The following is a 70571-nucleotide window of genomic DNA, read 5'->3' on the forward strand; positions in this document are numbered from 1 at the left end:
CACCCTCTCCCTGTCACCTAATGCTGTCACCCTCTCCCTGTCACCTAATGCTGTCACCTAATGCTGTCACCCTCTCCCTGTCACCTAATGCTGTCACCTAATGCTGTCACCCTCTCCCTGTCACCTAATGCTATCACCCTCTCCCTGTCACCTAATGCTATCACCCTCTCCCTGTCGTCACCCTCTCCCTGTCACCTAATGCTGTCACCCTCTCCCTGTCACCTAATGCTGTCACCCTCTCCCTGTCACCTAATGCTGTCACCTAATGCTATCACCCTCTCCCTGTCACCTAATGCTATCACCCTCTCCCTGTCACCTAATGCTGTCAGGGCCGGTTCTACCATTAATTACGCATGGTACGCAGCTGAGTGGGGCGCCACATAGTGGAGGGCACCTCAGCTGCGTACCATGTCTCTGTAACACAGCGGCACCATGTGTGTAGCGCTGACTGGACGGATTTCAGTCAGCACTACACAGTGCCAAACACACAGGCGACGGCAGCTGTGTGTGTGTTTTGATTAGCAGCCACTGAGAATCTGTCAGACTCTCATCGGCTGCTGCGCCCACTGCTGGAGCCATCTTCCGGCTCCCGCAGTGGGTAATGGCCCATAATGCAAAGCGGCCCAGCCCGGGAGGACGGAGGGAAGGAGCTGATAGCGGCGGCAGGAATGGCGTTTCCGGTAAGTGGTTTTTTTTAAATTATTATTACGTGTGTCTCTACTGGGGCGGGGGGCTACTACTGGGGACACTACAAGGGGGGCTACTACTGGGGGCACTACAAGGGGGGTTACTGCTGGGGCACTACAAGGGGGGTTACTATTTTGGGCACTACAAGGGGGGGTTACTACTGGGGGCACTACAAGGGGGGGGATTACTACTGGGGGAACTACAAGGGGGGACTACTACTGGGGGCACTACAAGGGGGGGACTACTACTGGGGGCACTACAAGGGGGGGCTACTACTGGGGGCACTGCATAGGGGGGGAACCTCCACTGGGGGGCACAACAATGGGGGCACTACTACAAGGAGGGACTACTACTACTAGGGTCACTACAAGGGGGGCCACTACTGGGGGTACTATATAAAGGGCAATACTGGGGGTACTGCATAGGGGGGGGAACTACAACTGGGGCCACTGTTTAAAGGGCACTGCATAAGGGGTACCACTATTGGGGGCACTGCATGAGGGGGCTACTACTGGGGGCACTATATAAGGGGCACTGCATAGGGGGGACCACTACCGGGGGCACTGTAAAAGGGGCACTGCATAGGGGGGCGCCAAAAAATATACTCGCTTACCAAAAAATTTGGGCTAGGGCCGGCCCTGATTCTAGGTAACCCTCTTACTCCTCCCTATATACTCTCCTTCGTGTCTGATCACCTGCATCTCTCTCTACTTTATTTACCGCCTACACCTCCCACTCCCTGCTAACGTTTCAGTCTCTGCTTCCATCTCAACCCCTGCAACCAGGGCCGGATTAAGGGGGGGTGACAGGGGCGGTCGTCCCTGGGCCCCGACACATGGAGGGGACCCCACAAAGTTTGTTGCCCCACTAGCGGAGGTGCACCTGGTGGCATGCACTGGGGTATGCTCTCTGCACACGCCGCTAGTGTAGTGTAGACCGCAGTGAGCTGGTGAGCACAGTGACAAACACACAGCCGCCGGATATATTGCTACGTCCTTATACAGTATATGCTATTGTGAAAGTTACTGTGTATATTCAGAGTATAATGTATAAATAAAGTATGTGAGGAATTGCATTTTCTACTTTATAATAGCCAAAGAGGTGCTGCAGCAGCTGAAGTTAAAAAGCTTATTTATATGCCAAGAGAAACTCAGTTTATTGGTTATACATCATAGTATTGATAAGAAGCTAGTACATATTATTATATCATCTGTGTCGCATTGTATGTCATTTGTTTGCTGCTTATTCTTTATTGTATGAAGTCCCATGTCATTTGTATGCTTATAGTTATTTTCTGCATACCTTATCCCTGGACCCACATTCTCTTATCCCCTTTACTAAATGTGACAGATTATTCTGCTTATCAAGGTTGTCACATTGTCATTTTACTGTGTATGAGCCTAGCCTCTCTGCTACAGTCTGAGAAGGACAAGCTGGTGGAGTTGTTATGATGTCCTTAGGAACTGGTTATTATCAGCCTATTTCAGAATGCAAAATAACAAATGATAATGACCCCCAACTCTTAACTAAATATATTGGAGCACCCCTTGGTCAAAAGTTTCTTATTGACAACTTCTGCAATCATTATTAAATTAAGTAAATTGTACGTATATGTCATCCTTAGGTTCAGTTATGTGGTGGTGGACAGGGTTGTACTTGTGTTTGTCCACTTATTTTATGATTTTATGATTGCCAGGACTGGTTTTGCTTATCACATTGACCATAAATAATTTGATTCTAGCCCTCCAACACGTGATGGCATCCCATAGTGCCACAGAACCCAGTTTGGGAACCACTGGATTAACACAAGAGCTGACATCACACACAACTCAGCCTCTTGGTTTAAGCCAGTTTTATAGCAGCTTTCTTTTTGTCTTTTGTTTTAACTAAGCATTCATTACCATTACCAACACTGTTTTATATGGCAGAGGTTCCCAAACTCTGCCATTACAATCCAGGTTTTAAGTATATCCATGCTTAAATCCAGTTTGATTGAGGTACTAATGATGTCACCTGTGCTGAAGCATATCCTTAAAACCTGAACTGTAATGAGTTTGGGAACATCTGATCCTCCCAGGTAAGGTTAAAGGGTTATTTTGGCTTAAATAAAAAGGTGATCCCAAGGTATGAAAAATTAAAAAATGTATGGGTCTGATTCAGAGCCGGACGCTCTGACCAGAGCGCTCGCTCTGAATCAGGGCCCTCCTCCATTAAAATGGAGCGTCCTCCTGGACACTGGTATAGCTGTGGGTGACCACCCACAGCATATACGAGCGTCCAAAAAGATGGTCGCGATGGTCTTGACCATCGCGACCATCGGACTTGCGACGGAGACCCTGCGGTAGGGTCTCCCTGCCACAAGCCCTGGAGTGATTTTGGCTCTATTAGAGCCAAAATCACTCCCACTGACATCACTAGTGATGTCAGTGGGGCCGGCTTCAGACGGTAGGCGTTCCCATGGGAACGCCTCCGTCTGGCAGGCACGCCCACGGCATGCCCACCAAAGGGGGCGTGCTGTCAGTCACCATCGACAGCACGCCCCCTTTGGTGCGAGACCCGGAGCGACAGCTTGGCTGTCGCAGTCCGGGTCTTGCGCATGCGCATGACGGAGCTCTGTCATGCGCATGCGCAGTGGGGAACATCGACCCACTTGCGAGCGTACTGCCGCTTGCGAGTGGGTCTGAATGACCCCCCATATTCATACTTATCTAACTGCTTCAAATAACAGTTCTGGAAGATTTTCTTTGGAAACGATAGCAGGGCCTGCTATACGACTTGTCGAAGCCGGATGATTGGCTGAGACCAGATCTCAAATTAATATCGGGCAACGCCATTTTATGTTGCCCCTAACGACGCCATCTTGCGTCGTCAGCATGAAACCATTGTGTGCGATGCTAATATGCTATTATTAGCATCGTGCGACTGCATTGCTACCGCATATTGTTAAAAGTCCTACCATACCCTATACACACATTAAATCATACATATAATATACAGGATGCACAGCGCACAGTTGCGCTGTTTATTAAAGCACTCTGCACATAAAACGCAGCACACATATTAGCGACTATACGCAATATCCCCACACTGACACATTGCATACTTACACAAAAAGGTTCCCTAGCATTAAGGTTAATATTAAAGATTTTGGCCCTCATTCAGAGCCGTACGCTCTGAATGAGGGCCGGGCTCCATTTTCATGGAGCGTCCTCCTGGACGCTCGTATAGCTGTGGGTCACCACCCACAGGCTATACGAGCGTGCATTGTGTTGGTCGCGATGGTCGAGACCATCGCGACCATCGAATTTGCGAGCCGGAGCCTGCGGTTGAGGTTTTCAACCGCAAGCTCCCTTAGTGATTTTGGCTCTATCAGAGCCAAAATCACTCCCACTGACATCACTAGTGATGTCAGTGGGCCGGCTTCTGACGGGAGGCGTTCCCGTGGGAACGCCCCCGTCAGGGAGGCACGCCCCCGGCACGCCCACCAAAGGGGGCGTGCTGTCAATCAACATTGACAGCACGCCCCCTTTGATCGGACACAACGAGCGAAGGACTTTCCTTCGCTCGTCGCGTCTGGCGCATGCGCACGACGGAGCTCCCTCCGTCGTGCGCATGCTCAGTCCATAACATCGACCCACTTGCGAGCGGACAGCCGCTCGCGAGTGGGTCTGAATCAGGCCCTTTATACGTTATCAAGTCTATTGTGAAATACATATATTTGGTATCTAAGGTTTAGTACATGATAAGCAGACCATGTTTGGTGCCATACTAAACCACTGTTTATTTGCAGATTTCTGGTTCCATCGGCAAGGAATCGCAAAATGCGTCTGCAAGTTATGGATCATAGAGAGATAGGCATTGAAATGTACTCTGTAATGTAATGTTTATTAGCCAGTTTAGACTTGTTCTTCGGCGGGAAATCGCACACAAAGAGCCATAGGAGGGCTGAACTATTACAAAACAAACTGTCCTATGAACTGTATCGTAACAGAAGAACCAGGAGGAAGAACCAATGGGATTATGCCAACTCGTTCTATTGTATTGCCTATCTCTGTAAGGGTATTATATGCAAGTGCTCTATATCTGGTAGTTAGTCATCTTTCTCTTTCTGTTGGCGGAGGTTTCACATTTGATGCCGGGAAATCTGGATCCAGAGCGCATGCATATGTATCGACTGTACCTTGTATTTTGTATAATCTTTGCGCTGATTGTATTATAGATCAAGGCGTGTAACTATATGCTTTTATGTGAATAATATCTTTTTGTGCTTTGGAACCACAATCAAAGTCTGGAAAGCAATTATTTCTTGTGCGTACGCAACGCTAAATAGCGACTTTAGGGTATAGAGATTAATAGGAATTCATAGACTTTATATGCCATTCTATCAGATAAGCTTTATTGTAATTTCAGATATTGCCTTATGTACTTGATGTCTGTCCATACCCTTTATCCTCCTTAATTTATACTACAAACTCTACTTGTCAATGCAGCCAGATTGCACTGATTATATACTAAAGGCGAGGAAATGATGTACGTCACTCCTCTACTTCCTGCGCTAAGTTTCCGCAGCTTGTTATGGGTAGGAGTAGGCCAGGAATCAAAGCGAGAACATCATCTCTGCTGCCACCAATAAGCATGAATTTTAAACAATGGGTTCACCTTCCACCTTCCCTAATACAATGAAAGGCTCTGCAAAAGTTTAATCTTGTATCTCACAATCAACACAAACTGTAAAGTAGGTTTCACATTGCGTATTGTGAGAGAAAAAAATGTGATCATGATTAATGTCAGGACAGTGTCTCACTTGGCCCCATAGCAAAGCATAGGTAGGGGTCGAGCAGTGCCACTGTAGTCTCACAGGTACAATGCTCAGCACTGAAAAGAGCAAACAGAGGGTGGGCGCTGGACCACACTGCCTGCACTTACAGTAGTAAAATCCAGGACCATAACTAGGGGTGTGCACCGTCGCCACCCCATGGCCTCAGCTTCTTGCTGCAGGGTGCATTGAATGTGGACTTAGGGGTAAATTTACTAAAGGTCGATTTGATGGACGATTTGAAGTGCGTTTTAGCTCACCTCAAATCGAATAGTGAAAACCCCGTTTTTTTTTTACCACATTTACTAATGGTCGATTTGTTTTGCGATTTGCAAAACAAATTCAATTTGATACGGTTTTGAACAGTGATTTGATGTTCATGTACAAATCGAACGGCAAATCCCCGACAGCATACAACTGCTTCATGCTTTCACTTTCAGCATGAGCAGTTCATTCTCATACATACAGACATCAGTGAGATGCCTGCATGTATATGACTGTAACTAGCAAACAAATAGTTAAATGTTAAAAAAAATTGACGTGAGGTCCCCCCCAAAAACACAACCAGCCCCAGACTTTTGAAATCCAGTCCTGGTTGACTAAGTACAGGGAAAAAATGACGTAGGGTTTCCCTGTACTTAGTACAACCAGCACTGGGCTATGGGAACCAGTCCTGGTTCTGGAATTACAGGGAAAAATTTTGTGTTGGCTCACCCTGTAATTCACAGAGCCAGCCCTGGACCCTTTCTAGTGGGGGACTGATGCCACAGCCAGGGGAGCCCTATCACTGAGCTCCCCAGCTGCAGCATCAGCCCTGACTGCTAGTCAGCCCAGGCCAGGGATCCCTGGGGATTACCCAAATGCAAAATCGAATACAAATCGAATGAAAATCGCATGCCAAGTCACTCAAAATGCAAAATTGACCTTTAGTAAATTTACCCCTTAAGCCACACACTAGACCAACTTTCATCCAACCATCCAACTAGTTGATTGTTTGGAATGAAAATCTGGTAAGGTATGGGAGTAAATGATGATCAGCAATTTGCTCCTAAATGCCAGAAAACAGATGAAAATGATCGGTCAGACAAGTTTGTTAAATGTTTGATCTAAACAATTTGTTCAAACAACAGTTTTTGTCCATCTTCCAGCGTTTGGGAGCAAATTGCTGATTGTCATTTGCTTTCATACCTTACCAGATTTTCATTCCAACCAATCAACTAGTTGGCTGGTTGGATGTAAGTTGGTCTAGTGTGTGGCCAGCTTAAGTGTACAGTCAGGTGCATAAATATTGGGACATTGACAGAATTTTCATATTTTGGCCTCTATTCACCACCACAATGGCTTTGAAATGAAACAAACAAGATGTGCTTTAACTGCAGACTTTCAGATTTAATTTGAGGGTAATTACATCCAAATCAGGTGAACGGTGTAGGAATTACAACGGTTTCTATATGTGCCTCCCACTTTTTAAGGGGCCAAAAGTAATGGGACTATCAACTCAAAAGCTATTTCATGGACAGGTGTGGGCTATTCCCTCGTTATTTCATTATAAATTAAGCAGGTAAAAGGTCTGGAGTTGATTCTAGGTGTGACATTTGCATTTGGAATCAGTTGCTGTCGACTCTCAATATGAGATCCAAAGAGCTGTCACTATCAGTGAAGCAAGCCATCATTTGGCTGAAAAATCAAAACAAACCCATCAGAGAGATAGCAAAAACATTAGGTGTGGCCAAATCAACTGTTTGGAACATTCTTAAAAAGAAAGAACGCATCGGAGAGCTCAGCAACACCAAAAGACCTGGAAGACCACGGAAAACAACTGTGGTGGATGACAGAAGAATTATTTCCCTGGTGAAGAAAAACCCCTTCACAACAGTTGGCTAAATCAAGAACACTCTCCAGGAGGTAGGTGTATATGTGTCAAAGTCAACAATCAAGAGAAGACTTCACAAGAGTGAAAATAGAGGGTTCACCACAAGATGTAAACCATTGGTGAGCCTCAAAAACAGGAAGACCAGATCAGAGTTTGCCAAACAACATCTAAAAAAGCCATTACAGTTCTGGAACAACATCCTATGGACAGATGAGACAAAGATCAACTTGTACCAGAGTGATGGGAAGAGAAGAGTATGGAGAAGGAAAGGAAGTGCTCATGATCCAAAACATACCACCTCATCAGTGAAGCATGGTGGTGGTAGTGTCATGGCGTGGGCATGTATGGCTGCCAATGGAACTGGTTCCCTTGTATTTATTGATGATGTGACTGCTGACAAAAGCAGCAGAATGAATTCTGAAGTGTTTCGGGCAATATTATATTCTCATATTCAGTCAAATGCTTCAGAACTCATTGGACGGCGCTTCACAGTGCAGATGGACAATGACCCGAAGCATACTGCAAAAGCAACCAAAGAGATTTTTAAGGCTAAAAAGTGGAATGTTATGCAATGGCCAAGTCAATCCCCTGACCTGAATCCGATTGAGCATGCATTTCATTTGATGAAGACAAAACTGAAGGGAAAATGCCCCAAGAACAAGCAGGAACTGAAGACATTTGCAGTAGAGGCCTGGCAGAGCATCACCAGGGATGAAACCCAGCGTCTGGTGATGTCTATGCGTTCCAGACTATAGGCTTTAATTGCCTGCAAAGGATTTGCAACAAAGTATTAAAAAGTGAAAGTTAGATTTAGGATTGTTTAGTTTGTCCCATTACTTTTGGCCCCTTAAAAAGTGGGAGGCACATATAGAAACCGTTGTAATTCCTACACCGTTCACCTGATTTGGATGTAATTACCCTCAAATTAAATCTGAAAGTCTGCAGTTAAAGCACATCTTGTTTGTTTCATTTCAAAGCCATTGTGGTGGTGAATAGAGGCCAAAATATGAAAATTCTGTCAATGTCCCAATATTTATGCACCTGACTGTATATGCCATCAGAAACACGCAAGATCCGTTTTTAGATCCAATATAAGACTTGTGGGAAAACCCTAGCCTGGACTCAGTTGTACTTGGAACCCCATAAAGTGATCAGAGTTAGAACTCATATCTAATTATATGTAACACCAGTTTTACTTGTGAGAAAACTTTATTTAACACAATTAAACATTTAACTTGGGGGGGAGTGTCTCTAAAATGTACAATATTTTTTATAGTTTATCTTCTCTCCCAGCTTTGTTCCTGCCAGGGTTTCTTCAAACTTGGCATCCACCGCTTTACTCTGTTCTTCTGTAAAAAGACTCTTCCAGTCCCCGATTTCTCCTAATAATAATTATAAATGGTAAAGGTTAGAATAAAATTGGTACACTAGCTACTCAGTATTTGTAATTACAGGCGTGATTTACTTGTAAACTAGGTAAAAACTAAAGTCATTAATCTTTTTGAGATTTAAATTTTTCTATTGCATTTTTTTTGTGTAATATTGTTATTTTCATTTAAAGACCCCTATAAAAAGATCCATCAAATGGTATGCAAAAGTATACAGTAAACTTATGTTATCCATTTAGGGGTTGAACACACGTCAATTTTGTGGGAGGATCTTGTGTGTGCTTTCGCATTGCACATGCCCTGGAGAAGAGAGCCCCCATCTATGGCCAATGTAAAGTCATACGCAGCTCAAACGTATTGCCACATGCAGCTGCATGGGCAAACTGGGTGGCATCAGGGTGCTCACGTGTAGGCTAAGTTTAGAGAGAGGTGATGAAAATGTATTGATTAACTGAGGGCTATGCAGTGTTGATCATCTATTACACCAAGGATAGGGTTGGTGTAATTGTGCGCAGCTATGAAACCAAGCATACTGATAAGGGCAGTGAGGTCACATAGATTGTACAACTCAACCTACATGTAAGTATAAGCATTTAGTTGCGAGTGCAATTGCATCTGATTTGCATTCAACTCTGCTTTGGCCCCATGATGAACATTCACTTTGGTGGGGGTATGGATACTGAGGAAAAGATATAGTAAAATTAAGGTAGAAGCACTAAGCTTTGGAGAGTGATAAAGTGGAGAGAGATAAAGTACCAACCAATCAGCTCCTGAGCTGATTGGTTGGTACTTTATCACTCTCCAAGGCTTAGTGCATCTTCCCCTGATTTAGGCTTTGGCCGCCAAATGTAAAGGTTGCGGTTTTTATTGACGTTGTCAGAAATTGCCGCGAGATTTGGCCTCAAAGTCGGCAGATGTAATAGAAGGTCATTTTGTGGTTTAGTAAAAAATATCAATGGCGAGTTGATTTGTTTCCATGTAAAAAGGACAAAGTTGCTAAAAACTATGCCCAGAGAGATTGCTTAGGCTACATGCATTGTGAGCTATCTGACCAGGCAGAACATAATAAACAGCTATATTACACCAGGGACGTGCAGTGAGGTCAATGGCTGGGGAGACACTGGCTAGTATCAGAGTGATGTTGTGCTGGGTACACATTGCCTCATCTCTCTCTGTATTTCCATGGAGTGCTGCAATTTGGATGAATTTTGCCTATAAAAATGATCAGAATAATACAAAGAAGAAATATATAAGTTATAAATATCTTCTTTGTTTTGTTCAATTTTTTTTTTATATTCAAAACTCTGTAGTCTGACAGGGAGTATGACAGGGGAGGCTCTGCCTCCCATGCCTACCCGCACGTCCCTGCGTTACACATATGTTTTACTTGTCACTAATTAATACTGAATTAAGGGGTCCGAAAATAATTAAAATATTGATGAGCCATAACTATTTAAAGATTTTATTATTGGGGGCAATAATAACATTTAAAATGATGCATCCAAAAATATTTTTAGATTAATTGAGGCCATAGTAATTAATGATAGAAGCACCAATTATATTATAAATTTGTGGTACTTCAAGAACCAGAATTAATTAATAAAGAAGACCACAATTAACATAAAAATATTATTGTTTTCAGAATGTAAAATGTTTTTATTTTTTAAACATTATTGCTCCAATAACAAATTAATGAATTAATTCTGGCACCTCTTTTATTCTGGTGATTTTCTGCACAGGCTATTACATCTGATGACTTCTATGTTTGACATTACAAAAATCGAGAAGGCGACTTGTATCCAGTGGAAAGTGATTTTGTCGATTCCTAGACAATTTACCTCTAGTCGCATTCAATTACATATACGGTGTCTTGAAACTCGACGTAAACTCGCAGAAAATCGCCTGTTATTCAAAATCTGAGGCTATTACATTCCCCCTCCTACTTTGTAATGATTTGGTATGTGTAAAAATGTTACGTTATGCACTGTTATTACAGTATGCTTCACATTCCTTCCCCAGCATATACTGTTATCTCCCCTCCCACTTGTAATATATTCAACCCTTACTAGATCACTCCCCACTGTCTGCCTCAGGTCTCCCTCATTGGTAGTCTGCTGCATACAACTTAGCTTTCACCATTCTAGTTTCAGCCCTGTCTTTTTTGGTGTGAACATTTCCAGAAGATGACCAACACAGGGCATACTTGCCTGCTCTCTCTGAAGTTGTGGGAGACTCACAAATTTGCGGACAGTCCTCCGGATCCCCAGAAGAGTAGGTGGCCCTACCACATCCTGCCCAGGTGCCCACTTCCTAGCAAAGTGAGCACTATGGGGAGAATAATGCAACCATTCGTGGGTAAATGGAGAGGGGGGCGTGGCCAATAAGTGTCGCTATGAAAATCATGTCATATTGTCCCCACCCCTCTCGAATTGACCCGCAATTTGCGGCATTCCCAACGAGGAGGTGGTGTCTAATGACACGTAGCGCTGGGCCCGCGTCCACCTCCAGTTTGTAGCGTTTTTTCTCTGGGCTTCTCCCGGAGGAGAGAATGCAAAAGTAAGCAAGTTTGGCGCAAGGCCAGATTAATATTGAAGCAGATTAAGCTACAGCTCCAGGCCCCCAAAATAAAAACAGGCCCATCATCATATGTATTAAAATTGTACTTCTAGTTTTTTCAGAAATGTATGCAATTTTTATGCATTTAGGGATACATTGGGGCTAAAAGTGTAGGGGGTGTACACACCCACACGGCTGTGGCCACACCCACACTGTACTGATCACCGCCCCTCCCCTTGTCAGTAAAAGCCCTTTAATATTTTCAACATCAGGCCACGGGCATTTTAAGAGAGGAGGTGGCCCATGAGGAGCCTCCGTGCGGGCCCCCTCCTTTCCAGTGCAGTAGACTCTGGCTTTGTGACAGTTTATTGTGTATGCGCAAGTCTCCGGGAACATGGTGCTCGTCCTATGTTTCAGGAGACATCTCTAGTACGCATTTGCAAATCTCTGGGAAAATGGCCGCCATGAGAGGTAACTCTCATGCTCCCAGTTAATTAAATACACCAAGTGCAACTATTGTAGATGACAAATACAGTAACTTTAATTGAAGGGAGATTAAACTGAAATATTGCTCTCCAAGAAGCATTGAATGCTTTGGAGGACAATTCTAAAAAACTGCTAAATGGGAATGTTTGTTATCATTTTCTGAACTCCACTAGAAAAATGACAGCTAAACTCTGATTGGTTGCAGCAGCCGTGGCTCCTGCCTTGGCTAGCTGGGGGGTATATACTGTAAAGATCGTAATCCTGTGTATATGCACAAATTAACAAGCCAGTCTGCCTCTAAGGACTGCATCACCTGCAGCCCTTGAAGTTGGGAAGGGCTGCCGTGATAGCAGGGAAGTGGCTTTCCATGGGAAGAACTCTGCTTTTGCAGTCCAGATTGGCAGTCCCAGGGGGAGGAAACACCTTCCCCTAGGACTGCCTGTCCATCATGTGATTAGCAGGGAAGTCACTGCCATTGTTAAGCAGACCCTGTGGGTAGTGGATTTTCTGGAAAATAAGCTATGCTGTAGGAAATAATATTCAACTATAGTGTAAATGTAACATTACTTTTCTGCCTTGGTTATGTAAGTTTATTAATTTAATCTCAATTCTTAATGGAAATAAATAGAGAAACAGCCTTTCATATGCATAATGACTAAATTTGTATAGCAAAATGCTGATAAAATGACTGCTAGAATAATATTTTTTTCCTTGGTTATAATTGTATCTTGTAGACCTTTTATACAGGTACTGTGAGCCTGAAATACTTTATATTCCGAATGTAAGCAATGCCACTAATAATTATACTAACCTTTCCTGAAGAAAACACTTCCTATATTTCCATGAGTATTACTGGAATTCACTTTCATAGATGTAAAAGTAGTTTTGTTGTGAACATGTTGGACTTGCTCATCTGTCATAGACAGCCCATAGAAGTCTGCTATTTTCCTTATTTCTGTAGTGAAGTTCTTAAAGAGAATAAACAAACATTTAAACAAATTAAAAAAAGAGAGACCAAGTCAAAATTATAAATTTCTGTAGTATTTTAGTGAAAGAAATATATATGTGCATTTACAGAAAATAACTGACCTAACTTATATCTAGGGGTCTATTCATATAGAACATGAAGTGGCTACCAAAAGATGTCACTATATATCGCATCACACACTTACCTGTCCGGCCCCTTCGCGATCCCAGTACACAGGGAGAAGACAGACATATCAGGAGCCCAATATGCCTATTCCTCACTGCGCATGCCCCGGTGTCTGAGAGCAGCAGGTCAGGTCGGACCTGCTGCAATGGACGCTGGGAAAAAGGGGCGGAGCTAGCGCCGGTTGCCAGAAAGAGAGCAGGGTGCAGCTTCCCTTCTCTGTTTGGCTTGTGGAACCTTCTCTGTTCGGTTTGCGGTAAAATTAACGCCATCTTCAGATGGCGAATCTGTACCACAGGAGAGGAGAGGAAAGTTGAGCTTTCTGTTCCTTCATGAATCTCACTCACCATACAATAGTATGGTGATGCGATGCAGGCATGGAGCGGGGGTACCACGGAAACTTGCTCCATGAATAGCACGAAGCAGAGAAGAGCCGTTATTTCAGCTAAACAGGGCGCATATCTGCTTCATGAATAGACCCCAATATTCTAAACCTTCTCTAATTTCCAGGGGCAGTTCTATCATTTCCCCTGGAAATGTTTGATCCTAAAAATACGTCTGTTATTCAACACTGACCAACTGCGCAAATAATCCCTGTTTTACTGTATTTTAGATGTCATTCTTGACAATAACTTTCCAGGTCTACTGAGGCCAATTTCGTACATGATGTACCTTTATCAAAACTTCAACAAAGTGACCCTAGAAATAATTTTTGAAATGTTGGTAATAATTATGCCATACTTGCCGACTTTTATTATCTGCTCCCCATGAGATGCCCGGAGAGCAGACACAGCTGGCCACTTTGAGGGGAGGGGCCGGGTTCCTATGTCATTAGGCCACGCCCCCAGCACACCAAACTGCTCGAATCGCAGAAGCACGAGGAGGGGCGGGACTAAATGATGCAATTTCGAAGCCGCAATTCATGGCAAAATGCCGGCAATTTTCTCTTCATTCTTCCCACTTCACTAGGAAGTGGGCAGGATGCGGGATATCTGGATACTCTTCCGGGGGTCTGGGGGGCTCCCTGAAAATTCCGGAGCCTCCCCTGCAACTTCTGGGAGAGTAGGTAAGTATGAATTATGCCCATATGTAAAATAGTGGTAATGAAGGGTCAAGGGCGCAGATATGTACACTGGGCCTGACTCAGAGTTGTACGCTATACCCATCGCTGCTGCAGCCTGACAAAATATTCTAATGCTTCAGGAGGCATCTGAGGACAACAGACGCCCCCTGAGCATCACAGATAAAAATGCTGCATCCGAAGATGCAGCATAGGGTCGCCACGAGTAAGCCTATGCTCAGAATTACCACCGGAACTGCTCCAGGAAATCTGGCCTCCCCACTTCCAGAAAATGGGGGAATCACACCAACGTTTTTGGGAACACTGGCCGGCCCTGCCCATTCCCCACCCCCAAACAGTGGCAGCATTTCGCTCATGCTGCAGCTTAGGGGCACTGTGGGCATACTTCCAGATAGAGAGACCAGCATATGCACAGTGCAGATCCTACACATGCGCAGATCTCTAACAATCTGATCTCTATCCATCGGGTTTGCATACAAGTCTGAATCCGGCCCACTGTTCTATTACATCAGCACCAAAACTAAACTACAGATGTGTCCTTGTACACTATTGCTGCAGCTGCGTCAAACAGCCCTTATCAGCATGGCAGGAGCATCTTTTTTGCTTAGTCACAATGCAATGACACAGTGTAACACCCCTTTACCCTCTAAAGGGACACCAGGTTACTAACTCCTATGTAATCTCTTTTTACCCACCCTTAAATGCATGTTAATTGGTGTACTTCATATTATTACTATTCCAGTGCCTCCACCCAAGCTAAATTGTAAGGCTTGCTTGGGAAAACCTATTACTTATGAGTATGATGTAGAGACGTGCGCCGATCCCCGTGTTTTGGTTTTGGATCTGGATCTCCCTTAGTTTTGGATCTGGATTGATTTTATCAAAACCTCACCTCCATGTTTTGTTTTCGTGTTTTGGTTTTGGATCTGGATTTTTTCTTGTGTAAAAACTGTTAGAACTTGGAGGATCCTCCTGTACACTAGTATTTAGGTCTGGCTCACACATGGCAACCGCGGACACACTTGCACTCTCCTTGGGGATTTGTGATTTCGATTTCTCAGGGCACACAGTTGTTTTTTCCGAAGGGCTATCAGAATCAGCAGTCTTCCTAAAGAAAGGCCAAGGCCTTATCCTTTCCTTGCCACTTTGTGTAGTGAAGGGCATATTGCCAATTTTTTGTTTATCTAAAGGCAAATTTCCTTTCAATTTTTTTTTCTTAACTTCAGTACAAGTAGCTTTACCATATCGATGGCATGACTTAAGCCCTGGGGAAGTTGACGGCCTTGCACTGCTGGCAGCAGCTACAACATGTGGTTCTTGGCTCTCCTGTCATGTGACAGCCCTCCATATTTTCTGCGGTCTTGACGCAGTGTCACAAGCACCAATAGTGTAGCCAAGGTGCGGTTACAAAATTCACACACGTGCAGTCGTGCACACACACAAAAATATTAGACAAAAAACAAGACAATTGATTTTTATTTTTTTTCAGCTCCAGAACTTGAGCCCAGAGCACCGATTGATCATGACTGGAGTCGGGCAGCACTAGTTTGCAACTTGTGTTGCTGGCTGGATCTTGTGCAGTTAAGCCTAACACGCACACACACAGACAGTAAAAGATAAAAAAAAAAGCCAGTTCATTTTTTTTTTTTTTTTTAGCTCCAGAACTTGAGCCCAGAGCACCAATTGATCACGACTGGAGTCGGGCAGCACTAGGTTGCAACTTGCGTTGCTGGCGGGATCTTGTGCGGTTAAGCATAACATGCACGCACACACACAGGCAGTAAAAGATAAAAAAAAAGACAATTGATTTTTATGTTTTTTCAGCTCCAGAACCTGAGCCCAGAGCACCGATTGATCATGACTGGAGTCGGGTAGCACTAGGTTGCAACTTGCGTTGCTGGTTGGATCTTGTGCAGTTAAGCCTAACATGCACGCACACACACAGACAGTAAAAGATCAAAAAAAGACAATTGATTTTTATTTTTTTTAAGCTCCAGAACTTGCGCCCAGAGCACCGATTGATCTCAACTGGAGTCGGGCAGCACTAGGTTGCAACTTGCGTTGCTGGCTGGATCTTGTGGGGTTAAGCCTAACACGCACGCACACACAGAAAAATATTACACAAATCGAGACTTTTATTGTTTGTTTTTTTTGGAGTCCAGAACTTGGGCACAGATGGACTTAGCAGAGCCCAGACGTATTCTGCACCAGCCCAGATGGACACAGCAGACAGCACAGCCCAGAATGGGTCAGCAGCACCAACCCAGGACACAGCAGACAGCACAACACCAAACAACACCAGCAACTCTACCCACCCTCCCTGTTCAGTCTCCACAGCCGGAGTGAAATGGCGTCCGCTGCTCAGTCCCTATATACTACATTGATCATAGAGACGTAAGCTCGCGAACCGCGAGATTTCCGAATCTATGGTTTTGCCTCGGTTTTGAGATCTGAGTCAGGCAGGAAACCCAGAGCCTGCTTGGATCCGACTCAGATCTGCTAAATTCGGGTGGGTTCGGATCTCTGAAATCCGAACCCGCTCATCTCTAATGTATAGTGCACAACAATGCAAAAATATAATCTGGGTTTAACACAATTGTGTTTATACCACCTGTCTTTTCTTTTCTTTTAGGCTACTCCATACATATGAACTCCGTGCTCCACCCTCTCCAGGTAAGTAATAAATAGACAGTATTAGATCAGGTTAACTTTTATATAAGACAGGTCAGATATACACATTCACTTTACAAAACTTCAGTATATTATACCTGTGTCTACAGACAGTAATTACAATTTTACATTATCATTTAACATTCAGCGCCATTTTTGAAATTCAAAGATGGCCACTGCGAGCCAATCACTGCTCGTGATGTCAATACCCCGCCCCCTCGGCTGGCTTATGTACAGCCAGCGCGAGGCCCCGTCGAGTCAGTCGTCGGCTGGGGAGTTGGAGAGAAGACTAGCTGAAGCAAGAAGACGCAGCGGAAGCCCTGGGTGGGCGGTGCCCACCGCCCTCCAGGTGAATAGAGCCATAGAAGTGCTGGGGGAAGCGGCAGCCATGTAAAAGAGCTAAAAGACTGCCGGCCCCCAGGTGAAGGTGTGGCAAAATAAAATTCTTTAAAAAAATTGTGTCTTTTTTTATTTTAATATTTCTTTTGCAGGGGTACTATATGTACCAGCATTCCCTTAATGCCCCGCCTGCTGGTACTTGTGGTTCTCCAAGTGCCAGTATGTGGGGATGCCTGCTGGGACCTGTAGTACTACTGCAAAAGACAATTATATTTTCATATGTACCGCACAACACAATCAACCCAGTACCCACTGCCCAGGGGTGCTGGGGATAGCCCTGGGCTATCAGCCTGGGTCTGGGGTGCCCTGGACAGGGGGACCCCTTTATTGGGGTGGTCTCCAGCTTCCCAGGGATCCCTGGCCTAAGCTGACTAGCGGTCAGGGGTGATGCTTCAGCTGGTGGCCCTGGTGAAAAGGCTCCCCTGGCTGTGGCATCACACCCCCACTAGAAAGAGTCTGGTGCTTGTTCTGTTAAATACAGGGGGACCCTATGCATTTTTTCCCCCTGTATTTCCAGAACCAGGGCCAGCTCAGAGCCCAGTGCTGGTTGCACTGAATACGGGGGACCCCTACGTCATTTGTCCCCTCTATTTTGGCACCAGGGCTGGTTCTGAAAAGCCTGGTGCTGGTAGTGCTTCATACAGGGGACCTCTACGTCATTTGTCCCCTGTATTTAGCACAACCAGTACTGGCTGGTTGTGGCTTTTTTATTTTACACATTCAATTTTTAATATAGATGGATCTCACTGCTGCATTCGTGCATCTGTTTCTTATTGATTTTATTTTCTCAGGTGCATGCGCACTGCCAGTGAGCCCTCTGTCGCCCGCTGATGCCCCCTTTGCACTGCACTGCTGACGCTGCTCTGCACCACCACTGCTGCCGCTACTCCAAACGCCTACAGCCGTCTCACACTCTGCACCTCCCAAACCACCTCCTGTGTGCTGTTCCCTCTTCCACCTGCGTTAGTGTTCCATTTTTTGCCCTTCTCCCCTGCAGGTGTCTTGGTTTGCTCATCCAAACCCTGATAGTTAATACATTTTAAAAAAACTATGAAATTCCATAGACCAAAAACCTTACGGTTTTACACGTCCCATTAAGGCTTCTTAGACATGATCTGAAATTTCACAAAACCTACTGAATTTGTGCCACTCAAAATATAAAAAAGCAATGAAATTACAATTATTAAGGCTGACGCCTTAATGGACGTGTTCCTTGCGCAATACAGATATGGTCTGCCATCACACCCCGTGGTTAACTGCAGATTCAGCACTCTCACAGAATGAGATTGCTGTCACTCACAAAATGGTGGAGCTGCTAATTCACAGAATTGTGTGCTCATTGGAATACACACATGCAGTCTATGCAACTGAGGTCTAATCAGAAAATAGAGCTGTGCATATGGGATAAAGTGGTGTGCATGGGGGGAGGAGACAGAGCAGCATGGATAGGTGAGACAAAAAAGGTGTGTAGAGGTTGGAAGATTAAGCAGTACAGGGGGGGTAGCCAAAGTGATGCAAATGGGTGAAAAACAGTGGTGTGGATAGGGTGGAGGAACAAAGTAATGCAGATGGGTGGAAAACAGTGGTGCGGATGGGGGGAAACAGAGTGGCACGGTTTGGGGGGACAGCGACGTGGATAGCGGTTGAGAGTGGCATGAACATGGAAAGACAGAGCAGTGCAGATGGGTAAAGACAGATTGGTTCGATTAAGGGAATACAGACTAGCACAAATTGGAGAACACACAACAGTAGGGATTGGGGAAGACAAATTAGTGTGGATGGGTAGGAAGACAGAGTAGTGCGGGTGGGAAAAAGAGACAGAGTTGCACAGTTGGGACAGAGTGGTGCAGATGGAGGAAGAAAGAGTGCCACAGAGGAAAGGAAGACAAAGCGGCGGGGCTTAGGGGAAGGCATTGGTGCAGAAGGAAACAGAGTGGCACGGATGGAGGGCAGTGCAGATGGAGAAAGACAGATTGGTGCGGATGAGAGAACACAGACTAGCACAGCAGTAGGGATTGGGGAAGACAGATTGGTGTGGATGGGGAGGAAGACAGAGTGGTGCGTGTGGTGGGAGGAGACAAAGTTGCACGGTTGGGGGGACCAGAGTAGTGCAGATAGAGGAAGAAAGAGTGCCACAGATGAGAGAAAGACAACAACGTGGCTGTGGAGATAGCACGGATGCAGGGTGGTGTGACTGGGGAAAAACAGATTGGAGTGGTTGAGGGAACACAGACTAGCACAGTTGGGAGACCACACAGCAGTAGGGATTGGGGAATATATAGCAGCATGGAGGCACATAGGGGAAGAAAGTGTACATGCATAGACTAAGTATGATAGTTTTAAAAATAAGGGAGCTTAAGAAGTCTTGTTTCATCTTTTGCTGCAATGCACTCTATTTTTGTTTTGTTTTTTTTATTCCAAACGTGCGCCGCCGCCTCAGTAGTAATCTAAATGAGATAAATGTATGCAGTGAGAAGGATGTTGGAAGCCAGTGACATTGTTGTGGTGATTGAATGGGAAGATTGTGGGCACTGAGTGGGATGTGGGAGCCACATAACTGCTCAAACCTCAGTTGCATAGACTGCATGTGTGTATTCCAATGAGCACACAATTCTGTGAATTAGCAGCTCCACCATTTTGTGAGTGACAGCAATATCATTCTGTGAGAGTGCTGAATCTGCAGTTAACCACAGGGTGTGATAGCATACCATATCTGTATTACGCAAGGAACATGTCCATTAAGGTGTCAGCCTTAATGATCGTAATTTCATTGCTTTTTTATTTTGAGTGGCACAAATTCAGTAGGTTTTGTGAAATTTCAGATCATGTCTAAGAAGTAAGGTTTTTTTCTATGGAATATATGTATATATGGCTGAACTTATGATGGAGTGAGATAGTATAGGTACTCACTCCGGGACACAGCGCTACTGCTTCTGCCCTGTTACTATAATTGTCCCTCCGCTCAGCTGCTCATATTGGGTGAGGATGGCTTTCTTGTATTGCTCACCGCTGAAGGAGCTGGGAGAGTCGGCTGCCTGTCACAGTGCCAGTGCTCCTGAAATGCTATTGCAGCTTCCTCTGATTCAGCCGCTTAGACTGACTGCCCAGACTCCGTCTCCGCCGCTGTTCCTTTAGTGCTGCTCTGCCCCGCTGCTGCAACACAGTTCGGACCATAATCTCTCTGCTGTCAGTGGAAAGCTTCCTCAGCTGACAGCTGACGTTAATGCCTCATCACCGGCTCCACCCCCTGCGCCCAGCAGCCCACCGAGACTCCGCTGCCTGGGACACAGGGAAAGGGGACTCAAGCAGGGGAACACCAGACTAACTGTCAGCAGCTGCTGACAGCTGTTATATCCCTGTATCTGTACCTGCCCTTCTTTTACCCAGCCATATCACTCCACCCCTTCTTTTCCTGTGCATTTGAATCCCACACACTTGGGCACATCCCCACTACAGAGAAAAGAGTACCACATAAATTGTCATATAAATACATGAAACATATATGCTTTTTTTTCTTTATATAATTTGTACATACTTTACATTTTACCTCAAAGTAACCATTTCATATATAGAAATCATGAATTGCTATACATATATATTTTTACTATAGACTATGAAATTAATTATTAATAGATTACCTCACATATGAAATTTTATTAATGTAACCTTTTTTTCTAATCCATTAACCTGGTTATAACAGAATAGCTTAACGAGATGGCATTGATCATTTGATTTGTGTCATTTGTACATCAGCGTGCGTGAGGTTAAAGTAGCTCTCTGCTACAGACTGAGTGGTATTTTGCTGCGTTTCCGGTTCGTATAAGATGCAAATTTAAAGAAAAAGTTGCTATGCTACACCACTCAGCGTGGCTCACCCGCACCAGGCATCTCATACTGCATGGCGTATTAAGGCTTGCTGTATGTGACATCTGTATATGTGTTGTGCTCTAATCATTAGAATATCTGTCATGGTTACTAGTGCTGTAGAATGACATACTATATAGCAAACACTCACCAATTTCATATCTTCAAATGTCAGTACAAGTATATTCCCATCATCAATATGTTTCTCCAAGCTGAGCGCATGATCAAAATATGACCCATAAATTACTATAATAGAGGACACATGCAAACAAGCTTTAAGAAAGGATCAAACAGATAATTAGCCATCTTTGAAAATATTCTAAAAATGCTCAATGTTTTTAACTGCCGTATGTACAGTATATTAACACAGGGTGTCAGTGATTACCCTCTGCACATACAATTTTATTGTTGTTGATGATGATGGTGATTTGTAAGTTGTCACAGAGCTCGTTAGCTCCACATAGTGGGGAAAATGGAGCATACTTCAAAAAAGCACATACAAAGTAAAAAATAAATACAAACCTGAAAACAAAGGGTGAGAGCTTACAATTTACTGGAAAAAATGGGAGAGTTGAGACAAGAGGAGCAAGTTTGGCTCACAGAGGAGATTTTATAGTGGGTGTATTAGAGTGAAAAGTATAGGTGGAAGTATTGTAGCTCAGGTTAGCTTTCAGACAGTCTGGAGGAGTGTTTGAACATGGTGGAGTATTCCTGGGTCGGGAAAATATTGTAGGGGGGAGTGAGAGGTCATTATTAAAGAGGAAGTGAGGCACATTTTGGATGCAGAACTATGAGTATGTGAAGCACAACATATCTTGTCACCTTTGATTCTGCCGTCTGTTAAAGCAAAACTGGAGTCAAGGGTAGTAACAAGAAAGCAGACGGACAGGGCAGTCTTATTCATAAGGCCAACTAGGCTGAATGGGCCCCACACATCTAAGGGCCTCAAAGGGAGAAGTTTGTTTTGAGACAATGGAGGAGGGGGAGACAGCAGACCAATAGCACACTAGCATCAGGGTTGTTACACCTCCATGAGAGGACATGTGACCGCCGCCATCACAGCTGCTGTCACCTCCACTACCTGGAGGTAGTTATCTCTGCTCCAGGCCTCAGCAGACACAAGGACAGAAGATTCTGCAGGACTTGCGGTGATTTCAGCCACCCACTAGAGAACCACCACCGAGTGCAGAGCAAGGATATCCCAGCGTAGCGGTGGAGCCTATTGGAAGGTGCATAGTGCAGGACGCAGCCATGACACACAAGGACATCCAAAACCCTGACTACCATCTTCACAGTGAGGGAGACACATGGCGTGCACAACATACAGGAAGAGGCCCCTTCCACCTGGAGTGTTTAAAATAGCGCAATGTATTTATGTTACAACTAGAGATGAGCTGTGTGGTATTGCTGAAAACCGAACACATGCAAACTTTGGGGTTCCAAGTTGAACTGCGTCCTGGCTCAGATCACTTTTGGGGTTCCCGAGTAGACCCGAGTCCCGGCTAGGGTCTACCCGTAAGTTCGGATCTCGGATCTAAAAGCTGTTTTTATCAATTTTCATTTTAAAAAATCCAAAACCGAAACTGAACCAAAACACTTGAGGATGGTTTTGCCAAAACCAGAGCCATAACATTTGAGGGTGGTTATGCCAAAATCAAAACATAGGGGTCTGCGCTCATCTCTAGTTACATACATTCATAAGCTATCCATTGAAATAGTGCCACTAATGTTTCTACACCTAATGATGCAATAAGCGTATGGATAACTTACTGTTTCCACTTATAAAGTCTTTGAAAAACAAGTCCCAAGAGCTGTATGTAGGAAGCAAAGGATTGCTGTTTGCGAAATGGTAATATGACACTGCTGTGTCTTTTGGGTTCCGAAGAATCACCAAGATCTGTAACAAAAGAGAATAGACATTTAGTACAGTAGGTTACATAGTAATTTATATAGTCAGATTAGACCACTAGATGGGTCCACATATAACATGTTATTGTTGTAATTGCAGCAAAATATTGCAGTTCATGTAAGAAAGAACTTCTGACTTCCGGTTCCGGCGCTGATATGAGCGGCTGCTAGACGGAGGAGCTCCGCTACTCACCCGGCAGCACAGCTATTTCACGGCTGATATCCAGCCTCCCGACAGCCACCTTCATCGCTCACTACCCCCGAAACTCTCAGGCAACGCAGTGAGTCCATCCTTATGCCGCCAGCACCTGGGAAACAGCAACGCCAGCGTGCAGAGCGCCACACCCTAGATCCCAATATGGCGTCGCACACTATGGGCCAAACATCACCGGACCCAAACTCCCCTCATTCCTCAAGAGGCTTACCCCAAGATGATTGTAATAAGTCTGAAGACTCACAGGACTCCTCTCCCTCACCAGCCAACACGGATGAGACACCTGTCACTTATGGCTCATTGGTGCAAGCGGTTAGGGAAGCCATGGGCCCACTGCTACAAGCTCAGACAGCAGACATCAAAGCCCAACTGTCCCAATTATCTCAAAGAGTTCTCACTACAGAACACAGACTAGGGGAAATGTTCCAAGATGTGGCCAATCTCAAAAAATCAGTGGGGGAAACGGAGAAAGCAAGACACCAAATTTGGTGCAAACTAGACGACCTAGAAAACAGGTCGCGCCGCAATAACCTGCGTATTGTGGGACTTCCCGAAGAAGTCAGAGGCCCGGGGCTTTATGACTTCATACGTTCCACTCACCCCACTATGCTACACATACAGGACGTTTGTCATGACTTAGTTGTAGAGAGAGCTCACAGAATTGGGCAGCAGAAATCTGATAAAAACGCACGCCCCCGTGTTGTTCTCTTTAAATGTTTAAACTACCTTCACAAGGAGGCTATCTGGAGTGCCTCAAGAAAGCGAAGAGATATCACCTGGGAATCAAGTAAACTACTAATATTCCAAGACTACTCAGCAGAACTCTCAAAAGCACGGAAGGACTTCTCCCCTATATGCTCCCGACTGGTTAGAGATCAGAAAAAATTTGCCTTACTTTACCCTGCACGGCTTCGTTTATATGACGGTTCCTCCTTTGTCGATTTCACATCCGTCGCAGACGCAGAAGCATTTCTCCGAGAACAAGATGAAGAAACTAGGGGACTCAACCCGGATGCAACCGAATAGCATCACAATCACTGCCTCTGCCGGGTATTTTCAAAATTCATACTGGAAACCATGAGGTCATTACCTCTTGGCTCAGGCCATGTGAGGCCATACCGAGACATTCTCAGGTTGTATGATTCCTTTGAATTGTATGTTTCCTTTGAATTGGAAGAGACCTATACTGAACTTTTATGTGTTTATGTGTTTAGCTAGTCTCGCTACGAGGAGAGAGGGAGGAGAGGGGGGGAAGGGGGGAAAAAAAAAAATAGGATACAATCAGAGGTAATCTAACATGTTACTCATGTGTTGGTGAGATTCCTTATTGTTTTAGTTGCTATTTCTATATTATGGTCTATATATTAGGCATTTATCGACTAAAGCGATATTACAGAAGTCTTAATTATAGTGGCTTTATATATATTTACTAAATGCTGCCGGTTTGGTTAGGAGCTATTTTTTCTGCACTTGTTTGGAACAAGTATATTATATTTGTCCACTGGATAGTTCAATTACTAATTGTATAATTGTTGCTGAAGTTCTGTGGAGAAGGTATGTTTTCACTGACTCTAGCAACCATATCTGAATTATTGGATGTTTGCTTAAATGATTATGTCCCTGTCTTTGTCTTTGTTTTGTATTTCCCTCTTGTGTCCTCCCTCCCTCTGACCTTTATAGATATGTTTAAACCTCATGCTTTCCCGGATACTCAGGCTAAATGGCAGAATTTACGATAGGTTCATGGAATGTGGGGGGATTTAATTCCCCTCAAAAGAGGAAAAAGATCCTTCTCTATCTAAATAAGCTTAAAATCGACATTGCTCTCTTACAAGAGACTCATTTAATTCCCTCTGAGATTGACAAATTGAATACTCTTAAATGGAAAGTCTTAGCATCTGCCCCATACACATCTAAAGCCAGAGGAGTAGTGATATTGATCAAACACCATTTACAGGTGGAGCTGATATCCACGAAAGCTGACCCCGAAGGCCGATATTTGATATGTGAGGTGTTATTGGCGGGGAAAAAATTTACATTATGTAATATTTATGCACCGAATGTCTACTCAAAACCTTTTTTCCAACAACTAATTGCCCTTCTAAATCAATACCCTGCTGAATCCTTATGTATCTGTGGAGACATGAACCTGATTTCTTTAATACACCTAGACAGACAAAAGACTCCTAGTCAGTGTCGGAAGCCTCCCAAATTGGGAGTCCCAGCCTTTGCAGCCAGCTTAAACCTTTTAGATGTTTGGAGAACACTCCACCCCTTGGAGAGGTCATATTCGTGCCTGTCTGCAGCACATGGCACGCTCTCCAGAATCGATTATATGCTTTTTTCCACTGCATTGTTTCCGCTTATCACAGAAGCTGAGATGGAACCAATTGGTCTCTCGGACCACGCTCTTTTGAGACTGGGGCTTCATGTGAATTGTGACAAAGGCAATTTTAGAATGTGGCGGTTCCCTTCATATCTAGTACAATCCTTAAAATTCAGGTGTAAGTTAGAAAAAGCTTGGGAAGACTATATGCAAAATATCCTTGACCACTTAGAAACTGACCCGATATTATTTTGGCAAACGTCCAAGGCGGTTATCAAGGGCGAGATTATTTCTTACCTGTCAGCACATAGGAAAAAGCTAGCGAAAGACTACTTGGCTGCCCAGCAATCCCTTACATTAGCCTTTCAAGCTTATTCCGTATGTAATAGTAATGGGAACAGACTCGCCTATTTAAAAGTCCTGTTTTGATGGTCTCTTCATCAAAATGGAAAGTCGATTTACCTTTAAAAAAGACCATAGATTCCATAAATTTGGAAATAAATCTGGGAAGTTACTTACTAATTTGCTTCGTGGTAGTAATCCCCCTTCGGTAATCCACCCCCTACGTATGCCCGATGGTTCCACTACTACCTCAGGAATTCAGGTTATGGAGGTAATGAGATCATTTTACGAAACATTATATTCAGAAGGAAAAAATTCTACCTCTCAATGTATATCAGAAAAGTTTTGGGAATTTTTACCACTGCCACAGGTACCCACTCCATTTAATGATACTTTGGTTTCCCCGATATCTGAGGACGAGGTGAGCAAAGCAATAAAGATTATGAAAAACTATAAAGCACCAGGCCCTGATGGCCTAACCGCAGAATATTATCACACACTTTCTAAAAAGATATGTCCCATTCTTACAAAGGTACTAAATCATATTATCCGACATAACACTATGCCAAGACATTTCAACTCTGCTACCCTCAAAATTTTACCCAAACCAGGCCGAGATCTTAGTAACCCCAGTTCATATCGCCCCATATCACTTCTCAACCTAGACTATAAAATATTAACCAAAATAATGGCGGAAAGACTGAAACATCTCCTACCTTCAATAATTTATGAGGACCAAACTGGTTTTATCACTGGTAGGCACTCTGTGGTCAACATTAGACGCGTCTTATCAGCTATTATAGCTACTAATAAACATATTGACCCCAATGATAAAATTATAATGTCACTTGATGCTGAAAAAGCATTTGACATGGTTCTCTGGCCACACCTTTATTCTGCCTTAGAGAGGTTTGGCTTCCAAAAAGAATTTATACTTCTTCTTAAAACCCTTTACACAAATCCCTCTACTCAAGTAGTCTGTGACAGATATATCTCTGCACCGTTTTTAATTCAAAGAGGCACACGCCAAGGATGCCCATTATCCCCCTTATTATTTGCCATAGCGCTTGAACCCCTGGCAATCGCATTAAGACAATCCCCATTATACCAAGGCATCAAAGTCGGCAGTGTAGATTTACGAGTCGCTCTCTTCGCTGACGATATGTTGCTATTTTTGTCGTCCCCTTCGGACTCTGTCCCACAGGTCATGGAGATTATTGAAGAATTTGGGAAAATCTCGGGCTATAAAATTAACATCGAGAAATCCGAAATCTTGGTTGTCTCTGGTGATATAACCTCAATCTCACAATCCCCCTCCATGCATAAATTTAAGATTTTAGACTCCCATATTAAATACTTAGGGGTACAAATCCCTGCTCAATTATCTAAACTATATTCTTTGAACTTCTCACCTTTGCTTCAGACGTTATATAAATTGATAGATCGTTGGATGTTACTACCCCTATCACTGCTTGGGAGACTGGCAGTAATTAAAACCATTCTTTTTCCCAAACTATCATACATGATCCAAATGCTGCCCATCTCCTTAACTCGCGCAGACATTACCCGTATTTCTAGACAGTTTGTGAAGTTCATTTGGTCTAACAAAAAACCTAGAATAGCTCAAGCCAAATTGAAACTTACGAAAGAAAATGGGGGAGTCAGCTTCCCAGACCTTTTAAGCTTTACATATACAGTACATTTCCGATACATACTAGACTGGTTTCTATCACGCAACAATTATACTTTATATCCATTGGACTGTGAACTATTAGCACCCTACTCCCCGGGGGCTCTTCTTCACACTCCGAAAGCACTAATTCCTCCAGAACATCTACATAACTTAATATTTCGCTACACATATTTGGCATGGTGGGCCATCAACAAACTCCTTAAGAGAAATCCTAAACATTCCAAATTTATCCCACTTTGGGGCAACCCTCAGTTTCTCCCTGGTATGGAAAATCCAATTTTTAAGAGGCTGCAATTCAAGGGTATCCGGTCTACAGCAGACGTATTTGACCCGGGGGGGAACCTTTTGTCCTTTTCAGAGCTCAGGGAGAGATTCGATTTTCCCCAGTCCTCTTTTTATTTATATCTACAAATAAGACATTACATACAATCAGTACCGCCTCCTATGATGATGAGTCAATCACAGGATCCCCTGATGCTATTAGTATCCCGAGTCTCAAAATCCTCCTATAAAACAAAATTCCTGTACAAGGAATTAATCTCACCAACAGATAGTTCACTTTGGTCAAAAACCCTAAGATCCTGGCAAGCGGACTTCCCCTCTATAATTACTGAGAAAGACCCACTCTATAATTTTGAACCCACTATGCGCACCTTAAGTTCCTCCCTATTACAAGAAACACATCTTAAAACCTTAAACAGAGCTTATATTGCTCCTTCCCAACGTAAACACATGGTAGTCGCTGAAACAGGGGCTTGCGGTAAATGTAAACACTCAAATGCTACCTTTGTTCACTGCATGTGGGATTGTGGTGTGATTAAGAAGTTCTGGAATAAACTAATACTGGAGCTAAATAACAAACTACATCTCAGTCTCACTCTAGATCCCTTGGCCCTACTATTTGCTAACTTTACTGGTTGGGAAACCACTCCTGACATTCAATCACTAACTCCTTTCCTCTCTGTAACCATTACTGCGGCTAAGAAGGTCATCTTAAATCACTGGACTACTCACTCTAAACCCACGATTCAAGAAGTAAGAGATCTATTGTTAAAACTAATGTATTTTGACAGGTATTCTACTCTTCCAAACATAGAATCGGGAGGGATAAAATTTCACCGTAAATGGGGGAGATTTGTGGAGTCTCTAGATGCTGATACTCAAACACAAATATTTAAAATATTTGAACAAACTGATTGGTTTCTCCTTAAGAAGATTTCATAAAGGAAACAGAGTTTAATCATGATAATTCGTGTTTTGTACGAAGTTGAATAAGTATGTACTTTTATCAGTCTCATCTTATTTTTGTACTTCCTGAAATGTTGCTAATTGGGTAGTTTATTTTGTGAGCCTTCACTTTCATAAAATCAATAAGCTAGTTGATGTCCACTAAATGCATCCTACTTTCCAGAATATCTATATACGTGTTCTATTCCCTCCTTCCCCTTCCTCCCCTAATGTGTTTCCCCTATGTCTAGTGTCAATTGTCTAATGTCTGTTGTTAAATAACCCCTATTAGTTTTTCATTTTCTTTTTCTTTTCTTGTTTTCTTGGATAATTATAGAATGATCTTTCTCCGTAAGATCTTTCTTTTACACTACATGTACCAATTCATATTGTTACTATCTCTATTTTTCATATATAAATATATGGATATTAAGTTATATATAGGTTTCCTTATTCACATGGTGCCAAAACTCTTGTAACCAACTTACTCTTATCGTTATTTCTGTCAAGAGTTATTCAATAAGAAGAGATGTTTAACGTGTTTGTAACAACTAGTGTATACTACTTTTTTGAAAAGCTCAATAAAGAGATTTTGAAAAAAAAAAAGAAAGAACTTCTTCATCTACTCATGTTTATAGAACACTAGAGGCATGTACCAGAGAACAACTCTTAAAGGAGCCACCAAGATTATTTTTTCACAGTTATTAAAAGGTAGTTAGGTGTTCAATCAGAATGGGTATGAAATCCCGACAGGAGAAGCCTGACAGAACAAGATGCCAACTAGTGCTGGTAAGCACCCTAACCCTCCCCTAACCCCAACCCTCCTGTAGTGGTGCCAAACCCTAAAACTCTCTGGGTGGTGTCTAACCCTAAGTCCCCCCTGGGAGGTGCCTAAACCTAACGCCCTCTTCTCGTACCTACCCTAACCCTCCCGGGGGGGGAGGGGGGACACCTGACCCTAACCCATCTTCCCCTAGCCTAAACCCCGCCCCCACGGCTAAGTGCTAAGACACCCACCCTGTTCGGCGTGTGTCTGTCTGCCGGCATCAGGATTAAGATAGGTGTAGTATTTCGATGCCTATCATAAGTCCCCATAGGGCTTTAGCAGTCGGGATATAGACCGGTGGCATTTAGACCGCTGGTCTATTAACTACATCCTGTTCAGCCAGTGGAATTTCATGTTAACTGTAAATATTCCTTGGGCCACTAGCCTTAGTTGATGCAATATGAAGAGAAAGTTATTTTTCCCATAGGAAATAGTTATTGATAGTTATAGATAGTACTAAAGCACAAATTCATGAGAAATGGATGCAGGCTATTTAGAACATGCTCCAACTCTCCGACACCTGCAAATAATTCTTCTGCCAATCAACTGAGAGAAGCTTGAAAATAAACCAAGAGGATTAGAAGCTTGTCTGATGATACATTTTGATGATATATGTGCAATATATATAATATTACAATGTGGGTTTTGAGGGTATCACACTATTACAGGGGCATAACTACCATAGGTGCAAGGGGTGCAGCTGCTATGGTGCCCAGAGCTTGGGGGGGGGGTCATCTTACTTGTCAGAGTAATATGTGTTATATACATTCTTCACCATTGGGTGGTACAGTACATAGGAGCCCTTACATACTTTTGCTATAGGGCCTTTAAATACCTAGTTAGAACTCTTCACTACTGTACACTAATTGCTGTGTCCATCATTGCCTAGTTTTGTGTTTGTATTTCTTTTTCTCTCTCTCGCTATTGTTACTAGGCCACTCACATTGATTTGAGTATACCATTTTTTGATCCCATACATAATTCAGCATTGGGCAACTCATGCTTTCTATTCTCATACAGGAGGAGCCCAATATGCTGTTTATTTATGAAAAAAATAGAAAAGAGCCCCCAAGGTGTAAGTAAGCTTTCAATTTACAAAAGCAAATATTATGTGAATGTAAAGCTGGCCATACACCAGACCAACTTTCCTCCAACCATCCAACTACAGTAGTGTATAACAATATAACAAGAAAAGAAAACAACCTAAATCTAGTATGTATCAGACTTCCCTTTATCCAATTCTTGCTGCAGCTTCCTGTTTGGAGGTGATTGTCACCCACAAAGTTAGAAAAACAATATTTCTTAACAGGAAACGCTTCCAATAGGGCAAACACTCATACAATTTAAATCAATTACAATATATTTTTTAATAGTACACAGAAAATATGGCCATGTATAGCATAAAACTGTTTAAATACACTCCTTAAAAAAAAAAAAAATTATATATATATATAAAATATAAATATATATATATATATACACACACACACATATATATATATATATATATATATATATATATATATATATACATACTGTGTATATATAAAATACAGAAATCTGGCTAAAATTCCAATTGCCTTAATTCCAATATAGCTATCACCATATTTTGAACTATTTGTTCTTGATACCAAAGAAGCAATCATGTAATTCAAAATATTGGTTGGTTGGAATGAAAATCTGTTAATGTATGGGAGCAAATGACAATCATCCGTTTGCTCCCAAACACCAGGAAACATGAAAAAGGTCTTTCAGGCAAGTTGGTTAAATCTGTTTGATTTAAACAAAAACTTGTCTAAACAACAGCATTCATCCGTTTTCCGGTGTTTGGGAGCAAATGGCTGATAGTCATTTGCTCATATGTATTACCGGATTTTCATTCCAACCAACCAATTAGCTGGAAGAAAGTTGGTCTGGTGTATGGCCAGCTTAAGTTAGCAAAGCCACTGTCGCACCTAGTAGTTGTCAACATATACAGAGGAGAAACTTAAAAGCCATATTTATGCTTTCACATATAGGCACATCTTTTTCCAGAGTTGTAGCTGTGATAACAAGCGCTGAAATGTGCAAGTCCAAAAACACCCCTCTTTCAGTGCCTGTGTAAGCTGCAACACAGTCAGTGGTTGTGAACAATCCACCATCATCGCACCATCATGTCATTTACTGGGGAAGCGATGTATATGGAAACACATACATCTCTTCAGTGTCTGAGGGGTCCGAGCTCAGTCAGTTTGTTATTTTGCCAAGGCTGGGACTCCACTGGAGAAGAGGACTGACCTGCGGCAGGAGATAGGTGAGTTTTTAATTTATTTTTTTTAGGGAAATCCTTGGATTACTACTGGAGAAGGAGACCGATCACCGGGAAGAAGGTAAGCATGTGTGAGTGTGTTTAGTGTGTAATAAATTTTACTATCTACATTGTGTGTGTACTGTGGTTTTTTTTTAACTATTTTTTTAGATCCCCGGCCTGGGCATGCTAGATTGGAGTGGTAATGCTTTGGCCAGTAGTTTAGATAATGTGCTGCGCTCTTCCTTTTTGGTGCTGTTTCTATACTTCATGTGAGGTAAGTATTGATGTGAGAATTTTATCTCCTAAGCTCAACCAACAGTAAGTTATGACAACCAATAAAACATAAATGGCTTTTACTAATCTGCCTGTAGTTTTCAGGAAATGTTTGTGATCCGATCAGTGTCCCTGACTCTGAGAGATGTCTTTAACAAAACGGACACAGAGATACCTGTGATCCGGAGAGGCAGCTTGAGATCAGTCGGACGCCGCTTAGATTTCAATCTCAACAGTGACTACCTCCCAGGGATTAGCACCCACTGGAAGTCCAATGACACCAGTGCCTCTCTATATATATTTTTATTAATTTCTTTAATTTTTACTACATTTATAATTTTCTTAATTTTTCTAATAATTTTTTAAATTTTATTTTATATTTACTGATCCAGAAATGTAGGTTTAACAAGAACAACATATCACCATAAAGACTCAGGTGTTGAAACATACCTTTAAACCCATTGAACTTCTTGTGCATATAGGCACCATGTTTATATTATGATGTATATTGTTTTTAATATATACCGTATGTAATATACATGCATGTTATATGAATGATTTTGGAATCTGCATTTTATCCCTATAAGATTAGTAAAAGCCATTTATGTTTTATTGGTTGTCATAATTACTGTTGGTTGAGTTTAGGAGATTCAATTCTCAGATCAATACTTACCTAACTTTAAGTATAGAAACAGCACCAAAAAGGAAGAGTGCAGCACATTATTTAAACTACTGTTATACTTAATAGGTTGATCACCTACACGTGCAGCTGCTCTCCTTAACAAAATAAAAGGAACTCAGAGCGTGGGTATCATAAACTATAACTATTAATGCTTTGGCCAGGATGACCCAGTGAAAGGGTCCCCTGGTTGCGGCATTACACCCCGGCTAGTTTGAGTCCGGTGCTGGTTTTATAAATATGGGAACCCCCACACCATTTTTCCACTTTATTTTTAAAACCAGGACTGGCTCTCAGAGCCCATTACTGGTTCATAAAATACGGAGGAGCCCTACACGTTTGGTCCCCCCATATTTTTAGAACAAGGACTGGCTCCGGAGCCCAGGGCTGGTTATGCTTTTGGGGGGGGGGAGAAACCCCACGTAGTTTATTTTTATAATTTAACCCTATTTTGGCTAATTAAAGGCAGAAACATACACATATCACACTGATCTGTGTATGCTTCTGCCAAACACGCAGCTCAGGATGTAGTCTATTTGAAACTTCTATTTAGGACCGAGTTTGCTAAAATTACACCCGTTATTATAATCACGATTCTTGGTAAATTCCAGAGTTGTATTACTGGCTATGAAAAGTACCTGTGAGTTTGGTCGATGGTATATTTATTTCTATTTGTGTCTTCTCTTCACCCATGGTTTAAAGAGAGTTTCATGATTTCTCACCCAAGTTTGCCTTTAGTAAGTTTTCGAATTCTAAAAAATGGCAAAACACACCTGTGACTGCAATCTCGACCAGACATGGAGTTTAGTAATTTACCCCTTATAATCCATTCTGTGTTGCCCTCTTAACTTCAAAAATTAGTTATGCAATTTATATGGTCTTCTAAGAGAATGTAGATTCAGGCTCACATCCTCCAACGGTCCCCTACAGCAGGTGACCTTGGCGTTACCTGGCTTCATAAAATATTATTACTCAACCTGACTGCATAATGTTGCAGTGGCAGACGATTTTCTCATATGTTCCCTCCTGTGGTTACCCTAGGCCTATAGACTCCAATCCGGCATGAGCACACCCTGTACTGCATCTCTCCTTGTTCATTTGGAGGTGTTGTAACAAAATGGCCAACTTATCTCCTTTCCCATCCCCAATTATTCACATGTGGAGTTAACCAGATTTCATTTCTAGCCTTTCACTGTATATGTCCTCTGTATGGATCGAGGCAGGTATCCTGCTTCTTAATAACCACCCTTCAGCATGGGCTTTTTAAGATTTTCCTAGTTTCTCCAGAGGGCAGTATCTGCTGGATAGACTTTTTTGTTACTGTGTTCAAACTCCGGCTTCCACTTTTGAAAATCTTTTCCTCCTGGCCACTCTTCAAAAGACATCATCTTGACACTCCATAATGCTTTCTTTCACACTTCAAATGAGGAGAAATAGCTGTTTCAAGTGAAATGGAAGACTGATCTTGACGTGTTTCTAGACTCATCAGAGTGGGCTTACATTTGCGGTGGAGTTGCCAAATTATACATTATTGTTTGGAGTAAGAAAAATGCCTACAATTTAATATATAGGTGGTATTATATCCCCACTAGGCCCAGTGGTATCTTCCCTGGTACCTCAGATGCTTGCTGGCAGGTCTGTAACCAATCAGGATCTTTCCCGCACATTTATTGGAAATTGCCATAAACTTCAACCATATTGAGGAGGTACTATATCCCTGTCCTCTGTAGCCCATGCTCAGCAAATACCATTTGATTCTAAATACCTGTTGTTTCCACTACCTGTCCATGACTTTTCCAAGAACTCCCACAAGCTGCTTTGACATATCAACATGTCTAATTGCTGCCTCCAATGGCTTGTGTATATGTCTTGAGAGCTACACAGTAATCTTATATCCTGGTTCCATGTATGATAATGCAAAGTGGATAAATTTCCACACTTACCAATGCTGTGATCTATATTAGTTTAATTGCTTTAAAACAATTCCTGAAAAGGTGTGAAATCAATTTTTATAGGATAGGTAAGTTAGAAAATAAAACTAGCTTTATTATAATACCAATCCTTTTTGCCTTTTTTTAGAAAAAAAAGCAATAGAAATGTAAAATATGTTGGTGTTAGTGACCATCTTATAGTATAAATATGATTACCCTTGTCATTAAACAAAAAGAATGTAGCATAAGAAGCTGTGGTTGACTCTATATTGCACGTATGATTAACCTGATTTGCTAATATATATATAAAAACTGTACATGTAAAATTATAACTAGTGATAGAAAAGCGATTACTATACCTTGGTCTTTTCAAGAAAGGATTTAGGAATATTGTCATAAGTCAGGTGTGACGCTAAGAGTCGCGGTGATGGACGTTGCTTCAAGTGCTTAAGAAAAATAGACAAAATATTACTGTTAATCTTTTTTGACCAACACAGTACAGACTTAGGGCCTGATTTACTACTGATCTTTCCTCATATACTTCTGCTTTCCTTACCTGCACCATCATCTCCTCCGAATTGGAATTTTTTTTCATTTTGTGGTTTGTAACCTGGCTGCTGAACCTATCATCTGGGGTGTAGGTTAAGCCAGCGCTGGTTTTCTATTTATAGTGACTACATTTGTATAGATGTGTAGTTATTGACCTTCATGTATATAATGTTTGTTCTGTTATGTTTCCACTGTACTTTAGTATGCACTTTGTATCACACTGCAAACCCTTACAGTATGCTTTATTGCACCATGGTCATCCTCTGTAACAACATTGCAAACCCTTATAGTGTCTTATAAATAAAGGATAACAATAATCTCAATACTAACAAAAGTAGAAGAAAGAGCAGGGATGCACAGGTACAAGTACAGTATGCTTTATTGCACCATGGTCATCCTCTGTAACAACATTGCACATCAATCCATAGAGATCAGTGATCTATTATGTCTATGAGGCTAATACAGAATTGCACTGAAGTCAGCCACAATTGCACTTGCATTGCATGCAAGGAACTAAGGGCCTGATTCAGAGCTGGACCCAATGCCGATATTGACGCAGTTGAGTGATTATCGGTAAACTGCACCCTGCACATGTGTCAATGTACATTACAGTAGTCATTTGCAGTGACATTTTACTGGCAGTGTGATTGACAGTCAGGGAGCATTTGAGGGAGGTAAAGTGGAGTGGCGACATAAGATGCTGGCATGTCATGTCCATTCTTGGGGCCTGCGTCTGCCAACCCATACTCAATACATATATCTCTGGCATATTGTTTTGAGTTCCCTTCAGGCCACCTCCCAGTCACCACCCAGGGACGCCCATCACTTTCCCACCCCATATCTGATTATGTTTGCCCTGATCACAACAGTTTCTCTGTGTAACGCATGAGTGGTATCGTAGGGTTTTTCAGGACTTTTCATGCATGCACAGTTGCAAATAATCACTCAGCTACGTGAACATCGGCATTGCATCCGAATTGCGTGCACCTCTGAAAACAGGCCCCCATTAAGCACTTGCATCGGCTCAATACAAGAGATTGGTCTGAAAGTAAATGGATCTCTGCATACAATCAACTCTTTAAAGCCTGCAATTGTGACTACTGTACATGTCATCGAACGCCCTAGTGTGCAACCGTGAACCATAGATGCATGCGCTTGGTTATGGAGCATGTGCAGTATGAAAACATGCAGGATATTACTGCAAAACTAACTAGCATTCAACTTTGTCAGTACCTGTGTGAGTATAAAATTAGGTGAAGAAAATAGGAAAATAGCCAATGAAAGTGAGAAAATGCAAAAATGCAGTTGTAATGTCTGTGTATGTGTACATTCATACAAACTAGGGATGTGCAGGCTCAGATAGGTTCGAGTTTGCACGTGGAGTTCGGATTTTTCCCTCCAAAAAAACGGAACTCAGAAAGAGGCAAAACGTCATCTTGCACGGACGAACATCATCATTCCTGGACTTTTGTCCAGGAATGATGATGTTCGTCCATTCAAGATGACGTTTTGCCTCTTTCTGAGTTCCGTTTTTTTGGAGGGAAAAATCCGAACTCCACGTGCAAACTCGAACCTATCCGAGCCTGCACATCCCTTATACAAACATACACGGAGATCAGGAGCTGTGGCCAGCATGCTTTCAACACCTTTACTGAACTGAGGACAAACATAAAGCAACACATTTTGCAGCAGCTGTAAACCAATACAGTGAAGAGCCACATTGCTATATATAGCTATTCTCTTCCCATGTAGATAATGTCCTCTCCCCCCTGCTTACAAGTCCAGTCTTTGTGGTGCGTGTCTTACCCGAGGAGGGTAACGGTGGTCCTCCTGTAAGACCTGTGAACTTGGAGCATGTGAATTACAGTGTCTGCGGACTCCACCGGATCGGTGTTCCTTCTGACAGTATCATGGGGTTGAAACAATTGTGCTACCCCGGACAAGTCATCCGCACAATCCCCTGTATTTACTGGTGCAGGCATTGACACCAAAGCTTCTGTAGCAGATTTTTCTCCATCAAGCGCAGGTAAACCGTTCTGGTCCTGTAGTTGATCAAGGTGTCTGTGCCACAGTACACTGGTCTCAAATTCCACTATCTATAACAATGGCTCTCTACATTGTGTAATCTTTGTGATTACTCACTTCTGCTCTCCATGGTAGTTACGTGCCCACATAGTCTGTCCCACACAGACTGTCCTGCTTCAGTTACCAGTCACGAATCAGTGTGCGAATATCTGGTTGGATCAAATCCAGTCTAGACCTGAGGTTCATACCCAGGACAACATAGTTGGCGTGTAGTTGGTTGTGGCATGAACAGCATTCCTGTATGCAAACAAGAAATTGGAAAGCTTGTGCTGTAATGTTCCCTTGTCTCTGCGCATGGCATGGCAAGCTTGCTTCAGAGTTTGTATGAAACATTCAGCTAATCTATTCATAGCTTGATGATACAAAGCAGAGGTAATATGTCAAATTCCATTTTTCTTCATGAGGGTCCGAAACTCTTCAGCGGTAAACTGAGGTCCGTTATCACTGACCAACTGCTCTGGTTCCCCTATTCTGGCAAAAAGACTCCTCAACACTTCCACCATGTATGCAGATGTAGTAGAAGTGACTGTAAAATTTTCGGGCCATTTGGAATAGGCATCCACCACCACCAGAAATATGGACCCTAGAAATGGTCCTGCAAAGTCCATGTGAATCTGCTGCCACAGTGCAACTGTGCTGGTGTGGGCATATTTTGGACAGATTGGCACTCGGAACACACTCTGGCCAGATTCTCCAATTGCTGATCCAACCCTGGCCACCATGCAAAGCTCCTTAACAGTGCCTTCATTTTGACTACATCTAAGTAGCCCACATGTAGTTCCTCCAAGACTCTTTTTCGCAGTATAACAGGCACGATGATCAGCAACCCTCAGATGAGGCAGCCGGAATCAACTGTCAACTCACGCCTCCGATGAAAGTAAGGGGCCAGCTGCCGGCACAGTGGCATAACTCACCCTTTTTGTGTCACTGTGAGTACATTAAAATCCCCGCATAGCTGTACTGTGCCATTTTTCTTTAATATTGGGACGACAGGAGTTGCCCAAGGGCTCTAGTCCACCTTTGATAAGATTTTCTCACTTTCCAGCCTGTCCAACTGTCACGGTTGTCTGGGGGTCTGGGAGAGAGACACCAGGAAATGTAGGGTGAAATCAAAGTAAGTGACTTTATTGTCACAAAAAACAGGCAAGAACGTAAAAGAATAGTCCAAAGTAGGAATGGTGCGGCTGAACGTCGATGGTGCGGCTGCACGCCGATGGTCTGCTAACCACAGATCCTAACAGCAACTTCAGCTACACCTTCCACTGAATAGCGTAATATACCGGGTGAGCCTTATGGAACTGGGGAACAGCTCCATCTGTTAGCACTAGCCTCCCTTTTATGTGTTGCAGAGTCACAGTGCCTGGCTGGAAAACTGTAGCTTGGTTAAGGACTGTCTTAAGGGACAAAGGTGGAGCATGTGTGACGTTTAGGCTTTTGATGGCCGACTAGTCTAACTGAATTTTTCGCAGCCATTCCCGGCCACACAATGCTGGGCCGCACTTTTGTATGATGTATAGTCCAGAGTCTCCTGCTGGCCATTATATTGTAGGAGTACAGGGAACACCCCGCATGGAATGACCTGCTCCCCAGTATACAGTATGTTTTAAGCAGCATTGAAGTTTTGTTTAATTTGAAATTTTTAAAATGATGTTGGTACTCTTGCTGTGACATTACAGAGACTGCGGATCTTGTGTCCAGTTCCATTTTAATAGGTTGGCCATTTATTCATGGAGTGACCTAAATTGCTTGTTTGTCACCACCTTTTACTGCAAACACTTCCAAACTGCCCAGATCATTGTCACTGTGAGTCCACCTTGTAGTCTTCCAAAGCATAGGTATGTATTCCGTACTTGGCATACCCGTTTAATATGCCCTTTTTGTTGCATGTCCTAAACAGTTCATGTTTAAATCTACAGTCTCTGGGTGAATGTGTATCTGCACCACAGCAGCATAATACATCTAATGGGGCACCATGTACGTGCCAAGGCGTTGTTGTTGTTTTCACCACCATTTTGTGAACTTGGGATGGTGACTTGCCCCCTTTCTGAAGTTCCATTACATCTTTGGCTGCAGTTTCTATAGACAGTGCCACCTGTACTGCACGTTTAAATGTGAGATCGGTCTCTGTTAGTAAATGTTTTTTTACACTATCAGTAGAAACCTCACACACCAGACGATCTCTCAGAGCAACGTTCAGGCCATCTCCAAACTGACAGTGCTCCGACAGTCTTTTTAGTTCTGCCACATACGCAGCCACTGACTCTCCCTGCTCCTGGTTCCGTTTATGGAATCTGAACCGTTCTGCTATCAGGAGAGGCTTAGGGGACAGATTCTCTTGTAAAATCTTAGCAATATCTGTAAAAGACTTTGTAGCAGGTTTCTCAGGAGTTGTTAAACTGCGGATCAGACCATAGGCTCCCCCCCCCCATAGCACTTAATAGGACTGGTACTTGTTTCTCTTCAGTAACATTATTTGCCACAAAATACTGTTCCAGTCTTTCTGTATACATGAGCCAGTCATTCTTTTCTATGTTTTTGTGCATAGCCATGACAGCATGTCCTTACCAGAGCTTGCAGCTGAACAAAGTGCAAGGTGATTCTCTCACAAATGCTGCATGTGGCCTGGGTTCATAAGCCACTCGTTGCCAATTGTAATGTCTGTGTTCATTCATACAAACATACATGGAGATCAGGAGCTGTGGCCAGCATGCTTTCAACACGTTTACTGAACTGAGGATAAACATAAAGCAACACATTTTGCAGCAGCTGTAAACTAATAAAATGAAATACCACAGTGGTAAGACATGATACTGCAGGCATTAAACAACAATGTGAATCTGTCAGAGCCAGATTCCAATATATAACAGCAGTAACCCAATCAGGTATGCATACCTCCCAACTGTCCCGCATTCAGCTGGACAGTCCCGTTTTTCTGGGACTGTCCTGCTGTCCCACGGGCTGCAGTGTCCCACGGTGGAGGGGAAGTATACACCAATGCGATGTGAGGTGCTGACTCTGCCAGGCTCTAATTAGATCCAGCAGGGACTCAGGTCAGGCTCCTCACATCACGGGTGACATCATGAGGTCACCCGCACACTGCATCACTGAAAACGCTGGCCTCTGAAGCAATCATAGGCTTCATTAGCCTCTGTCCGCTTCAGAGGCCAGCGTTCACAGTTACAGTGGGGGGAACCTAAAGAGCTGCGGGGCCACCCCTGCTCTAGAATGTCTTTGCACATAGTAGCATGAAGAATACCCTTTACTGAAATTAAGGTGCCCAGGCCAATTCGTGAAATACATTCCCAGACCATTTTTCATGCTCGACCTAAACTTGCAGTGGGCAGTACGCATTTGGTCAGGGAGTGTTCTCTTGGTATCTGGCAAACCAAGATTCGTTCATGGAGCAGTCACTCCAGTCGGCGTTTGGCTTTGCAGATGGTGATCCAAGGCTTGTTTGCTTCTGCTCAACCATAGAAACCCAACCCATGAAACTCCTTCATGCCTTCTGGATCCAGTTAAATCCAACTGTCAGCAGGAGCAGTGCCCAGCATGAAGCTCAAAGTGAAATCAGGTAAGTACTGCAAAGGGGTGTGGGGGCTGTTCTACACTGGGAGGGGGCATCAGTAATGGGGGCACTACTTTAGGGGGCCCAGCAAAAGGGGCACTACTACAGGGGGCACTACATAATGGGCATAGCATAATGGGCACATCTACAGGGGGCAGGGGAGTTTCTACAGAGGAGGGGGCCGTGTGCACTCTCTGTCCGGGCCCCCTCCTCTCTCTGTGGCGGTGGACGGGCTCAGCACCGCAGAACTTGTAAACTCTGGGCACTAGAGTGTGCCCTGGAGTCTAGAGTGTGTCCGGAGTGCAGGTTGCACCTGGATTATTTCCCTAGAGTACATGCGCAGAACACCGCGGCGGCCATTTTTCAGGTATTTTCTCTGGCGAGACAACCCGGCGCGGGACTTCGGAGGGGTGAGTTATTAAAACATATGAGTGTGGAGTGTGGGCCCCGGACACAGGGGCCAGTGTGCACTGCACACCCTGCACCCATTATAAATACGCCCCTGACAGGGGGCATTGCATAAGGGGCACAACTACAGGGGCACTGCATAAGGGGCACAACTACAAGGGACACTGCATAATGGGCACAGCTACAGGGGGAATTGCATAAGGGGCTCTAATGCAGGGGACATTGCATAAGGGGCACTACTACAAGGGGCATTGCATAAGGGGCACTACTAGTTGGGGCATTGCATAAAGGGCACCACTACAGTGGGCATTGTATAAGGGGCACTACTGTGGGCATTGTGTTTAAGGGGCACTACTGTGTGTCGTAACATAAATAATGGACAATACTATGTGGTGTAATGTGAATAAGATTGCGCCGCTGTGTGCCGTAATTTGAATTGGGGATACTATGTGTGATTTCGGCAGGACAGACCCCACGCCCCTTGCTATGAGGTCATGCCCCCTTTTTGCATGCCACATCCCCTTTTTCGGACTCGGTATATCACAAAAAGGTTTTTATTTTTAAAGTAGATCATAGAGTCCAATAGTCTGGCCACCCCTGCATTACATGCTACAGCTCTTGACAGTCCATTTCTCTGAGCTTTTATGGCCTCACTTGCATCACTAGGGGGGTGCTGGGAGTGCGGGCCGCACTGGGTGACACCATCCGAGAGGGTGACACCAAAATAACAGAGCTGCTCTGCTATTTTGGTGTCACCCCGTCGGATGGTGTCACCGTGACATGGAGACAGGCAGAGAGAGATTGTGAGCTTCCCCAGCAGCTGCAGGAGCACTGGGGAAGCCCACTGTGTGCAGAGAACGGGAGGCGGTAACGCCCCAAATATCAACACACATACGGGGGCGTGGCTTCAGGGGTCATGGCCATGCTCCTTCCCATGAAGCCACTCCCCCTTTTGAGGATGCGTGCCTATGGCGCGCACAGCAATTAAGTCCTGCCGCACTGGGTGTCACAGAGGTAAGTGTGTGGCCTACTGATTCATGCCTGGACTAAACATTTATACTTCAAAATATTGATTGGGGATGTTCTAACTACAAAAAGTGTCATCCTACGACTGTGCTATGTTAAAAGTCACAGAGTTCTTCAGAATGACTCATATTACTGCTAATGTTTGGCTATGGAGAGTGCTTGGCTGTATGCTTGTTTGTATTCACTTGCTAGCAATGGGGGTGGCTGAAATGGCCAAACACAGTAATTGGGGGTCACATACATTTGGCCAAGTATTGTATGTACTGTGTATTGTATATAACTGTAACCACAGAGTAGTCCTGCCAAGGGCAGAAATAAATGACAGTTGTGTCTAGCTTATATAAAAGCCTTGGTGTAATATCCTAGGGGGTATATGTAATAGGCTGTGGACTTCAAGCATCGGTTAGTCCCGTGTGAGACTGCCCAATGTTTTAAAGTAGCAGTCATTTACAAGACAAAACCAAGTTGATTGTGCCTTTTAAATGACTGCAACTTTAAAACATCGGGCAGTGTCACACGGGACTCGACGATGCTTGAAGTCCACAGCCCATTACATATTTCGCTCAATGCTATATTTTATACAAACCTCATATTTCTCTGCTTTCCCAAATTCAAGCACACCACGGTCAATTGTGGGCTCCTTATTATGAACTGCAATCACCATTTCACGAAGTATGTGTACTGACCAGTTAGTTCCTAAAACACAAGAAATTAAGCAATTGCATAGTTGAAGAACTTATTACACAGTATAAAATGGAAAATAATACATTTTGTTAAATATTTTTTCTTTAACGGTTTTTGTTTTTATTATATATTTAGGCCCCCATTTATCAACAAGTTTTATTCTTTAAAATTGATTTCCAGTGAAATCTAAGTGTTGTCTGTAGTTATTATTGCTGATAACGCTGTTTTTAAGCAGCGCTATCAGCACTTCGCCGCCTCAAATCAGATGGCTTGTGTCTGCATTTATCATTGAGCGCTTTGTCTACTTTATTTCAATTAGTCAGCCTGTGGCTGCTGATAAACAGCGGTCCAGCGTTGTCTGGACAGCGCTCTCCCCCCGGCACCCTGAAGTTAGCCCAGCATGCCTCGTGGCTGCTGGGTTTCTATGGAAACATCCTGAAGGATGTGTAGACTGTTGAGCCAGCTTGCCATGGTTTCTGACGGAATGCAGCCTCAAAATGTCCGTGGCGTCCAGAAGTCTGGACTGTGCATGTGCAGGCTAAGAGCTACAGACGGTGCATTGCGGTCTATAAACACATGGGGCTTACCTTCTTTCGTCAGCTCTGTTTGACTGTTTAAAGCTGCGCAGTCAAGACAACGCTACCGCTCGCATTGAAATTTCACCATGTTAAATACACGGCCTGGAGAAACAAACAGCACGGCGTGCGAAGGCGCTAATTAGCACAGCAGGATGTAAATCAGGGTTGCCTACCTTTAACATTCTCTTCCCGGGAGAAGCCCGGGTAAGAGATGCAGCAGGGGGCCGACGGGGGCGGGGCTTGACGAGTCGCGTCATTAAGCCCCGCCCCCTCACGGTAAAATTGGCGCGATTGGGCACAATTTACATAGGGGGCAGGGCCAAATGCTGTGATTCATGCAGAATCACAGCTTAAGCCCCGCCCCCTTCACGGAGACCCGCGATTGCCGCGGGTATTCTCCTAATTCTGCCCACTTCACTAGGAAGTGGGCAGAATGCGGGAGAAATGCCTACCCTTCCGGGGGTGCGGGGGGTTACCCGAAAAATCGGGAGCCTCCCGCGAAAACCGGGAGGGTAGGCATGTATGATGTAAATGGGGGCCTTAGTATTAGATAGGCAGGACTAGGAGGGCATGCTTTACCAGGATACCAGAATATAACTAGGGGTTTGCGACTGATGCCGCTGCACAGAGCATACAGCTCTGTAGGCAGCACCATCACTACCCTATGACCCTTGCTTCTGGCTAGCACTGTGCGTAGAATGGCATCCTGCAGCAAGTAACACTACAGCAATGCCGCATGTAGTGTCCTTTGGACGCTACAGGCAGGCACCTTGCCGCGGAACCGGTATGAAATACTGACAGCGAGGATACTGGCGGTCAGAATCCTGACGCCGGGATCCGGACAGGGTTAACTTACCTCCCCCCAACCCCGTTACTTACCTTTGGCATCATGGCAGTCGGGATGCTGGTGCCGGGATTCTGACTGGTATTCTGGCACCGGTAAAGAATGCATCAGCATCCGACTGCCGGGATGTAGAACGCATACCCCTTGTCGCATATACAGCTGCAAGGAGCGTCTTCCAAATGCTCTGTGTACTGTCGCACTTCCGGGTGCTGGCCGGCCCTGCCTCCTATGCACGACATCATGACATCATGCGCAAAGGGGATGGTGCAGACACTTGGCGCATAATACCTGTTACAACACTGAATGCCCGCACAGTTAAAATGCTTTAAGTATCATTACAACTGCGTCAGGATAATTGCGCTGACGTTCTCATTTCGACATAGTGACTGTCTAAATAATGTATGTATCCTGGACTAGTAGATTTTAGGCAAACATACTTATTTTATTTGTTTTTATGTTTAGTTGAACCAAACTTGGCAAATTGCATGGTCTTTATCTAGTCAGGACCTTAATTAGAGATAAAGGTGTCTATTTACTAAGCATTGTTAGGAGACAAAGTGAAAGGAGCCATTTTGCAAACACTGCCTGTGACATGGAAGTTAGGAGCTGATTTGCTGGCACCTTATCTCATTTTACTGTGGGCCTGATTCAGAGCTGAACGCTCTGACCAGAGCGCTCGCTCTGAATCAGGGCCCTCCTACCTGTTTTAGGAGCGTCCTCATGGACGCTCGCATAGCTGTGGGTTGCCACCCACAGCTTATGCGAGCATCCATGATGATGGTCGCGATGGTCTTGACTATCGCGACCATCAGGCTTGCGACAGAGACCCTGCGGTAGGGTCTCGGTGACCGCAAGCCCTGGAGTGATTTTGGCTCTATCAGAGCCAAAATCACTCCCACTGACATCACTAGTGATGTCAGTGGGGCCGGCTTCAGACGGTAGGCGTTCCCATGGGAACGCCTCCGTCTGGCAGGCACGCCCCCGGCACGCCCACCAATGGGGGCGTGCTGTCAATCAACATCGACAGCACGGGTCTCGCGCATGCGCACGACAGAGCTCCCTCCGTCGTGCGCATGCGCAGTGGGGGAACATCGACCCGCTTGCGAGCGTACTGCCGCTCACGAGCGGGTCTGAATGACCCCCTTTGTCTCCTAACACTGCTTAGTAAATAGACCCCAAACTGTGCTCTGGTTCCAAATGTTAATTTTTCCTAAAATATAATTTTAAAGCTAAACACTGTTATTTACTTAACAAAAATGGAGTCTAATTAAAGCCAGGGCTGGAATGCTGGGAATTCTATAGCCAGGGCTGCAATGCTGAGAATTCAATAGCCAGGGCTGGAATGCTGGGAATTCAATAACATGATGGAACCATGTGGACAGGTTTCTATTGCTGTACTTTAATGAATATTTGTCTCTTGTTAATTAGAGATGTACCCTGACCCCCGTGTGGTTTTGCAAAACCACCCTCATGTGTTTTGGTTTTCGTTATCGATCTGTGTTTAAAAAAAAATTATAAAAGTTTTTAAAAACAGCTAAAATCATGTAATTTTTGCAGTAAAAAACCCAGAATTCATCATCTCCCAGTTCACCAACATGCTAACATTTATCAAGTACATGACTGATGCTATGTTTAAATGGGACATATATAAAATATGCAATTAGTACTGCAAAATAATGTAAAAGCAGAAACATGAATTGGAAAGTTGACTGGATGAGATTCATGATTCATTATAACATGATAACAGAAACATTGTGTAATGTGAAGATTGCTCCACACAGTTGTGCATGAGAATTTCTATTGCATGTCTTTAACATATCATGAGTCTCAAGGAAAATAATCACCTCAAAGGGTTCATTCAGTCAAACACTTTTTTAGTAGGTTCCCATACTGGGGCTCATGTAGTGTTGGTTATGTTGAGTATAACATATCTTAAGATATTTGCAACTCAACAGAGTGTGTTAAGGTGTCCATACATGGTGCGATTTGCAAACGATCCAATGTCGTATGCAATCGCCTTTGAACTCTCTCCGGCAGCTGAAGTGAACTATGTGCAGCAAAAGCTGCACTATGTTCACCCAATCTATCGTGCACCATCTAATGACTTGCATATTCATTAGATCGAGTGCAATATGACACCGATGCATGTAGCCCGGACCATGGAGATCTGTGCTACATGCATCTGCGTCATTGACACAGAAGCACGGACGGGATCAGTGAGACCCGTCTGTGATGCTGTGTTCTAAAAAAATTAATTCCATATGCATGTATGTTTAATAAACGTATACTTTGTACGGTGGGAGTGTCCTGTGCCCTTTATTGGGGGGGTCCCCAGCTCCCCCGGGATCCCCGGCCTGGGCTGACTAGCAGTCAGGGTTAATGCTTTGGCTGGGGGGCCTGGTGAAAGGGTTCCCCTGGCTGTGGCATTAGCCCCTCGCTAGAAAAAGTCCAGAGCTGGTTATGGATAATACAGGGGGACCCTACTCATTTTTCCCTCTGTATTTCTAGAACCAGGACTGGATCAGAGCCCAGTGCTGGTAGCACAAGATACAAGAGACCCCCTACATCGTTTGTCCCCTGTATTTTGGCAAGCAGGGCTGGTTCTGATTAGCCCGGTTCTGGTTGTGCTTAAGTACAGGGGACCCTTATGTTGTTTGTCCCCTGTATTTTAAGCACAAATAGCACTGGGTCACTAAAAGCCCGGGGCTGGTTGCTCCATTAGGGGGGGGCATGCATTTTCTTTTCTTTTTTTTTTTTTTTACTCGTTTATTGGATAAAATTGAGAGTACATTGAGAAAATACAATAGACATAGACGGTAATATGAAATCGTTATAAAACATTCTAAATCAGCAAAAAAAATTTAGCCAATTGTATACAATATAATTAGAAATAGCTAACAGAATTAACCGGAGTGGGTATAATTGTAAGTAAAAATAGAATAAAAATAAAAAAAGGGTAAAAAAAGTAAAAAGGGAATACAATTAAAAATAAAGTAGAGTAGAGGAAAAAGTGAGGGGGGGGGAGTGAGTCGGAGGAGGATTTGTAATTAAAAATTATAGTGGAAGTGGTCACCACAGCATTAACCAAGACCGGGGAGGGGTACATGTTGATGGGAATACCAAGGATTCCATGTAGACTGGAATTTCTGGACAGTATTGTTCCTCAAACTAGTAATATATTCCATTTTTGCTACAAACCAAATTCTGTTCACAAGTTCTTGTCGGCTGGGAGTGTTTGGAACCTTCCAGTTACGGGCTATTTGATATCTAGCAGTTGAGGATATGTGAAGAACTAGTTTATTGGAAGTATTGGGGATATTATCGATCGGGGTGCAAAGTAGAAAATTAACAGGAGTGGGGAAAAAGCGGGTTCTGAGGAGTTGGGCGAGTAAAGTGCGAACCATGTTCCAAAATGGGACGATCAGTGGACAAGTCCACCATGTGTTGAAAAATTTACCTACATGACCGCAGCCTCTCCAACATAAGTTAGAAAAGTTAGGATACATCTGGTGAAGACGTTCTGGTACTAAGTACCACCTGGTGAACACTTTGTAAGAGTTTTCTCTTATGGCTACACTGATGGAACACTTTGAGATAGCTAAACCGATTATCCCAGGTCTCCTTTCCGAGGGACAAACCTAAATCTGATTCCCAGGCCCGTTCGTGTGTTTCAAGTGGGGGAGACTCCAACGCCAAAATAGTGTGGTATATAGATGAGATAGCTCCTTTGTTGTTAAATTTATAAATACATAGTCTTTCAAAGGGTGAAGGATTGAATGTGGGGCGGGCAGAGTAAGATGAGGTCACGAAATGGCGGATTTGTAAGTATTGGTAGTGTAGCGTATTAGGGATTCCGTGTTTTTGTTGGATATCTGCGAAGGACAGAGGGGAAAATGCCCCGACTATATGGTGGAACCTTGTAATGCCCGCCGAGATCCATGAGCGAGCCATGCCAGTGGAGAGGCTTAGGAGAAATGCGGGGTTATTCCAGATGGGTGTTAAAGGGGAAAGGTGCGAGGAAAGATTTAGTTTTTTATTTGTTGAATCCCAGTTACTAAGTGCTGAGTTGATAGTGGGAAATAGAAATGAGGACTTAGGTCTATGTTTACGAGGCAACCATGGCAAGAATGAGATTGAGTGGATATCCACAAGGTCACTCTCCAGGTCGACCCAGCGCTTGATATGTCGAGGAGAATGCCAGGAGGCCAGCTGACTCATTCGGGTAGCATTATAACAACGTTGTTTCTTTTCTTTTTTTACACGTTTTTTTTTTTTACTGCAGCAGCACAGACAGGTCTCTCTGATCCTGTCTGTGCTCTGTGTCAATGACACAGATGCATGTAGCATGGATGTCCTGGTCTGTGCGTGCATCTGTGTCATTGAAATACACAGCAGCACAGACAGGTCTCACTGATCCCGTACATGCTTCTGTGTCCATGACACAGATGCATGCAGCAAGGATCTCCCTGGTCCATGCTACATGCATCTCTACCATGCATGACATCGTTCTGTGTGCACAAACACAGAACGATGTGTGTCACATCATGCACGATAGGTCAAAATCTTACTGTAGGTTCAGTTGGTCTACGATGCCGATACACGACGCCGGAGATGCGCATCGGCATCATAATTGTCCAGGAAAACCCCACGTTTTACACGGTTGGTCAATATGATCAATCAAAAATGGCCAAATCGCACCATGTATGGGCACCTTTAGAAAATGACTGCCTCAAGATACATTTAGCTATTTGGGTATAGACCACACTTATAGTATCAAAGAACTTCACTGTATTCATGCATAATATAACCACATTTGTTGTTAGGCAGGAGCTGTAATCAGCAACACTCCTGGAAAATATGGACATCTAGAAAACATCTACCTTTACTATAGACTCTTTTTTACTCCTGCACACAATAATTTACTTGACCCAAAGTTTTATCGACAAACACTTGGAACAGTAATGGGCGCCAGGTTTATCACTAGCTTTGCTAATCTATACTTGTGAAGATTTTAAGATCAATACATTTAAAGGGGGTGCATTATGCAGTTTTTGTGGGAACATTTTATGCAGAGCTAACCCAGATGCACTATTACAAACAGCCAAAGAGCATATTCTTAGACAAATTTAAAGATATTGGGCCTTATACTAACTTTAATGTATTCAAGTGTTGTTTTCATTTGCGACTAAAAGGGCGTAGCTGAGCTGCAATGGGGCGTTCTCACATAAACAAGGTTTGGCGAGGCAGTGTCAATGGAATTGTAGGCTATGCAGAGTTGAATGTATGTATAAATACGCTTGCACCCAGATGTATCAATAGCAAAAAGTATAGGCTGTTGAAAGTTTACCATCATGATCCAGTATCAAACTAAGGACCGTATTCAATTAGACGCCAAAAGCTGAGATCCGCGGAAGTATTGTGGATCGGGGGCTTTTCGCATGGCGGAAACTTATCTCAGTATTCAATTCCAGCCAGGTTTCGCATAAACGGAAAGTCAATGCAATGTAGTAGGCGAAAAAGATTTGCCTCTGAATAGCAGGAGAAAAGAAGTGCAACATTTATATTTTGAGGTGCAAAGGTGGTGAAACCATTCAGGACCCTTGGGACAACCCCCCAAAGGACAACTGTGTCAAAAAATCCCAGGAAAAATAAGTAAACTTCTGAACATCCCAAAAAAGTACTTTAATTTTGGGGGTGAAAAAGCACAAAGTGGGGGGACAAATTCAAAAACTAGCAAAATAAGGTTCTGGGGATGCTCTAAGAGGGGGCCAAGTGTTTTTTGGATTACAGGTGCTTGTATGATGGAAGAATTTCACTTTTATTAAAACTTCACTTTATATGCTAGCACCCATTTTCATGTACCCCATATTTAACAGGACTACTTATTTTCAGCCAAAAACACTGCTCAATGCCATTCTTCACCACTTGTGCAAAGATGCTAATAAGAAGCTATTGAAACAACTTAAGTACCCCAAATAGCTTTAATAGGGCTATTCTGGCACATCTACATTGATTCCCAATGTTAGTGCATCTTTTTGGGGGGTTCAGGCTGATTTCCCCATTTCTGGCAGCACTTCCTGCCTGTTCCGACTTCGCGGCTTGCCGTTTTCGCGTGGTTTGGAATTGAATAGGGCGAATAGTGGGAGCGCGCACGACAGGTTTCTGCATCCAAAACACATTATGTAGGCGGAAAGTCGGGCAGGCGAAACTTTAAGCGGGCGCATAACTAATTGAATATGGCCCTAAGTGTACGGTTTGGAGGCAAGTGCGCTGCCAAGATGTTATACAGGGGCCGCTATTTGGGTCTGTCAATTTTCCTGTTTATTATCAATCTCATTTGTAGCTACCTCTTATTTTATCCCCAGCATCTCCTGACCTCCCCTATCTCTTCCCTGGCCCTTCCCCATGAGAAGCCTACTTTATTGTGCCTGCCAATATTGTGGACCCCCAGCACCATCTTTCTTAGGTTTTCTTCTTAAATATGACAGAAGAGAGCAAAGAGACTTTGCTATCTTCTGTGGAGGCACCATGTTTACTAAGACATTGCTTTGCAAATGGCTCCACCCGTAGGCCAGCAGTGTCTGTTTTGGGTGCAGTATGTCAATCAGCAGATGAAAGTGTTAGCTGGTGGGACACGGTGTCGTTTGATAGATCAAGTGGTTGTAAGGGAAGATTTGAGTCTATTGCTACTACAGGTTGAGTCTCCCATATCCAAAATGCTTGGGACCAGGGGTATTTTGGATATTGGAATATTCCATATTTTGAAATAACTGCATACCATAATGAGATCTTGTTAATAGGGCCCAAATCTAAACCCAGAATGCATTTATGTGTTATATACACCTTATACACACAGCCTGCAGGTAAATTTATACAATATTTTCAATAATTTTGTGGCTCAAACAAAGTTTGAGTACATACATGAAATTCATTTATGTTTCATATACACCTTATACCCACAGCCTGAAGGTCATTTTTTACAATTATTTTAATAATTTGTGCCTTAAACAAAGTTTGTGCTCATTGAACCATCAAAAAGCAAGGTTTCACTTTCTCAGTCATGCTAAAAAAATTCTGTATTTTGGAATATTCCATATTTCGCAATATTTTGATATGGGAGACACAACCTGTACTCAGTGTTTCACATGTACAGCTGACAAAGCCTGCATTAGATGGCCAGCATGGATTATAAATTTTAAAAAGTCCAGGAAAAAGGCAGCAAGTACCTTGTGTTACAGTGGCAGATGCAGGATTTCTAGAGTGGGTTTCCAAATGCTTGATTTTAAAGCGAGTGTGACCAGGGCATGAAGAGGGCATAATTAGCACTTAACAAGCTTTAATATGCATCATACAAAAAGTATTGTGTGTCATAATTCCAGCATACAGTATACAGGACCAGCGATCACAGTAAGGCATTAAATGCTGCAATAGGGCCATCCTGTTTGAGATGAATGTTTTTATTTCAGATATGGGCTCCGTTCCAGAGCATTGGAGCAAGTCCGGGAGTCTGGAGAATCAGCAGAAGAACCTAATACTACCCTGGACATATATGCACATATTGGTCTTGTTATGTACTGGATAGTGTATTATTATACGGTATATTAATTAACCCTATTGATGATCTATAGCAGTGCGCCCATAACAATGCATACTTTCCAGATCTCCTAGTTGGTGCGCAGGTGTATTTATTACTGGCTGACATGTTAAAAGATCCACAGGTGGTGCTAATTATTTTATTTGTGATACTGAGAAAAACATGCAGCACTAGTAAAATTCTATAATATTGCTATTTCTATTGTGGTCATGGTGTGGGCTGAGGAGGGGGTTTCCAGGCAACCGGAACCCCCCCCTGCATTTGCCTATGAGTTATTACATGCTTTATTGATCCGGTTCTAATTGAATAGTTCTGCTGATTATATTAATCAGAGGATCCACCTTTCACTAATCCAGTTCCATGTAACAGGTTCTTATGATACTTTAACCGTTGGATCTGCATTTAGATGTTGGGTACTGTTTGGTTCATACAGTAATATCAGATATTCTTGCTTCTTTATGCCAACATAGTGTGATCTATCCACAACCAGTTATTTATTGCTGCTAATATATTCTCCACTGATGTTTTTTTTATCACTTGCATGACAACTGCCGCTGCTTCCATAATTAATACTATTTTTAAAATATGCTTTTAACAATGTAATAGTTATTTTTACATTTTTAAAGAGTAACTATGAAAAAAAGTTCTTATCTTAGGACATTGATTTTCTAGGTTATTTCTGCCATAGTTGAAAGATTTAAGGTGTGGGTATATTTATTCTTTCTTGCTCTGTACTGTAAAGATAATTTCCTTATATGCCACTTGTTTGCTTATTTCGAAGTGGGAATCAGAAGACCACAAATTACTGTCTATTTTAGGTGTTAGAATCTGGTCAACTCATTAAATGAAATACATGATACACATCATATATCATACTTAGAAATCATTTACTGCCATGTATTATCCTTGATTATTACATTATAATTTACCTCCTGTCTTTATGGACACATACATAGAAGAGCATTATTGCATATAGAAGGAAAATAGAGGGAAATTACAATGGCCTCCTACTACTCCTAGTTATTAGTGTGTCGTCATGGCCACCAGGACTCCCTTGAACAATGCATATTATTTGCCGGTGTAAGGCAGAATAGAAAAGCATCATAGTGGTAACAGTGGTGAGCCCAGGGGAGCAGCATTCTGATAGTTGGTACAGAGAAGTTATATTTAAATTAAAAGTTCTGTTTTACTGTGGGCCCTGGCCCCATAACATCTGCACCCCTGCACTAATGGTAGTTGGTAGTTACAACCTTGTTTCCCCCACTTACCACATTTGGGATAGGTTACAATCAGCACATCATCTTCTCTGGCTTCCATAGACTCTAGTGCTTGAAATGTGGCCTCACTACAGAGACAACTCGGGTACAGAATCCCCTTATAGTTATATTTCAGTTCCTCTGGAGTCTTCTTGCTGGCCTCCTCAGCCAATTTTTTAACTTCTTCAATGAAGGCATCAACCTCTGTTTTGCTTTGACCCTGAGAGCCAGACATCTTCCTGCAGTGTATGAGAGTGAACTAATAGAACTTTCCCAAACACTTCCTTCAATATAAGGCACTGGGAGGGGAATGTTTACACACGTAGTATTGCTCTTTCCTTGCACACATCCACTGGCAGAGAACACTGCTTATTACCTGCTTATCACATCAGTATACTAGCAGAGTAATGACTGCAAGAAGTAAATCACATCTGTAAATTGTATTATGTATTATTCAATAAGTGATTGTTTTTATTATGTGTTGATGAATAAATAACTCAGGGTTGCCTACCCTCCCGATTTTAGCGGGAGTCTCCCGTTTTTTAATTAACCCTCCCGCTCCCCCGCAAACTAAACAGATTCTCCCGATTTCCTCCTTCCCCTTAGACAGCGCAAGTGCGCATGCGCAAACCAGCCTGTCAGGGGGCGGAGTTTGCGGAGGGGACGTCATGACGTCACGACCAGTGACGCAATGATATTTAAATGCCGGCCACCGCGGGGTTGTGGGTAGCGGTGGCCGGCTAGTCAGGAAGGAGTGTGCTTGTGGCTGGGCGCGGCGGCAACGAGCGGGACGGAGGCGGAGCCAGCAGCGCTGCACTGACTGTGTGTGCGCACAGAGACAGGTGTGTGGCGGCGGCCTCCGTCCAATATAATTATATTTATAAGGGGCCTCTGCATCATATGTATACCCTGATGGGGGGCCCGGCTGGGTGATAAGTGTGAGTGTGTGGGGTCTGAGCTCTGAGTGTCACATATTAACTGCACTTTGAAAGGGCACTCACTGACAGCCAATAAATGGATAGCTGTCAGTGAGTGCCCTTTCAGAGTGCAGTTAATGCCTGTTACTGGTCACTTAAATGCCGGCCACCGCGGGGTTGTGGGTAGCGGTGGCCGGCTAGTCAGGAAGGAGTGTGCTACTGTGCTTGTGGCTGGGCGCGGCGGCAACGAGCGGGGCGGAGGCGGAGCCAGCAGCGCTGCACTGACTAACTGATCATTGATCAGCAGCGCTGCACTGACTGTGTGTGCAGAGACAGGTGTGTGGCCTCCGTCCAATATAATTATATTTATAAGGGGCCTCTGCGTCATATGTATACCCTGATGGGGGCTGGGTGATAAGTGTGGGTGTGGGGTCTGAGCTCTGAGTATCACATATTAACTGCACTTTGAAAGGGCACTCACTGACAGCATATAAATGGATGGCTGTCAGTGAGTGCCCTTTCAGAGTGCAGTTAATGCCTGTGACTGGTCACTGGATATTTCACAGAGCTCAGACTAATACAGCTGCCCCTAATCATTGGCAACTATTGTCTAAGGACATTTAATGGTTAACAAGTTAATATTTGACAGGCAGCAGTACTTTCAGGAGCCTCCTGCTAATATTGGGAGGGTAGGCCAGCCTGATATTAACCATAAAATGTCCTTTAGCAATAGTATCCAATGATTAGTGTTTGTTGAAAAGTGCTCAGAGGGGGCAGCATTTCCATGCCCTGCATACCACAGGCCCTGTAGTGACCACACCCTGCATACCACAGGCCCTGTAGTGACCACACCCTGCACACTGTCTAGTTTGTATGCAGATAGTTCCTGCTTTGGCTAAGCAATTTAACAATGACTACCAGGGCACTCAATGTACATGCAAAAAAAAAATTGCCAGTGAGTTATGTATGTATTGTGCATCATCTCTTATACTGTTGCCTTCCATTTGCTATTTTGGAAAGGTAAATAATAAAGAAATAGAATAAAGTATATGACATTGCTAAATAAACAATAGGTATAAATTATCCTTTAGTTGTATGGTGTCACAAGGGTTCCAAAGTGCTTAACAAATGGCCTGATTCGCTATGGATCGCTATTTTGCTGATATGTACGCAGCTCCGTTGCAATAATCAGTGGTTATATGCAAATGAATGCAGCCGCTATGCGATTGCTGCCAAACATAAGGACGCCCACTTCCTCTTACTCACATTTGTATACCTTAGCAAAATAGTGAAACAATAACACAGAAACTGTACGCACACTTGCACAAGCCCAGATCCTACTCCGAATTTGCTAATCCTCGTGCACGCTGTCAGTGCTCGAGCTGCGTATGGCATCGCACTGGATACTTGTGCACACCCCTGCAATGGCATTCAAACGCACTGGCATGCCTGTGTTCAGCCAATCACCCCCTCATCACCACCCCAAACGGTAGTGCCTTTCAATCACTCTACGATTGGTCTGCTTAGTCTCTGCGATCGCAATGAAAGTTCGACTTATACACATCGGGCGATTGCATGCGTATTAGCAACTGCATTGCTGAATCGGGCTCAAAGCACATAAACAAGTGAGCAGAACAAGAGAACAGTTACTTACACAATGCAGGACAAATACATGGTATATAAACATTGCTGCAACAGCCGTCATAGGGCCTGATTCAGAGCCGCTCGTAAGCGGCCGTTCGTTCCGAGCGATGTTTGCCCAACTGCGCATGCGTACGGATCGTAATACGCATGCGCGAACCAGTCAGTGCGGCCGAAAATCGTTTGTTCGCTAAATAGCGAATGCCTATTTTGAGTGACAGGAGGAGGCGTATGTGGGTGGTAACAGGGGAAGGTGCTTGAAAACGGGGAGTGGAGATCCGAACGCAGGCGTGCTTAAAGTTCAAAACGGGCGTTTTATGGGTGTGCATAATTAATACAGCAGCGTCATTGACCACGTCACCTGGTTGTTTTATAGTCAGAACCGCTCGCAATATAGTGGTAGGAAAAACCAACCCCAAGAATAGCGAGCAGTTCATATGCTGGTCGATGTACTCGATTAATCTAATAAATAGCGGACATGACGTAGGATGCGAGCGGGCAGGGGGCGTAGTTATTCAAAAAACGACCGCAAGTTTTGTTTGCTCGTTCAGACATAGAGGCGTGAACAGACCGCAAAGAGCGAACGGTTCATTTGAATAGCCACCCCTATTTTCTGAACGAACGACCGCAAATAGCGTCTGGCTCTGAATGAGGTCCATAGCCCTCAAATAAGCGTCAGGCTGGTAGAAGTCAAGGGTTGGTTAGGTGCCAGAGAATAATATTTAGGGAAGGAAAAGCACAAGAGGTAAGAGGGCCCTGCTTGTTAGAGGAGCTTACATTCTATTTTCTATATTATTCCTATACAATGTCTTGCATCCCTTATTAACAACAAAACGCAGAATATTCTATATAAAGCAGCAGTATATTTATTTCAGGGGACAGTATATTTCAGGGAGCAGTATACTGTATTTATTTAAGGGAGCAGTATATTTAATTCAGGGAGCAGTATGTTTCTATATTATTATAGATAGATCGGGGTATGGATGCTGTTTCCTGGGGTAGACGAGTGCACTTAATTACAGCTGCCCAAATAGTGATACACCAGTCCAGTGTATTTGTTACAAATATCCTCAGGCATTTTTATTTGCACCAAGTAAAAATAAAACCTATAAACCCAAGCCTGTCCAGCTCTGACTATACATAAAGTTTCCCTCTCTATGGGGGCGATTCAATTCAGCTCGATGTTGAATGGGCCTGGGAAGGAGCCAACCAGAACCACTTAAGTCCATACTTGCCTACCCTCCCGATTTGGTCGGGAGCCTCCCTAAAATCGGGTGCCACTCCCGACCTCCCGGGAAGGCAGGCAAGTCTCCCGGCTGCCACCGACCCCTCCTATCCCACCCCAATTGTTTGTAAAACCCCGGCAGCAAAGGGGGGCGGTGATGCTATTTGCGTCATTTTGGCACCGCCCCCTGCTTTACACTGCCTGTAATATCGGCAGTGTGTAGCGGGGGCAGGGCCAAAATGACACGCTCACGTGGCTACGCCCAAAAAACGTGCCATCTGGCCGGCCCCGCCCCCATTTGCTGCCCACGCCCCCCCAGTAATGCCGATCTGGCTGCTCCCTCCCGGAAGGGGCAGCCAGATAGTCGGCAAGTATGCTTAAGTCAGAGAATACCGGTTAGCTTGCCTTAAGCTCGGTGTTTAGTTGCTCCAAGCCAGAAAACAGAATCACGTTTGGCACATAAGTTGGATTTCTGCTCGCACCTCAGGAGGGTACAAGCAGAAATGCTGTCAATTGAATAGCTCTGGTAACTCCTTCCCTGGGCTATTCAACATCGTGCTGCATTGAATCGTCCCCAATTTGTGAGAAGGGCCTACTGCCAACTCACCAAAAGAGCAATTCAATATAACAATCATTTCACGCAGTAATGGTGTCTCTCTGCAAGCCAGCAGCTTGCTCTCCAGGTAAAGGGACATTTTCTGTCCAGACTGACAGCGTTTTTAAAACACCCATGCAGATGTAAGCACTAATTAGCCTATGAGGCAAAGGGCCTGATTCAGACCCACTCGCGAGCGGCTGTCCGCTCGCAAGTGGGTCGATGTTATGGACTGAGCATGCGCACGACGGAGGGAGCTCCGTCGTGCGCATGCGCCAGACGCGACGAGCGAAGGAAAGTCCTTCGCTCGTTGTGTCCGATCAAAGGGGGCGTGCTGTCAAAGTTGATTGACAGCACGCCCCCTTTGGTGGGCGTGCCGGGGGCGTGCCTCCCTGATGGGGGCGTTCCCACGGGAACGCCTCCCGTCAGAAGCCGGCCCACTGACATCACTAGTGATGTCAGTGGGAGTGATTTTGGCTCTGATAGAGCCAAAATCACTCCGGAGCTTGCGGTTGAAAACCTCAACCGCAGGCTCCGGCTCGCAAATTCGATGGTCGCGATGGTCTCGACCATCGCGACCATCACAATGCACGCTCGTATAGCCTGTGGGTGGTGACCCACAGCTATACGAGCGTCCAGGAGGACGCTCCATGAAAATGGAGGCCGGCCCTCATTCAGAGCGTGCGCTCTGCTCAGAGCGTCCGGCTCTGAATGAGGGCCAAAGACCTTAAAGATGGGATGTAGTTAAAAGACCGCCGGCCGGGAAGCTGTCTGTCAAAATGCCGGCATCTAAATCCCGACTCGGGACTACAGACAGGTGTCAAAATGCCGATGCCCGTCTAGATCCCGGTATCTCAACAGACAGGTTCACGAACGAAGTAAAGCCAGCCACTGCTAGCTTGTAGCTGCAGGAGGAAAGGGTTAGGTTTAGGCACCCCCCTGGGAGGGTTAGGGTTGGGCACCATCAGGGGGTGGGTTAGGCACCTGCCAGCAGTGTTCTCCCCAGAAATTTTTTCAACCCGGGTGGCAGCAAGAAGTTGCCGGGTGGGGGCCTTCGCAATAATAAAATGTTTTGAACCCTGACATTTATAATGATTTACACTTGAAATAACATTTTATATATTAATTCTCCTCTTATTATTAGAGGCCCAGTGTCATGATTATGAAAAAGCTGCAAAGTCTGTAGGATCTGGTACTTTTTATACAGCTCCCAGATACAGTTGGCACTTGCAGGCTCCCAAAGTGCGGTGTGGTGCACCCACAAAAAACAGGCTGGGGAGAACACTGTCTCAGGAAGGTTAGGGTTAGGCACCATCAAGTTAGGGTTACAGGGGAAGAAGGGAAGGGTTATATACTTGCATGCCCCTTCCGGGATCTCTAACGGTCGGGCTTCTGTTGTTTGTATTTCACCCAGCGGGACTTCATATCCATTCCCTAAAGACCCATACTGGGTCTAATGGATGGAGCTCTCCCTCACTCTTGGGAGCCCTAACCTGCCTTTCACCAAAGCCAAGCTGATGCTGCTAACAGTAATACCCCTTTTCCACCAAAATTCTGGGTCTGACCCGGAGCTAGAACAGGGTTCCTATACGGATCAGACCCGGAATTTAGCGTGCTGACTCGGGATATTCCCGAGTCGGCGCCGCACACACCGCAGTCGGGTCTGCATAGACCCGGCTTTTCCGGCGTGAAAGTGGACGCTTGGAGATGACGTAATCTCCAAGCGCCACTGAAGCCGGACCAATCGGCCGGCTTGCGGCACACTGCAGGTCATCAAGACCCGGAGTGCACCGTACACACGGCAGGGTTTCACGGGTTACTCCCGTGTTAAACCCTGCTAGTTACCTGGGTTCGATTGCCGGGTCATTCGACCCGGCGATCCAACCCTCACCCCTTTTACACCAAGGTGCTGCCCGGGTTAAAAGGGGTATGAGTGTCCCAGCCCTTGCACAGTCAGATGCACACTTGTACACCAAGGGAAGGGCTTTTAATAGAATTAGAATAAAGTGACAGATGTGACTAGCAAAAGCAGTCTCAGTAGAGGATGATGTAATCAGCGTCACTGCAAGCTTACAAGTTATCTTTCTGTAATCTGAAGCTTATTTTTTACACATTTACAAAATCATTTATAACCACATTTTACCAAAAATAAAAATTGGCAGCAGATGAGTGATACTCTGCTCCCTGACAATTAGGTCAGCCAGCATAAAGGTTCAAGTTACCATTTCACTAGCCAATCCTTGTTGCATGTCTGAAACTGATCTGCTGTAAATGTGGTCATCCTGGTCCACATTTATTAAATAATACTAAAGATTAAAAACTATTAAAAATACATTTAAATAAAATTGGTAAAATTCATATTGAAAAAAGCATAATGTCTCTACCTAGTTATTGATATTCTCATTTTGTCACCATTATGAGTTGGTAGCGATAATATGATACTTCTGAAATAGGAAAAGAGTTTTTCTGACAACCCTTTAATTAATCTTATATCTGACTAAAACACCAGGTTTCAACAGATATTAACTATATTGGCAGCATATGTAAATATAATTGTCAGTAAAATAGGCATTTGTTATAATGATTTTAAATTTTAGATGGTTTCTTATAGTATTACAGAGCCTGTTCCTTGTTTAAAATTTCTGCACTGCAACAAAGCAACAACCAGAGGCAAAGCCCTTCATAAGTAAGTTTTTGTTTTTTTCCAACTATGGAGTTTTATCTATGTGTGATTTTTTTTTTTTTTTTTTTAATTCATCTGCCTTTATTGCTCTTAGGGGTCTATTCAACAAGCACTGTCACTTAGCAGCGCTAATTTAGTTTCTAACTTGCGACGAGTAGCAATGGTGGATAGTAAAACACTGAAGCAATTCAACATTGCTCCGGTGCGGAAACAGTGGATCCGAAAATCAGCTGTCTACGCGATGGTTTTCACTACTGCTTCCTGTAACTGTGAAAATTAGCACTGGCAAGTCTGACTGGGCTGTGCTAGTGCACCTGTGTGTCCTGGGATTTTCACATGTGCACAAAGAGCCCGATGTCCTCTTCACAACCCGGACCTCCTTCCCATAGAAGGTAGCAGGGTATGGAGAACGGACGCCATCTGAAGAATGGATGCTGTCCATTCTCACAATCAAATTCTAAAAATTATGTATTTTTGGAGTATGATGACTTGGGAAATAAGGAGGTCCAGTATTGGGGGGAACAAGATTTGCTTTGCGGATGACAGGTTAGCCGATTTCAGTGAAATCTCCTGCGTTGCCTGTATACTGAATGGGCCCAACACTTATGTTTTACATAAGTAGGTGAAAATACGCCCTCTAATAACTAACTAAAAACATATGTGAAGATGTATACACATGGACTGATTTGATTACCCGAGTTGGGTTGGGAACACAAACCAGGCATGTGGGCGGTAAAAATCCCAGCAGCAGTTTATATTTTTTAATTACTAAAAGAAGAATCCTTGATTGTACAGATACTACAGAAAGTTTATTTCTAAAATGTATAATGATCTTTGCATATGCAGAATATGAAAAACATGATTTGTTTTTTCATTTGTTTTGCAGAGGACTTAACAGTAGATGTACTGAAAACAAAGGACTGTTGAGTTCCCTGTGAATATATAGCATTTATAAATTTTATATTCGAAAAAAAGATACAATATGGATATCCGGAATTTTTTTGCCAAAAAAAATGACACACAGTTACAGCCCCCTGAACCCGAGACAAGTGAGGAAAGTGCATCTATGCCCATAAGACTTGATTCTCCTGAATGCATCACAGACAGTAGCGATGACAGTGACGCATGTATTATAGACGTTCAAAATCCAAGTACAAGTTCCCAAGAAGTTGGCTGTGATGAACAGGCAGATCCTTGCTCCAGTAATAGAGCGGAGCAGGATGAAACACAAATGGTACCTGCTAAAAAAAAGAAATACTACTGTGAATTCACCCCCAAATTATCAAAATGTTATCCAATACTAAAGAAATCATCACGTGGAAAACATTCTGCCTACTGCACAGTCTGTAACAGTGATTTTGATATAAAACATGGTGGTGTGAATGACTGTAAACGCCACATTGACAGTGCAAAACATAGAAAACAATCAGAAGCTCGTGAGACAAGTCAAAAAATGGTTATAGCTTCTTAACTACCTCTCATGACGAGAATGCAGTCATTCATGCTGAAATTCTTTTCACGGGTTTTCTGATTGAACATAATATACCTATTTCTGCCTCTGACCACGTAGGGAAATTGATGAGGGCTATGATGCCAAATTCAAGTGAGGTTGCAGTGCAAAAATATGGCTGTGGGAGAACAAAAACCAGTGCAATTATTAATCACGCTCTTGCTCCACACTGCACAAAGCCGGTTATAGAGGCCTTGAAGCGCCAGCCATTTACTTTAGCACTGGATGGCGGCAATGAATCAGAGGAGAAATTATTTCCCATTTTAGTGTCCTATTTTGACACAGATGGAAAAGTTAAGCCAAAACTTTTAGATCTTGTTGTATGCAATATTGCCACAAGTATTAATATAGTGAATGCAGTTGATGAGGTTATTAAAAAAGAAGGAATTGCCTGGAAAAATTGCATTGGTCTTTGTTTAGATAATGCATCTGTAAACATGGGAAGACACAGGTCTGTAAAAACTTTGATTCAGCAGAAGAGTCCTTCCGTGTTTACAGAAGGGTGTCCATGTCATCTTGTGCACCTTGCTGCAAGCAAGGGAAACAATGAGCTCTCCTTTGACGCTGATGCGTTTCTCCACAAACTTACAACCTACTTTAGGTGCCAAAAGAATTCAAGCACTTAAAGATATCAGTGAGTTTGTGGACATTGAATATTCTAAAATACTGCAACACGGGGCAACCAGGTGGCTCAGTATGCATTCATGCATTGAGAGAGTGCTGAAAATGTTCCCAGCACTGAAGTCATTTTTCCAGTCAGAAGACTGTGAGAAAAATGCCAGGAGCAGAGCTCTCTGTGACATGTTTGAGGATGCAGCTACTGAGCTATATGTTCTGTTCCTTCATGCCGTATTTTGCACATTCAATGAGACCAATACAGTACTCCAGTGCCGGTCCCCTTTTATCCACAAATTGCATGAGTGCCTAGTGGATTTATACAGGAGACTTCTGCTTAAGTTGGTGAAACCGACCGTAATTAAAGCTGCCGATACTATAGAAGCACTTCTGGCCATAGATTTTTGTGATCCAGAAATGCAATTGGGGGACAGAGAACTATTTATTGGGTTTACAACCAGTAACTATGTAAGAACCTGCTCTTCACTAGAGCCAAGAGTAGTTGCAAATTTTTTAGAGAAGTAAGAAACTTTTATTGTTCTTCTCTTACATATATCAAAAACAAATGTCCCTTAAATGATGATGTAGTAAAAGCTATGAAAGTCTTTGATTACAAACACCGTGTGGCAGCACAATTCGGAGATATTGAATTGCTTGCACAACGCTTTCCGCAAGTGGTAGACAATACCATGATGCAGAAAGTGCACAAAGAATTCTCTGAATACCGTGTTTATGACCTGCCTGAGTCCTCTTTACAACACTGCTCAGAAGAAGGTGTTGAAAGAGTGGATTGCATTTGGCATGAACTAAGCATGGTCACCCATACAACAACAGGGAACAAAAAATTTGCTTTGTTATCAAGTATGGCCAAATCTCTCTTGGTCCTCCCACACAACAACGCTGAAATTGAACGTGTGTTCAGTATGGTTCGTAAAGTTAAGACTGAGCTCAGAGGGAAACTGGCTACAGAGGGAACACTAAAAAGCCTCTTGCAGTGCAAAATAAATTTGTTTACAGACTTAAGCTGTCACCAATTCAAACCTTCCAAAGAGCTTTTGTCTAAAGCAAAGTCTGCAGGTTATCAGTTGCGGAAATCACATCAGCGTAATGCCTAAGATAATGTCTTCTTTTCTTTTGACATTTTGATTGCTGCTACAGTATTAAGGTTTACAGAATTGTCAAAAAAAAAAAAAATCGTCTAAAATAATTACAACCTGGACATCTTTAAAAATGTCTGTAATGACACTGGATTATGGAAATTATGCACTGTTAGGTGTCTTTGATGATTGGAGTTGTGAAACACTGGTCTAAAGTTCATCTTAAACCTTGCTTATTTCTATTGGGAACTGAGCCCAGCTAAACTTAGTAACTTGTCCCACTAAGACTGCACTTTATAAAACATTGTTTACTTTTATATGGTTTACATGCTAAGCTTAGTAATCGAACGTTGAATACTTTTTTTAGTTAATTGAGCACGTGTTTTGCTGCTTTGTTACCTTAAATATACAGTATAAGGTTATTTTAAGGAGAAAACGGGGTTTAAAATATTTTCTTCAAGCCGTATTTTCTTTGTTAGAAATTGGAGCCCTAATTGTTTGTTAGTTATTTAAGTATCATACTTCTGTTAATATTTGCATTATTTATTTTATTTAAAACATGTTCATTTTCAAATAAACACATTTGATATGTACTGCTTATTTTCTACTTTATATCTATAATGTGCAATCAGTAAGGGTAAGTTCTTGTGGCTGCCAGCACCTAAGAGCATTAATAAAAATTAAGTATTCTAGATATTTATTGGGCCTGACCTCCATTTCATTGAGCACATTAAGAGCATAAATTAGATTACCAGGGAGAAGATATGCAGGCCTGGTTGAAGAACTAGTGGGTAGAGATTCAATTTGAGTGACGGGATTAGTAAAGGAAGACACGTGGTAGAAGGATAGGCAATAAATTAATGCATTCAGGTTTTTATATGTAGTATTTATGTGCTATGATGTCTTTCTGTGTGTTAAGATTAAGTACAAAAACAAATGAGGCACAGAATTTGTACTTTCTGTTTTTATTATATAATTTTTCAGCCTGATTGAAACCATGCTATAATATTATATAAACATACATCATAACCATCAATCACATCGCAACTAACACATGATATTTGACTGTACAGCCTTTGGTAGTATGATACCCATACAAAAACTAGCTCTGGTGGTATGCTGCTCTTAGTACTATAGTTTTCAGCTGCCACTGCAGGACACGCCCCTAAATGATAATAGACACGCCCATAGGTGGAGCTAGACACGCCCCCAGGGCGGAACATACTGCTGACACCGACAATCTCCCTGAAAGTAGTTTTCAAAAGTAGGCAAGTATGAAATAACTGCAGTTGCTACATCTGTGCAGTTTAAGTTAGGTCTCATTAACCACTGGATTTGTCGTTTATGACCACGCCAGCCTGTGTGTTCCCTGACATGGTCACAAACAATGCGTCCAGTCAGAATCACCCACTGGGTGATAGATGTAGATATATAGGGGCCTATTTATCATCGATGGCCGTATACTTTAGTATCCAACTCGCAGCGGGGGAAGCCTGACACCGGAGCAATTCATCATTGCTCTGGTGCGGGAACAAGCAATTCATCATTGCTCTGGTGCGGGAACAACTGCTCTGAAAAGCAGTTGTCCCCATGGAAACTATCGCAGCTACTTTTGTAGCTGCATTACTTACCTGCCCCCTGTCATCCCGGCAATGCATGCGTGACCTTGGGTCACGCATGCACACAGCTGCCGGGGAGCTGGTGAGGAGGCGGCGGAGGGAACTGCCTCTTGAAAAAGCCGCCGGTGTGCGGAGAAACTAGTTGAGGACACGGACCACTTGTGAGAGCTGAACCCAATTGCTGCCGGAGACTCATCCCTTGGGACTATTTCCATATATCTCTCCCGCTCACACATCATACACACAGCTGAAGCCCCGCGTGACCTGCGCAGCCTCCTGTGAGTGAGATACTCTGAGGACTGCGGACGGATTTCTCCATCAGGATAGACGGTGGTTTTGTGTGCAATATATATATTTTTATGATGCTGGAGTCAGAGCTACCATCATCTCCAAGCCACTGGAGCGGCGGGACCGCCAAGAGTGGAGTCAGTACAGCAGAGAACTGAGTTCTCTCATTCCGCATTATCAAATTGGAAGCACATATTCACAGCGCATTGTGGAACATTGTGAGCTATTTAGTTTTATTGGACCACTCAGCTCTCAATATACTGCTGTTTAGCAGCTTTTTTGTCAGTCATTGGACACACGGGGCCTGATTCGGACCCGCTCGCGTCCATGAGGCCGCTCCAAGTTGAGGGAGGAGGGCCCTGATTCAGAGCGAGCGCTCTGGTCAGAGCGTCCGGCTCTGAATCAGGCCCCCTGTTGCTAATTGCTGTGGAACACTGTCAGCTACTTAGTTTCATTGGGCCATTCAGCTTTCAATTCATTGCTACATGAAAAAAATTTTCTCAGTTATTCAGAACATTGCTGCTAACTGGGTCATTTTCACTTGGCTCATTGAAGCACCAGAGCTCAGATGTTCAATCCATCAATTTGAGAATAATAGAGATATTTTATTGTGATTGTTTGTCTTTTAATTGTAATTTTGTGCTTCATTGAAGACATGTTATTCATTTAAATACATACTGTGTGTATAGAATTTTCTTATACTCCCGGGAGTTTTATTGATATTTTTGATAGTTTACATATACTGATATTTGAACCTTTAATAAAGGTGGTTTATAAATACACTCCCTGATATGTGTTCTTAGACGCCGCCTACTTTTTTTGTGCATTTCTTTATTGTTGCTGGAAGTGTGGCAAAAACTTCCTGTGGGCGTGATGGATTCTATACAAGGAAGAGGGTTAACAGCACACCATTACTGGTGCTTGGGCTATCTATCTTTTTTAAACATCCCTAACAGTGAATGTTTTCCAGATCTCCTAGTTGGTGTGCTGCACAGGTTATTTATTACTGACTAATACATGTTAAAAGATCCACAGGTGGTGCTAATTATTTCATTTGTGACACTGTGAAGAACATGCAGCACTAGTAACAATCTATTATATTACTATTTCTATTGTGGTCATGGTGTGGGCTGGGGAGGGGGGTTTCCAGGCAGACGGAAACCCCCTTGCGTTTGCCTATGATGGGGCTATTATTATAATGTAGGGGATTATAAGGCAATAGGGATCTCCTTATTAAAAAAAATGTCCGGGCTACCATATAATGACCACAAATGTGGGGGCTAACAATTTAGCGACTGCTTCATGAGAGGAAGGTGGTATATTTGTTATATTTATAACTAGTATGCCCGTGGTGAACATTTCGCCAATTTGAACCCAGAACATACGTACAGAAAATGCTTCACTAGATAATGGCTAGATCATATGTTAATATGTAAAAGAGGTGTGTGAAACATATATGTAAAAGAGGTGTGTGAAACATATATGTAAAAGAGGTGTGTGAAACATAACCGGCTAAGCCATGCCCTTTTATGGGTTTTGGGGATTTTTTTATTGTAACATTTCACCAATTTGTAAGTGCGATGATATATTTGTCCATGGACTCTAAAGCATAATGGACCGTTTAGCTGAGCCTCTAGAGATGCAAATGATAATGCACTGTTACACCGCCTCACCATCTCCCAGCCTCCCACCAAACAGCGGCTGATGGCAGCTCTCATGGAAAGCAGAGAAAAGAGGCGATGCTTCCGAGGCGCAAACCCGGTGCTGATTGGTTGGGAGTTGTGTACCTGGAATCGACATGTTGGAGAAAGTAGGTGAGGGAAGAGCGCCCCCTACAGCAGCAGCCTCACGTGTTGTGCCACACGCGGGCCCTCCGTCATTATGTAATAGCTACGTCACGCAGCCAGGCGGCCAATCAGGAGCCAAACAGATCAGAACATAAACAGTGTCCACACATGCTAGGGCTCCGGGTCCATGTGAAAGCACAGGCCACCAGTAGTAGCATATATGCCCAGCACATCATTACATTGCAGTTAAATGTACTCACCCCCTAGATACAGAGGGACACATCTATACAGGGGCTGGCTGTTAGGCCTTTTATAGCCTTAATTGAAAGCTGCCATGATAGCACAAGGCAAAAGTTTGAAACAAAACAGAAAAGGATTATGCCCGCGCTCTGTTTTACCCATATCATACATGATACCAGCAGCATGACAATATTAATGCCATAAATGTATACAAAACAGAAAAACTTTTGCTATCGGCGCTAACAATAATATACTGCAAATTTATGTGTGTGCAGCAAATAAAACAAAGGGGATTTTGTCATTTAATTGCAATGTAATGATGTGCTGGGCATATGTTCTAGTGTTAGGGACCTGCAGAAAAATGGGGTCCCTTGATGCTGGGCTGCAGGCTTAAATGCTTTGATCAAATCATGACAAAATCCCCTTTGTTTTATTTGCTGCACACACATAGATTTGCAGTATATTATTGTTAGCGCCGATAGCAAAAGTTTTTCTGTTTAGGCCACCAGTAGTGCCTGAGAACAGCAGCGGGCGGCGGTCACCCCTATCCCGCTTTCCCTGGGTCACTGTGCCGGCTCTGTGTTCTGGTAGTTTTCTTGACATTTTATGGTTAGATATACTAAAGCATTTATTATGGTTTTTGTCGATTTTTTTTTTAATCAAAATTTATACAGTTTTATTCCAAATTCTGTAATTTATTTATTGTTATTTATTGAAATCTGTCACAAAAGAATCACATTAATATCCTAGTGAGTCTATGAGAGATTCAAATTCAAAGAGTGTTCCGGACAAAGGGACTAAGCAAATTATATATATTTAAGAATATCCTCCAGAAAATAAAAAGGAAAGAGCAGACCATCCCCACCATTACCACCACCCATGCTACAGATGGTAAGAAACAGAAGCTGTTACAAACTAGTCACTTATTAGAGAAGTCAGTGTAACAATCATCATGTCTCCCTATTAAAGAGGTTTTGAAAATTGCAGGTGGACCAGTCAGAGAAACTCTGGTTGGATGTATGTGAATTAAATTGGACACCTTACCATCCCATTGTCGCTATTAATACCCAATTTGTCCCCAGCACTGAACCAGAGTTTGTTTCACTAGTACAAGTATAAAGTTTCAGAGAACGTTATTTGTTTATGGAGTATGTACTATTTAATATAATCTAAGATAATCATCACCTTCAAAACCAAAATATTTTAGAAACCTCTAATGCTTACAATAATTTTTTTACCCTCCAATATATATTTTAAAATTAAAACTTTAACCCTTAAACAATATTATAGTTGGGGGTGTAGGCCAATCAGCCCGAGCAAACAAATCCACAGGACTTAGAATTCTACTGATAGCGTTCTGCACATTGATACCTGTGACACCACTTTGTCCCCAGTACTGGAGACACCATGTCACGACCGGCTGTATGTAATCCCCTACTATGGGGTGCAAGCTGAGGTTCAGGACTGAAGGGGGAATCTGAGATGTGGGGCCTGTACACAAGATATCCTCATCCACGAATACCAGTCATTGACGAGACCAGCACAAAGGTGCAGAGTCTAACCAGCATGGAGGTGCTCGCCAGTGACCCCTCCAAGCGGGATATGGGCTTAGCTGCACCCAGCTGGCAGGTCGCGGTCCTTTGCACTGGTGACTGAACTGTGGCTGGTAATTGCTGCAAGCACTGGAGAGATATTCTGAACTCACTGAGCACAATGCTTTGGTATTTACTGCAAACACTGGAGAGATATTCAGAGCACACTGAGCACAATGATTAGGTAATTGCTGCAAGCACAGGAGAGATTCTGAACACACTGAGCATTATGATTAGGTATTTGCTGCAAGCACAGGAGAGATATACTGAACTCACTGAGCATAATGATTAGGTATTTGCTGCAAGCACAGGAGAGACATTCAGAACACAGTGGAGCACAAGAGTTGGCACTGGTAATCACAGTAGTAACACAAGGACAGACCTGGAACGAAGTAGCATCAGCAGACACTGGAAGACGACAACATTGCTCAGGCAACTTCCTGGAGTTCTGGAGCCGGATATATACCCAGGGGTAACAGATGATTGGAGCACAGCATCAGCTGACCGAGATCATGCTACCAGGGCCGTAGCTAGGGTAGTGCGGCACAGGGCACCACAGGTCAGGGGGCGCTGTTTGGGCCGTTTAAATTTCTGTTTATTATCATTCTCACTTGTAACTTCCTCTTATTTCATCCCCAGCATCTCCTGGCCTCCCCTATCTCTTCCCTGGCCCTTCCCCATGAGGCCATTCCCCTTTTTTGGGTGCATTATGTCCCTTTGAAAAATGAGGGGGGCGTCAATGGTCTTTCTGGCACAGGGCACCAAAAAGTCTAGTTACGGCTCTGCATGCTACCATTGGTTGGGAGGCTGTCACATGATAGGAATTGTCATGGTGGCGCCCATGCTAGGAACTCCGATCCCTAACACACACAGCCCACCATGGAAGTTCAAAAGCACCTAAGGCAGAATGCTCAGCACCTCGCCCATCACTGCACCAGACGTCTGACCGAATGAGAAGTCAGGGGAAGCCGGCGCAGAGGTGAGAGATAGCCAATCCTAGGCTGAACTCTGACACACCAGCACCATATTGAGCACCTGGAGTGTCATAATACATCAATATTGCTTCTCTGCTCCCATACACTGAATCAAGGCTACTGAGTGAACGGTCTGTGTTTCTCTGAAGTGTGTAGCACCTGCTTGAGACTGCTTTTCCAGGCATGTTTACCACATCAGTGCTCTGTTCCCTTTCTCATTCACCACCACCCTACTTTAATGAAGTGTACTGGTTTGTACAGTTTCTGTGTGTTCTATAGTGATGTAATAAAAAATATTATAATATTGTGATATCTGTTACTCTATTTGCATTCATTTTTATCATAGTTTTATAATTATGCTCTCCCCTTATTGTCCCTTGTTGGTTTGAGCTTTCTACCTCCCCTTTTTCTTTTGGCTGTTTTTGAGGGTCCTGCAGATACAGTACACCTAGCCGTGCCTTCCCCTCACACATCTTCCTTCCTCAAGGGTCAAAGAACCCCTAACCAGGGAATACATATT

The 70571-nt window shown here is 43.4% G+C and overlaps 1 protein-coding gene across 1 annotated transcript; it reads right to left on the minus strand.

The window, feature by feature from the left end:
* Nucleotides 1–8620: 8620 nt before the first annotated feature.
* Nucleotides 8621–53503, minus strand: LOC148521937 (sulfotransferase 6B1-like). Its single transcript, XM_088474396.1, has 7 exons — nucleotides 53281–53503; nucleotides 42899–43008; nucleotides 35039–35125; nucleotides 22741–22867; nucleotides 21122–21216; nucleotides 12618–12774; nucleotides 8621–8758 (listed from the first exon to the last, which is right to left on the minus strand). Exons 1-7 carry the CDS (start codon nucleotides 53501–53503, stop codon nucleotides 8628–8630), a joined length of 930 nt encoding a protein of 309 aa, XP_088330522.1. The 3' UTR covers nucleotides 8621–8627.
* Nucleotides 53504–70571: the final 17068 nt, after the last annotated feature.

Source organism: Taudactylus pleione, unplaced genomic scaffold (assembly GCF_031769625.1).
Source record: "Taudactylus pleione unplaced genomic scaffold, aTauple2 ptg000154l, whole genome shotgun sequence".
NCBI classification, from domain to species: Eukaryota; Metazoa; Chordata; class Amphibia; order Anura; family Myobatrachidae; genus Taudactylus; species Taudactylus pleione.

What these genes read in the sequence shown, in the direction of transcription:
- LOC148521937 (XM_088474396.1), bottom strand. Translation starts at nt 53,503, where the DNA reads ATGTCTGGCTCTCAGGGTCAAAGCAAAACAGAGGTTGATGCCTTCATT. An exon ending in GGAAAGCAGAGAAATATGAG is followed by an intron (nt 35,126 to 42,898) that starts GTTTGTATAAAA and finishes ATTTTTCTTAAG; the next exon opens with CACTTGAAGCAACGTCCATC. An exon ending in AAGTGTTTTCTTCAGGAAAG is followed by an intron (nt 8,759 to 12,617) that starts GTTAGTATAATT and finishes AATTATTATTAG; the next exon opens with GAGAAATCGGGGACTGGAAG.